The sequence below is a fragment of the Bidens hawaiensis genome, unplaced genomic scaffold, assembly GCF_021521415.1.
Source record: "Bidens hawaiensis isolate Kalapana, Puna unplaced genomic scaffold, B.hawaiensis_p1.1 tig00003698_1, whole genome shotgun sequence".
Lineage (NCBI taxonomy): Eukaryota > Viridiplantae > Streptophyta > Magnoliopsida > Asterales > Asteraceae > Bidens > Bidens hawaiensis.
Window position 1 is genome coordinate 1,370,185 of NW_027491212.1, and position 72,089 is coordinate 1,442,273.

Here is a 72,089-nt window from a genome sequence, read left to right on the forward strand (position 1 = left end):
ATATTTTCGTATGGTGAAGTCCGGGTTAAGAATTTTGGATAAGTCCTTGGGGCTTATTCTAATTAATATATAAATCTTTTGACTATTTACTTGTTATTTATTTTCAAAAACTTGTTAAATATAAGTTTAGCATTGTTAATAGTTTGACAAATATTCTTAAGTAAAAGGTTTTTAGGATAAAAAATCCTTAAAAATCGTTTAGGATAGAATATCCTTAAAGCGCAAATATTAAGATAAGACATCTTTAATAGTTAATAAAATTCATATAAGAAAAAATTTCCTCAAAGGGAAAATTTTAAGATAAAGTATCCCGAAAATAGCTAAAGATTTTAGTAATTAAATATCTTTAAACGAATAGCATTTCCAACTGGAATATCCAAATTTATTGCAACAAATATCATGCTTAAGTTAAAGATCATACCAGAAGGTCTAGATAGACCTAAGTTACTAGAAGTATTGAATTCTTAATGTTCCTCACAAAAGTAGCTTTAGGATCCGGGATCCTTAGTTTCTTGATCTTCAGGAAAAACTTAGAAAATCCACTGCAAATAATTCATATTATTAACTGGGATCAAACCCATCAAACTAGGGACAAGCCCAACAAATATTCTGGGGACAAGCCCGTGCAACTGGGGACAAGCCAGTGTAATCTGGGGACAAGCCCGTGTAACTGGGTACAAGCCCATAAAATAAACTGGGGACAAGCCCGACAATCTGGGGACAAGCCCATAAAATAAACTGGCGACAAGCCCATAAAATAAACTGGGGACAAGCCCAAACTGGGGACTAGCCCAAAGATACGGATGTTAACTGGGGTCTCGCCCGAACCGGGATTTAGCCCAAACGTGAGATAACGTGAAAACGTTGTAAACTGGAGGTATGGTACGTCTACCATAATTCGTAGGATCCTTCATATAGCCGGAGACAACGAAATTGTCAGCCACTAAGCGTGTACTGGTCCCGCTGCCCCAAACTATATGTTGGATAGCGTGCGTAACTGACGATCGTGAGAAAGGTGAAAACCTTTAAATCTTAGGGGATATGACCATCGGGGGTCATATCCAAACGTGGGCTAGGCCCCAGGGAAATAAGATAGTACCTCAAATGCAAAGGAGAGGTGGCCAACCTCTTGGACACCAAATGAATCATTATATTCCTGCATGGTTATTCAAAACTTGGAAAAGATAAAGTGTTAAGAATATATTATCCTTAAATTAACAATAATAATTCAAAAAGAATAACTGATCAGAAAGATGTTATGGATTAAAGGATCCTCGATCCTCTTTCTGGATAATATATGTTCTCAGGATAATGGATCCTGATCAGAAAAAATATTTCTTGAGGTGGATGGCATTCCATGCTCTTGGTAACCTGTTGCCTTCCATTGTGAGCAAATGATATGCCCCCTTTCCTGCTTCTGACTCAATCTAATAATGTAGGCCCCCCCCGGGGCGTTGCCGATCGATACGAGATCCGCACGAGGTCTAGGAGTGCGGAATCCTCCTAGACTCGTTTATTGGTGTAAAGATGAAGAACACAAACACGTACACGAACAAATACACGAACAAATACAAGAACGGGATAATCAAATCTGCAGATTCTTATATAATAATCAAAACACGTTACATACCGTAACCAAACAGAAAACACGACTGACCCGAGGTGAGCTCTACCTCGGGTCGTCTCACACGACTCTCCTTGTCTCTTACTCTCTCTAAACAAACAAACTGCTCAAAACACACACTAATTTCTGGATTACTAAACCTAAACAAGACACACGTATATATATATAAAACATTCTCGGGCCTGGGCTTCAGTAGGCGAAGTTGTTATAACTTCGCCTATGGCGAAGTTATTCTAACTTCGCCTACGGCGAAGTTGTTATAACTTCGCCTATGGCGAAGTTGTTCTAACTTCGTACTTCGTTTCCGCTGATCAGAATTGCATAGCGACGGTCACAAAATGCACCAACAGTCCCCCCTTTGACCGTTGCTCTCAATTCTAACAAACACAAAAGATCATCTGTTACACGACATGCACCAACAGTCCCCCTCTTAACTGATGATCTTCTGTTTGTAGTCAACCAGCCGTGTCTGAATCTGTCATGTAGCTTCACAAATCTACCAATCACCCAGCGTCTTCCATATCAGATCTTCCCTTCAGTGTAAGCTTCTCCGACTATAACGATTGAGGTCTTTGAAATGCATGCATCCTCGTGCCAATAGATCATCTCAACCAATCACGTGAGTCCATCTGACTTCACCAACACGTGAAGTTGGGCTTCCTCCACAACTTCACCAACTCGTCGGCATACGATAAGGTTTAATCTTCAACTACTCAACATCAAGTGATCAGTTTCATCACAAAACCACCTTGACAGAATCTAACACATGACCATTAATTAATCCGAAGCATCTTCAATCACCAGGGATAACGATCAAGAACATAAACACTTTAGTTCCCGATTAAATCCAACTTGTTCCAGAATTTTCACTCTAATAAATAAGCATCACGTTTCAGGATCCAATTCTCGAACGCCTTGAAAATAACATAAATAATATGCTCTGACCGCAATCCAGTAATGACAAAAACCTTCAGTTCAATTTGACTTTCTTCAGTTGGTCAACCTCGAACAACAACAATTTCATTGCCCACAAACACCCAAATATGTGTCAATATCCAGTTTCAATCAATATCCCATTCACAAACTCAACTCCATATCCAGAGTTGACACGTATTTGTTCACACGTAAGACCCAGAGATAACAAGTTTCACTCGTTGACTGAACAACATCTCCGGTCTCACAATTATCGTGTACACCTGGCCATACAGACGAAAACTCCAAAACACTCTTTTTTTTTTTTTTCTCGTTAACTTCGCCTGTCCATAACTTCCCCTATTCCATAACATCGCCTGACTGATAAGCGAACTTGTGAGGTAGGTGAAGTTGTGGATAACTTCGCTTAACCTTATATCTTCGCCTAAACCCTAAAATTTAAGCGACAACTTCGCCTGAACCCCATAACTTTGTCTGCGGCGCTGTTCAGCCAAGAACACATCAGATTCGTGCCAGAAACACCAAAACGCAGATCTCGAACCATAGCATAAGAGCCTAAGGCTCTGATACCACATGTAGGTCCCCCCGGGCGTTGCCGATCGATACGAGATCCGCACGAGGTCTAGGAGTGCGGAATCCTCCTAGACTCGTTTATTGGTGTAAAGATGAAGAACACAAACACGTACACGAACAAATACACGAACAAATACAAGAACGGGATAATCAAATCTGCAGATTCTTATATAATAATCAAAACACGTTATATACCGTAACCAAACAGAAAACACGACTGACCCGAGGTGAGCTCTACCTCGGGTCGTCTCACACGACTCTCCTTGTCTCTTACTCTTTCTAAACAAACAAACTGCTCAAAAAACACACTAATTTCTGGATTACTAAACCTAAACAAGACACACGTATATATATATATAAAACATTCTCGGGCCTGGGCTTCAGTAGGCGAAGTTGTTATAACTTCGCCTATGGCGAAGTTATTCTAACTTCGCCTATGGCAGAAGTTGTTCTAACTTCGCCTATGGCAGAAGTTGTTATAACTTCGCCTATGGCGAAGTTGTTCTAACTTCGTACTTCGTTTCCGCTGATCAGAATTGCATAGCGACGGTCACAAAATGCACCAACAAATAAGGTCCTTCCCATTTGGGTGCTAACTTTCCATCAGCCGGATTGGTAGTATTTTAGAAGGCTTTCCTTAAAACTAGATCTCCTTCTTGAAATCTTCTGACTCTAATATTCTTGTTATATGCCCCAGCTACCCTTTGTTGATAAGCTGCCATTCTGATTTTTGCTACGTCTATGAGTTCTTCTAAAGTATCCAAGTCTTCAAGAAGGATTTCTTCATTGGCTTCAGGATCACGGATGCTCGTTCTCGCAGTAGGGACCACCATTACTGTCGGCATCACAGCTTCTGATCCAAACACCAAAGAGAAGGGTGTCTGGCCTGTTGCATTTTTGGGTGTAGTTCTGTCTGCCCAAAAAACATAAGGAAGTTCTTCAGCCCGTTTTCCCTTCTTGGATCCTAGATTCTTCTTTAGATTGTTGACGATGATCTTGTTACTAGACTCTGCTTGACCATTGGCTTGAGGATGAACCGGATTTGAAGTGATCATTTTGATGCCCCAAATGTCACAAAAGTTAGTGGTTCAATTCCCGATAAACTGGGAACCATTGTCACAAACAATTTCAGCGGGAATACCAAATCTAGTTATTATATTTCGTTTAATAAAAGATATTACTTCCTGTTAGTACACGGAAATTTGACACTGTGGATATGTTATCCTGGCATATAATATGGATCAATTATCCTTACAATATGTTGCAGATCCTGTCAGGATCAATGATCCTCAGTACTTATTATTTATTAACGATTTTCCTTTGTTATCTTGATATTTATGGCAGGTATAACGGCTAATGACCAAGTCAAAGCTAAAATCTCGCAATCAAATTAATATACAGCGTGGATAATGAAGGAAAGAGCTATAATTAATGAAAGGCTTGATTCTTGGCTAAAATTAGGATATTTGTTATTCTTTTCCTATTTATAATGAGATTATGATCGATTAGGGCATTCATTCATCACTGTATACACACACACACACTCAGAGCAGAACCAAATACTCTCTGTACACATTAGCAATTCTTGTAACATCGATCTAATCTCCACAACCATTGTAACCCTTTTTTGTGATTAATAAAGTGGTGATAGACGATTTGTCATCACCCGGGGTTTTTGTGCCGGCGATCCGAACCAGATCAAGGGCTTTTCCCCATAACAAATCCTTGTGTTCATCATTATTTCTTTTACATATTCGTTGTTATCATTTTAGCACTAAACCTCACATAACAGATTTGGATACATTATCCTTGAGTGATTTTTGTCCAAAACAATTTGGCGCCTACCGTGGTGCAATTGGTGCTATAATCCAGAAAATACCTTATCAATATTCAACCTTTCTTACCCATATTACTATCAATGGCCTCTCAATCAACTTCTGCTTCATAAGCCATGCCATCTTCGGTTTCTCTCTCTTCAAAGACTTTGCCGGCGATGCCTCCTCCAATCACGGGAGTATCACGGGCTGCTGCTGCTGGAAACAAGACACAAATTCCAGTCTTCCAGAGCTCAAAGACCACTGCTGCCTGTAGGTTCCTGGACGGATCGTACACGGGATATCGCTAACAACGCAGGTGCGGAATCCCTGCGCAGGTAGTTACGAGTGTAGAGATAGAATCACACGAGCAATAAATCAACCACGTTATATTGATAACCGAACACGTGACTCACGGTCACTATTACAGAAGATAACACGTAACAATATGAAACACACTGAAACAAACCCTAAACGACCAACCCTCAAACTGTTTCAGCGAAACAGTTTTATACACGACAACTTCGCCATTGGCGAAGTTGTCCATAACTTCGCTGATTCAACAAGTTCGCCATAGCGAACTTGATGACAACTTCGCGTAGTACAAAACAATCATAAACAAAACATAATTACATTACAGACTCGATTACAAATGCTAGACTATGAACTACTGACACACATGTACCAACAGACTCCCCCTTGGCAGTAGCTTCATATCTTGATCTTCAAATCTTGAGTCTTGTAATCTTCACCTCTACGCGTGCGCCCCTTCTCTCACACATACCGACACTACCCCTTGATATTTCCTAGCTTGATCCTTCCAAGCAGGAATGTAGAAGATCTTCTTCTCGTTGAGCACTTTCAAATCAGCCTGCGACAGATTAACAAGATGCATCGGGTCGTACACCCGAAGTACTTCTTGTTCATCCTCATCTTCCATTACCGCCTCAGCTGTCTCACAATCCACGTACCACCATTTTAAATCTTTTAGGACGTTCTTGGGCATAACTTTCATCGGTACTTCTTTCAAATGACGGACTGGTTTATACTTCATAACCATCCATGGTTTGCCGTCAGCCCTCATTCCACGATCTTTGTCTTCTATCAACTTTCCTTTTTGAGGCTTTAGCAGTTCAAACTTTTTGTCTTTAATGGCTTCTTTCCATACGATCTTCTCAATGATTCTTGCCATATTATCATTGCTTCTATTGATCAGCCCCAATCTCGCTAGATCTTTCACCTCACATTCTGGTAAGGAATTCAAAGATCTCAACAATCTCTTAAAGTACTGAATGCCGTCGTACCGTTTGATCACAAATAGTTTCAGCTCTTTGTCGTACAACCAGCATATGATTCCCTTCTTTGACTCTGCATAGCCCTTTATATTATAAGTCTTTCTGAACATCGTTGGCACTGCAGGCTTCTTGGTTTTAACAAACCACTGAGCACAGCCTTCTTTCCAGTTCGGCTGCTCCTCCCATACAGTCTCTTCTATCACGCTCTCATCCCCCAATTCTGATCTCTCAACAGCTGGAATCTCATGTTCCACTGAATCATCCACAATTTCACCTTCTTCTAATACATCTTCCACATTAATCTGTTCTCCAATCTTCTCAATCTCATCCATAGGAAACACGTCGTCATCATCCATCAACTCATCGTCCTCCTCCTCATCCAACTCCTTCAAAGCATCGATAACGTCTTCAACATCAGCGTCGTCATCCACAACTACAACATCATCACCAGCTGCATTTGTAGACTCCCCCTCAGTTGTGGAAGCCCCAAGAGCCTGAGAGGTTCTTGGCAGCTCATCACCTGCACCGGAAGGTGCATTGGGATCATCGTCATGATCTTCTCGTCTTTTCGTTCTCAACTCATCGCCCCTACACGTCGTCTCCCCCTGAGATGCCAAGTAATCCTTGAAGGCATCTATTATTCTTCCATGTTCAACCAGGAGGGCAGCTTGTAGTCGATTGGATTCCACTAGTCGGTCAATAGTCTTTGACTGTTCAGTAACAATCCGCTCTAGCGAAAGAATCCTCTCGGTATCTGAAGTAGGCAATGGAGTTGGTGGAACATCAGTAGCTGAAGTGACCGCAGGTGGTACCCTTGGTAACCCTGCAGTAGAAGTGATGGTCGACTCCACAAACCGTGCAACTACCACCGGTGGATTAAGCGGTTGTGGTGGTAGAGACACAACTGTTGGTGCCGACGTCTCGATCGCTGTAACCTGTGCTGTAGTAGGAATAAGAGACATACCAGATAAGGCAGGTGGAGCAAAACATACTAGCCTTGAAGATTCTCCAGCTCCCGAACCTATACCTCTCTGTTCTCTTCTTGAACGTCTTAGCACAATCTGTACTGCCTCCTCTTCATCCACTTCATCCTCATCCTCCTCCACAGTTCTCGGCCTCTTTCCCGTAGTCCGTTCCCGAGACACCATAAGTCTTCTTGCCTCAGCAAACGTCTCGTCTAGATCAGAGTCAGCTACCGAAGTAGCTGCTCTGGTAACATCCATAAACTGAGGACCCGAGACATCCATATCAAACAAACCATGTCCACTAAAAGCAGCATCTAGATCAACTTGTTCAGCAGTGGACACAGCCTGAGATATAGTAGCTGGCACAGCAGCAGAAGATACAACAGGCGCAGCTGATACAGCATGAGGTGCTGCCGCCTGATGTGGTTGCGGATCCCTGAACTCGTCCCCTCCTGCAGGAACATACTCCGGGTTGATGAGATACCCGAAAAGTGGAGTATGCCTGGGACGCCGCTCAGGGTTGCTACGAGTGCTCGACGTCCTGCACTGAGCAAAGATACGTTTTGTTACGCACTCAACGTATCTGATAGGGCGTCTTTGCGGTATAGACGGAGCGACATGATTAATAATCATTTGTAGAAACCGAGGATACATAATAAATCGCTCGCGCGCCGTCGCCCGTCTCTGACGATCAATCTCGTAAAAGATTAGCTGACTAAAAGAATATCTGCGGTTGTAAGTCAGCGCAATCATAGCCGATTGCATCGTCGCACCCATCCCGTCGGTTCCTGCCTTTCTGCCGGACATGCATACTATTAACACATGCATCAGAAAGCGCCATTGATCCAGCAGAAAGCCTTTCCTCCTCTGCGAGTCCCCCAGTGGACCCGAATAACCCATCCTCAAGTAAGCTCCGTCACGGAAAGGAGCTACGAACTCCGTTGGGTCGTCTCTCGTTTCATCACCGAACTGCAGAGCCAACCGTATATCTTCCGAGGAAAACTGTATGTCTTGACCATTGACAGTTGCTCGCATCACTGGAGGCTCAGGTCTGCAATCATAATACACCGTCTGCCAGAAATCTTGAATGTTGGGCAGAGATATGGGTAGTGTATTAGTGATCGCGTGAAAAACTCGTGATCGTTGGAGAAATGTGATAATCTCCCTATAGTCTTCAACGCCTCGTGCGTCTGGATCCAAAGTGATGTATTGGTTATGGGCTGGAAAGAATTGTCGTTGCTCATCACCATCATCACCACCAGCACCTCCAACAGCAGCCATATCTGCATAAAACAAATCAAGTTAGAGACCATATAACCATCTCACAAGTTCGCTGTGTACCATGTGCGAAGTTGTGATGTACAGGCGAATTTAAAGGTGAGGCGAAGTTGGGAACAACTTCGCTTCATCTGTAAGTTCGTCTGAAATCTTATAAAAAATTTGAAATAGGCGAAGTTGTGTTCAAGGCGAAGTTATGGATAACTTCGCCATAGGCGAAATTAAGCTTCAAGCGAAGTTGTGGATAACTTCGCTGAAGGCGAACTTAAGCCACTGGCGAAGTTGAGAATAACTTCGCGTTAACCTTAACTTCGCCTGAATCTGAAACGGCGACTGTTCAGATTGAAACAAGTTTTATCCCACGTTTCGGACCGATTTAAGGATATAACAATGAAGTCCAACATATTTCAATGGTGTTATGACGAAAAGGTCGTCCATGAACACGTAACGTGAGGTCGAAAAACTTGGTTTCTAAGGTACGACGACCCGAGGTCTCAAACCGGGTAAAACTATAAAGAGAAAGATAGGATGATATTGACAACACATACCACTAGTATAGTAGAAACAAGGAACACAAGATCGAAATCGAAAGTGAATAACAAGATCCGGATATAATGGTTATTGTAACAAGTTCGCCGGAATTTCGAAAATAAGTGATACTGTTACTGTTTAAAATCCCTTATATAGGGCAGAGTTGGTTCAGGCGAAGTTACGCTTAACTTCGCCAAGGCGAAGTTAAGCACAACTTCGCCGAATTCAACAACTTCGCCCGTAATTTTCAAAATCAGCCCTTTAAGTTTGAATAATCTTGAATTTAACCTTATAAGTTACCAAAAAGAGTTAAACAAATATGATCAAGACCCAGTAACCAAACAATAAAATAGTATAACTACAAAAACTAAAAAAAACTTAGAAAAATTTTAACGAAATAAGGGATCAAATTTCAGTCTAGTCAGGGACCACTGCGTTTTAGAAAAGATCCTAACAGGAATCATACTAACGATGTGACTGTCACTTAGATCCGTGTTTAGCTGTATTATGACATAGAGACACAGGTTGTAAGCATGTAAATAACGTAAATGGTTTTCATCGTTTCTGTGATACGGATTAAGGTTCAGTTAAGCTCAAAAATTTAAGTTGGCAACATCTCAGAGATAATGATGTCTTCTATCTATTCTCAAAGCGTATTTGGCTATACCCAAGTCACCCCGAATTGACTTCGACCCATAATGTCTGATTATCTTGTAGATACACGATGTCTGCCTCCCGTTTTCTTCTAACTCCAGACGTGAGAAGTCTTGATTGTTACTATGTCTCATAAGTATTTAAAAATATACACACACACATATATATATATATATATATATATATATATTTTTTTTTTTAAATCAACATTTTTATCGACTTCGGAGTACTAAACCACTGCAAGTCCCGAATCTGGATCACTGCAGTATCTTGAAATGCTTTCTTCACGGGAATCAGAACACTCACGGGCTCGTGTATGACTGGGTAGTCGCTTTTCTGCCTATCCTTCGAAAAGATATGTATGAAGACATACAAAAACTCTTAAGGAGTTTCCACGTAAATTCGAGTAAATTTAAGTTAGTATCACATACACTTTTACTCACCATAAAAATTACCATGACATACAATGACTGTTCTAAAGCCTTTTAAGCCTAATAACTTCACTAGTTAAGCACACACAATTAGTATATACATCATTTTCCAAGGTTGGATCAATTTTCTGTTAAACACAGCATAGAACTTCTTACGACGTAACAGACTTGAAAAGTAATTTCATTTCCCAAAAAAAACTTTAATTTCAATCGCCCCAGTCACATCAAAGTCGTCAGGTAAACGGCTATCCTGAAGATCCAATGGATCAACTGGACCGACCACATACAAGTATGTGTCCTTCTTACTAAGTATGACCGACTAATTTTCAGCAACTGAAAGAACACACGTCATAGCTGCCCCGGTTACTTTTAGTCTTCCGGTTAATGGCTATCCTTATTTTCTAAGTCGAAAAACGAGGACCAAAACATATCCGAGGATATGTCCATCAAACTGAGGTAACCGACTAATTTTAAGCAAAAATGACCCCTTTTTTTTTTTTTTTTTTTTTTTTTTTTTTTTTTTTTAAAACAAAGACATGGTTACTCGGGATTGATCATCCCGTTTAGCTCAATTAGGTTTTGAAATCTGGATTTATCAAACGCTTTTGTAAACAAGTCAGCAAAATTTTCAAGTGTATCAACTTTTTCGATCTTTATCAGTTTCTTCTCAGCACAATCCCGTATGAAGTGATGACGAATGTCAATATGCTTAGTTTTACTGTGCTTCACGGGATTGTTAATTACTGAGATGGCGGCAGTGTTATCAATTAAAATAGGAGTAAGTAAGAAATTCAGACCATAGTCGCGCAATTGTTGCTGAATCCACAAAACCTGAGAGCAGCAGTTGGATGCTGCCATGTATTCAGCTTCGCATGTTGAAATTGCAACTGATGTCTGTTTCTTGCACTGCCAGGAAACTAATCTTCCTCCAAGAAACTAACAGCCTCCTGTTGTTGACTTCCGACTCTGATTACATCCACCATAATCAGAATCTGTATACGCCACCAGTTCAACGTCTCCTCCCTTTGGGTACCACAACCCTAGTTTCGGCTTGCCCTTAAGATACCGCAAAATCCTCTTCACACCTTTCATGTGAGATTCCTTTGGGTTTGCCTGAAAACGAGCACAAAGACAAACAGAAAACATTATATCGGGCCTAGAAGCAGTTAAATACATTAATGAACCTATTATCGCCCGATACAGAGTAGGGTCCACATCTGCGTCACCATCTGATTCAGCGCCCAATTTGTGATTGACGCAGATTGGGGTGTCATATGGAGAACTGTCCTCCATCTTGAATCTCTTCAGCACATCATGAACATACTTTGTTTGATGAATGAACATCCCATCCTTCTTCTGATCAACCTGCAATCCTAGAAAGAAGGTTAGTTCACCCATAGCACTCATCTCGAATCGATTCTTCATGACAGCCTCAAAATCCTGACACATGGATACTCTTGATGCAGCAAAAATGATATCATCCACGTAGACTTGAACCAGTAAGAAGTCACATCCTTCTCTCTTCACAAACAGCGTACTGTCGATCAATCCCCTTGCAAAACCATTTTCCAGCAAGTAGTCTGATAACGTTGAATACCAGGCACGAGGTGCCTGATGTAACCCATATAACGCCTTGCTCAACCTGTATACGTGATCCGGAAAGTCTGGGTCAGGAAAACCCGGAGGTTGCTCAACAAACACAACCTCATCAACTTTCCCGTTAAGAAACGCGCTCTTCACATCCAACTGAAACACCTTCATCTTTTTAGATGCAGCAAACGCCAAAAACAATCTAATCGCTTCTAACCGGGCAACAGGAGCGAAAACCTCATTGTAGTCAATACCCTCTTGCTGATTAAAACCTTTAACAACCAGCCTCGCCTTATTTCTCACGATAATCCCCTTTTCATCTCTCTTGCACTTGAACACCCATTTCGTGCCTATAGCATGCACATTCTTTGGTTTTTCAACCAAAGTCCAAACTTCCATTTTTTCGAACTGAGCCAACTCTTCTTGCATGGCTTCGACCCACGAGCTGTCCTTTAAAGCCATTTGATAATTCTTCGGTTCGACTTGGCTTATGAAGCAAGAGTACAAACATTCGTTCATGATACCTGTATCTTTAATGCTTGTATAAACACAGGTGTGCTCATTCAAGCTACTTCTGGTTTGTACACTAGAGGACACATCACCTATAACATTCTCCAATGGGTGATCTTTGTGAATTCTCGTGGTCGGAACAGCACCGACATGCAAATTGTCTTCCAAGTTTGAAGAGATCTCATCTATGGTAGTTTCAGGCTGAGAGTGAAAAGGATTAATAAACTCATCTTCAGTTGAGGCCGCAGGGGTATCGATAGGGTTTGATGTGGAAGGCTGAGATTTTTCTGTCATCTGATGTTGCACTACCTCCTCTTCCTCATCAAATATCATCTTCGTCACTGCTCTTTCGTCTTCTTCAGAAATTTCCAAAGTAGGTACGTTAAACGACTTAAAAAGTTTAACATAGTCAAACAGCTCAGCAGGTCCATTGCTTGGTTTTGGCGGTTGGTAACTAGTAATGTCGGTGTTACAAACCACCTCCACCTTGCAAGTTGTCGTATTGAAGACCCGTCTGTTGGGAGTCCCAACAACATAACCGACTAGGATTCCCTCATCAGCTACTTCACCAAATTTCGAATTAGTCTTCAAAATCGAACAAGGAGACCCAAAAGGTTCAAGACCGCACAAGTTGGGCTTCCTTCCGTGCATAAGCTCGTAACAAGTTTTTCCAAGTCTCTTAACGGTTAACACCCGATTCAGAACATAGCAGGCTGTAGCAACTGCTTCAGCCCAGAACATCACAGGAAGCTTAGAGTCTGCCAGCATAGTTCTGGCTCCTTCAATCAACGTTCGGTTCTTCCTTTCAGCTACTCCGTTCTGTTGTGGAGTATACGGAGCGCTGTATTGGTGCTCAATACCCTTCTGAAGACAAAAGATTTCCATCTCAAAGTTCTTGAACTCTGTCCCATTGTCGCTTCTGATGAATTTAACTGATTTACTCATGACGTTCTCGACTTTTGTAATTAGATTCTTCACCATCTGAGTCGTCTCGTCTTTCGTTTTCAGAAAATATACCCACGAGTATCGCGAGTAATCATCAGTTATCACCAAGCAGTAAGAAGTACCGCCTAGACTTTGTACATTCACCGGACCGAAGAGATCCATATGAAGTAGTTCTAGAGTACCAGCAATTGAGTTGATCGTCTTGGTGGGATGGCTTTTCTTGTGTTGTTTTCCCTTCTTGCACGCTATGCATTTATCTTCAAAGTTAAAACTCTTTAAGGGAACGCCCATCACAAGCCCATTTTTGACAATGAAGTTCATCTTACGAAGATGAATATGTCCCATTCTCCTGTGCCATAATTCTGATTCTGATTCGCTTGCCTTTGTCATTAAACAGGATTCTCCGGTGGCCATTTCAGTAGACCTCATATCCATCACGTACGTATTCGTTTCACGTGGAGCTTTCATTACTATCCATTCTTCTGGTATATGAAAACCAGGCTTCAATACAATCGCTTCATTCTTAGTGAAATGGACAGTGTATTCTTTATCACAAATCTGCGACACACTCAGCAGATTGTGCTTTAATTCCTCCACAAAATTTACATTTTCAAGTGTCATCTTCCCATTTGACACAGTTCCTCTACCGGTAATCCTTCCACCGCTTTCACCAGCAAAACTAACTCTAGCTCCCTGAACAGGTTTTAAGTCTTGCAACAAGTGTTTGTTGCCTGTCATGTGCCGGGAACAGCCGCTATCTACAATCCAAAGATTGTTGGCAGCCCTGTTCAACTGTTCCTGCACAATAAAACAAAGAGTTAGAATCTTGGGACCCAAGACCAATTGGTCTTGGATCGATACGTCCCGTACCCTGGCTTTCTCAAGTTAGCATCAGGATAATTTCTGTAAGTCCTGTTAGGGGATCTCCCTGCAGATTGAGTGTAATGCCTTCCAAACCTTTGAGAATTGAAAGTGTTATATCTTGTGGTTTGGTTGTAAAACTGAGGTTTGTTTTTATGAAAACTTGAATTCGATACATTTTGGCACTTTTTAAAGTTTTCATTTTTAGCAGTAGCAAAATGACGCTTATACTCAGTTTTATTTGGCTTCACATCTTTAAATCTCGGTTTCAAAGGGCAATCTGCAACTAGATGTCCTAACTTGTTACATCTAAAGCAACATCGATTCTCCATTTTCTTGTCAAATGTTGGTTTGGATGTAGAGGCAGTGTTACCAGCCGTTCGTCTCACATAAGGTGGGACATACGGGTTGAGTGGAGTACACTTTTTAGAAGATTTATTTTTATCTCCACCGGTGGGTAACACTACATTCTCGTTCGTCTTACCAGATTCGGACAACTTATCCGAATCCGATGAGACTGGACTCGTAACAGAAATATTTACACTAGAAACAGGCGAACTCGTTTCGCCATTACTAACAGTTGGTTCTTTAAATGTAACCTTGATGGGAACTGTCTGAGGAACTTCAAACTCAGCAGATTTCTGTACACTAGGGTTAAAAGTGTAATTATGGTTATACGGTGGTGGAACCTCGTGATAACCAATTCCTCCTCTCTTTGGAGAGGTACCTTGATCACTAACAAGGTGATCAAGAATAGCTGAGGAATTTCTGAATTGCTCGAGTTTTCGGTTCAGTTCCACCACTTTCACCTGGTGGTCAGCAATCTGCTTTTCACGTTCAGCAATAAGTTTAGTTTTTTCTTCTAAAACCTCATAGCTTAGGTCAATTACATCAATTTTTTCAGCAAGTTTAGTTTTTAAGCTTTTGACATCTTTTTCACATGCTTTTATTTTAACTTTAAAACTGTTTTCTCTTGCCTTAGTAAAATGATGATCTTCTTTAAGATTTTTAAATTCAGCATCTAAACGAACATACTGATCAGTTATGGTCGCAAGTTGCTCAGACAAATTCTCACATTTTGTACAAACAGGTTTAGGACTTACCTCGGAGCGATTATCTTTGTCATTTGCCATGAAAGCGGTTTCTTCTTCATTTGCTTTCTCAATTTCTTCAACCTTCTCACATTCTTCAGCTTCAGACTCAGCCATGTTTGCTTGCTCACCAGAACCACTTGAGCGTTGATTCCAGTTGTACTCTCCTGCCTCTCTGGTCAACATGGCATTTATCTCTCTGTTAACTCCTGAGTGTTGTGTAGGTCGACCTTGTCCTCGTTCAACCCTCTCATTTCTGCATTCCTTGGCAAAGTGCCCGTACTGTTGACAATTATAGCACCTTACCTTGGACTTGTCGAACCCGGGCCTACCACCAACAAACTTTCTTCCAGTTTTGTGCATAAACCGTTTAACACGCCTCACAATCATTGCCATTTGCCATTGCAAATCCATCTCCTCCAGATCATCAGCATCGATCTGGTCGTAGTCCTCATCCAGAACAGCAGGGTCCACAATCTTCCCCTGGATGTAGTTTTCATAGGAAGCAATAAATGATGCATAGACTGCAAACTGCTCTTCAGCAGATTTTACACTCATAGGCATCTTGGAATAATTATTGCTTGAGGCATGTGCAGAAAAACCACTTGAGGACGCTTGAGGCTTTGAAGTACTAGATCCTCCAGCAACGAAACATACATCACCATTCATGTTAACAGAAACATTTCCTTCATTAGGTGAGTCAGGACCTGACTCCCCTTTCGAGTAAAAAGCAGCAGATTCAGGCCTTGAACTTGAGCCTGAGTTAACCTTAGCACCATACATACCAGGGTCTTGTATCTGATCTGTTGGTGTTTCCTTTCGAACCATATTAAGCTCATAAGTTCTGAGCTTGTTTACTGCTGTTTCTAGATCATAGGTTGGAAAGTCTCTGTCTTCCCTCATAAGGACAGTGTACATTTCCCACTTCGGTGGGAGAGCATCGAGAAGCTTTTCAACGATTTCTTCTTCTCGGTAAGCAATTGAATAATTGCTGAGCTCTGTCATTAGATGATAGTATCTGGTGATAATATCATCCAGTGATTCGTTCTTCAAAAATTTGAAGACGGAGAACTGGGTCTTCAAAAGTTTTACCTTCGATGCACGGATACCCACATTCCCCTCGAATCTATTTTCAAGAGCATCCCAAAGCTCTCTTGCAGAAGTGTACTTTCGGAAGGTATGGAGAACCTCTTGAGGAAGTGCCATTGTTATCGCAGCATGGGCCTTGCTTTCGGCCTCGTACATTTTCTTCTCTTCGTCCTCCATTTTGCTGTACTTCTTAACCACATCGCGACCTTCGTACACCATGGTTGGTGGGATATATCCATCCTGGATGCACACCCACATCTTTGCATCCTGATATTTAATATATTGGATGAATCTGTCCTTCCATGCCACGAAGTCAGTTCCTTTCATCAGCCTCGGGGCCTTAGTGGTAGACCCCGCTTCTACTTCCATCTTGACCAAATCGGAGATGTTGATCGACGACATCCTTGCAAAAACCTGAAAAACCTGAAAAAACAAAAAAAATATTAAAACAGCTCAGTAGGCGAAGTTAAGAATAACTTCGCTTGAAGGTTAACTTCGCTGAAAGAGAACTTCGCTGAGATCTTAAATTCGCTTGAATTTGGCGAAGTTAAAAATAACTTCGCTTAGCTCTGGCGAACTTATGAGTTGAGCGAACTTGGGTATGAAGCGAAGTTGCGGATAACTTCGCTACGGGCGAACTTATGAAGTGAGCGAAGTTGTAATTAACTTCGCTAATCCTTATATCTTCGCCAAAAACCCTAATTCCAGCGACGGCAACTTCGCCTGAAGAATGGTAACTTCGCCCGATGAACGGTAACTTCGCCCGATGAACAGGGAAGTTTGTTCAGATCTGTTTTCGTCAATCCAGCAGCTCCCGATCAATGCAAAGGCTTGAAAATGACTGTCAAGCACTAGCAAAACTCAATCCCAACAAAAACACGTCCCGCGAATAGGTCAAACGAGACGTTTTCTACACCCGCGTGAAATCCCGAACCTCACAATCGAGCCGATCTGCTCTGATACCAATTGTAGGTTCCTGGACGGATCGTACACGGGATATCGCTAACAACGCAGGTGCGGAATCCCTGCGCAGGTAGTTACGAGTGTAGAGATAGAATCACACGAGCAATAAATCAACCACGTTATATTGATAACCGAACACGTGACTCACGGTCACTATTACAGAAGATAACACGTAACAATATGAAACACACTGAAACAAACCCTAAACGACCAACCCTCAAACTGTTTCAGCGAAACAGTTTTATACACGACAACTTCGCCATTGGCGAAGTTGTCCATAACTTCGCTGATTCAACAAGTTCGCCATAGCGAACTTGATGACAACTTCGCGTAGTACAAAACAATCATAAACAAAACATAATTACATTACAGACTCGATTACAAATGCTAGACTATGAACTACTGACACACATGTACCAACACTGCCACATCAATGGTTAACTCTAACAATGATGTTTCTGCTATGTTTTCACATGTTAAAGCATACATGGAGCAGCAAAACAAGACTAATCAGAAGATCCTTCGTGAAATTGAAGATCTCAAGAAAAGAAAGAGACCACTAAAGGATGAGACTCCTTTGATGCCAAGGATTCTGGATTTCACTACTCCAGGATCCGTGGCTCAACAGACTCAAGGATCCTCCATTTTCCAGCAAGGATCATCTATCCTTCAACCAGGATCTATGGGTCAGAAAACTCAAGGATCCTCGTTTCTTCAACAAGGATCATCTATCCTTCAATAGGGACCCATGGGTCAGCAAACTCAAGGATCATCGTTTCTTCAACCAGGGTCCTCTGGGATATATCACCAAGGATCCTTCAGCTCCCAACCTCAAGGATCCTTATGGCAGAATCAAGGATCCTCAGGGGTGCAACATCAAAGATCCATAGAGGTTCATGAAGGAGACATAATCCCCATGTAAACCATTGCCTATGGTGGACCAACTCCTATAGCAGATTCTTCTTATCTTGGCTACACTTCTGGGATACCAACGTTCAATCAATCGAGAGGTAACATGTATAATCATATATCCTTAGACACTAACCTTGGCTCTATGCAGGATACAGGTATCAACCTAGCTATGACTAAGGAACTTCAGAAGCATAAGAATATGATATCCAGCGTGCCAGGAGTGGTCCGTCCAATTCCTGAAATACCAGAAGGGAGCCATAAGTTGTCCAGATTTTCTCCACCTATTTGTGATGCTGAAGTCCCAAAACGCTTTCAAACCCCCAACATGAAGGTGTATGATGGGACCACTGATCCGGAAGAGCACATGGTTCAATATAGGGAGAGGATGGAGACCAATCCAATTCTTGAAAGACTCAAGGAAGCATGTCTATGCAAGGGTTTCAGATCCACACTAACAGGATCTGCACTTAAATGGCTACTAAGTCTTCCTCCCTATTCTATTACTTCTCTTTCGCATTTAGTTAACTTGTTCAACAACCAATTTTCTTGTAGTAGGAAATTTGAGAAGTTAACTAGTGATTTGTATAGAGTTGTATCCCTTAGGGATTTTGTTACAAGTTTTGGCAGGGAGGCCCTAGAGATCCCTAGTCTTGATATGGCTACGGCTGTTGAAGTATTCAAGATGGGACTTCAAAGGGGCTCCCCATTTTATAACGATCTTGTGATGACTCCATGCAGGACTTTAGATGAAGTCAGAAACAGGGCACTCAGATTTATAAGACTAGAAGATGACAAGAAGATCCAAGAACGGTTAGGAGCTCCAACGAAACAAGATTCACCTAACCAGAAACAAGGATCCTCATTCAGGAACAACGACTCAAAGCCGTACTCAAAATCCAACAATTAAAATGTCCGGGCAGTTGAAGAAGGAGAAGATGATGTGGACTACCCAAGTATTTCCGAGTATTGCTTCTCTGTTGATACCCATGGTTTGATTTGTTCCATGAAGGATCTTGGAGAGAAAGCAAGGTGTCCTCGAAAAAAATGAGAAAACAACATCCTTCAAAGACAAGTCCAAGTGGTGTGCATTCCATGAAGACTTTGGCCATCAGACAGAAGGTTGTATTGGTTTAAGGAGGGAAATTCGATACCTCCTGAGCAAGGGTCATTTCAAAGAGCTCTTGGGAAGAAAAAAGTCTAAGATCCAGGATCCTGAAGATGTACCACAAAAAGCAACTCCGCCCCCACCAGACGCACAAGTAATCAACTTCATCTCCGGTGGCTCAGATATATGCGGTACTTCTTTCTCCTCAGCAAAAAGACACGCCAAAGAAACAAAGTTGGAGAACGGAGACCAACTAGTCATATCCACTACTTTGACGACTGACAAAAAGAATCTTCTTTGACGAAGATAAGACAAGCATCCAGGATCCTCACCACGATGGTTTGATTATAACTTTATTTATTTCTAACCATTATGTACGCAGGATCCTAGTCGATGGTGGAAGCTCGGTCAACATCATCCAACATGACGTACTACAGAAAATGAACATCCCGGACTCAGAAATCATCCCAAGAACGTCGGTGTTAGTGGGTTTCAGTGGTGAAACCAAGAAAACATTGGGGGACATCAAACTCCAAATATACATCGAAGGGTTAAACTTTTACCAAAAGTTTTGTGTTATTGACAGTCTTTCCTGTTGCAACGTTATTCTAGGCAGGCCTTGGACACATGGAATGAAGGCTGCAGCCTCTACTTACCATCAGTGCATCAAGCTACCAACTCCTTGGGGAGTAGTAAGGATAGATGGTGACCAAGTGGAAGCCAAGAATTATTATTCATCACCAATGAAGCCGACAGCTAAACAAACGATAGCATAGCAATTACAGCAACATCCTAGGGACGTGCTGGAAGCTCGGGAGCGAGATGTAAAAGAAGTATCTTTAGATCCTGAAGATCCAGACATGAAGGTGTTCCTAGGATCCTGTATCCTTGACGAGATCGAGGAGGATATAGTATCCTTCCTAAAGCAACGAAAATCCACGTTTGCCTTCAGACATTCAGACATGACAGGTATTTCTAAGGAGGTAATTACTCATAAGTTGGGCCTTGATTATTCTATTAAACCCGTCCATCAGAAGCGAAGGAAATTCACTCCTGAGAGGAACGCGATCATACAAGAGGAAGTTGAAAAAATTCTTAAGGCCGGTATGATCAGAGAGGTTAAGTATCCTCGATGGTTGGCTAATGTGGTTGTTGTTTCTGAAAAGAATGGAAAGTGGAGGGTGTGTGTCGATTTTACCGATTTAAACAAGGCATGCCCCAAGGATCCTTTCCCGTTACCACATATAGACTCCATGGTGGATGCAAAGGCAGGGCATGAGATGCTTACCTTTATGGATGCTTCCTCTGGATTTCAACAAATTCAGATGGAACCATCTGATCAAGAGGATACAGCATTCATGACTCCTACCGGCATATATTGTTATATTGCTATGCCGTTCGGACTAAGAAATGCAGGGGCAACGTATCAAAGATTGGTCAACATGATGTTCAAGGATCAGTTAGGCAAAACCATGGAAGTCTACATAGATGACATGGTAGTGCGAAGAGGGCTAAGGATCATCTTAGAGATCTTGAAGAAGCATTCAATATCCTTGATCAGTACAATATGAAACTGAACCCGGCAAAATGCCATTTTGGTGTTAAGGATGGAAAGTTTATAGGATACATGGTGACCAAAAGGAGAATAGAAGTGAGCCCCGAGCAGATAGAAGCCATCTTTAATTTAAAGTCTCCTGTGAATGCTAAAGATGTACAGAGACTGACGGGAAGAATAGCTGCTCTCAACAGATTCATCTCCAGATCCTCAGAGAAGTGCAAAGACTTCTATGATATCTTGAGGAAAAATAAAAAGTTTGAATGGACTCAAAGGCATGAAGATGCACTAAAGGCTCTTAAGGATTATCTATCCTCAGCGCCTGCTTTGATGAAGCCAATAATGGTGATCCGCTGTCTCTGTACTTAGTTGTGTCAGGTAATGCAATCAGTGCTGTTCTGGCCAAGGATCATGAAGGACAATATCACCCGGTATATTATGTAAGTAAAAGCCTGTTAGACGCAGAGGTCAGGTATTCTCACCTTGAAAAATTAATTCTTTCTTTGATTATGGCCTCAACCAAGTTGAGACACTACTTTGAAACACATACTATTATTTTAAGAACTAATTATCATGTTAAGAATGTGCTTAGAAAAACAGAATTGTCAGGAAGGATGGCCAAATGGGCTGTGAAATTGAGTGCATATGATATTCAGTATAAGCCCAGAACAGCCATTAAGTCACAAGCGCTTGCAGACTTTGTGGCTGATTTCAGTAGTGACATGCAAGAGGAAGCTGATTTGGAGGTTCAACAACTGGAAGAAACCAAGGACCCTTGGATCCTCTTTACTGATGGAGCATCCAACGTAAGAGGAACAGGATTGGGTATCCTACTGAAATCGCCACAGGGGGAACCCCAGTCCATTGCATGTGCATTCCAAGCCACCAATAATGAAGCGGAATACGAAGCTCTGATCGCAGGTTTGCAATTAGCTAAACACATGAGGATCAGGTATCTTCAAGTATATGTAGATTCTTTATTGATGGCTAACCACTTTAATGTCTCATATGCTGTTAAAGGTGAAAAACTAATAAAATATCTAGATGTTGTGAAGGAACTATCAAAGTTCTTCGATTCTTTTAGTATTATACAGGTACCAAGAGAAGAGAATGCTGGGGCAGATGCCTTAGCAAATTTAGCTTCATCATTGAAGATTCTAGAATATATGAAGATCCCAATTATCCATGTACTCTCACCAGCAATAGGAGAATAAGAAGTTAGGTAGATAACAACTGACAAAGATATTGTGTCTTTGGATCTATTATCCTCAAGTAATCAAGGATCTTGGATCCTCCTGATCAAGAAGTTCATTCAAAATGGAGAGATTCCAGCCACAGAGAAACCTAAGTCCTTCAAACTTAAGGTATCACAATACATTTTATTAAATAATATTCTGTATAGGAAATCTCTTGCATGTCCATACTTAAGATGTATCGAAGATCCTGAAATTCAAGAGGTGCTCAAAGACTTTCACGAAGGAGATTGCGGTAATCATACCGGAGGTAGAGCCCTATTCTCTAGGATTCTGAGAACAGGATACTTCTGGCCTACCATGAAGAGAGACGCCATGGAGTACTCAAAGAAGTGTGATTCATGTCAAAGACATGGAAATATTCTGCATCAGCCAGCAGAGCCTATGTATCCTATATCCTCATCATGGCCTTTTATGAAGTGGGGCATGAATATCGTGGGTAAGCTACCTAAAGCGCCAGGAGGAAAAGTATTCATGCTTGCAATGACTGATTACTTTTCAAAGTGGATAGAAGCAGAAGCTTTCGTTCAAGTCCGCGAAAAAGAGGTGATATCCTTCATTAAAAGAAATATTATTACTAGATTTGGTATCCCATCATAAACTATTTGTGACAATGGTTCCCAGTTTATCGGGAAAAGAACCACTAACTTTTGTGACAGTTGGGGCATTAAGATGATTACCTCCACACCAATTCATCCTCAAGCTAATGGTCAAGCAGAATCAAGTAACAAGATTATTATCAACAACTTGAAGAAGAAACTAGGATCCAAAAAAAGCCAGTGGGCCGAAGAGCTACCATATTTTCTTTGGGCTGATAGAATAACACCAAAGAATGCAACATGTCAAACACCCTTCTCATTGGTGTTTGGCTCAGAAGTTGTAATCCCTACAGAGATGGTGGTTTCTACTGCCAGAACAAGCATCCGTGATCCTCAAGCCAACAATGAAATCCTTCTCCAAGATCTAGATACTGTTGATGAGCTCAGAGACCTAGCTAAGATCAGAATGGCAACATATCAACAAAGGGTAGTCAGGGCATATAACAAGAATATCAGGATTCGAAGAATTTTCAAGAAGGAGATCTAGTTTTGAGGAAAGCCTTCCAAAACACAACTAATCCAGCCGATGGAAAGCTAGCACCTAAGTTGGAAGGCCCCTACTTGATCGAGTCAGAAGCCGGAAAGGGGGCATATCACCTGCTGACTATGGAAGGCAACAGGTTACCTAGAGCATGGAATGCTATTCATCTCAAGAAATACTTTTTCTAATCAGGATCAAGTATCCTCAGAAGGATCAAGGATCCTGAAATTGGTAATATCTATCCGATCAGTTATTCATTTCATATTCTTATTAATGTAAGGATAATATATTTTTAACGTTTGTCTTTTTCCAAGTTTTAAATAACAATGCAGATTTCAATAAGAAGTTCAATGTCTAAGAGGTTGGCCACCTCTCCCTCACATTTAAGGTACTTTACTATTTCTTTGGCCTAGCCCACAATTGGATATGACCACCGATGGTCATATCCCCTAAGGTTTAAAGGCTTTCACTTTTCTTATAAATTAGAGTTTTTACACTCTCACCTGGAGCGCACGCTATCCAACGTATAGTCCAGGGCAGCGGGACCAGTACACGTTTAGTGGTTGACAATTTCGTTGTCTTCGGCTATATGGAGGATCCTACGATTTATGGTAGACGTACCATACCACCAGTTTATAACGTTTTCAAGTTATCTCACGTTTGGGCTAAGTCCCGGTTTGGGCGAGTCCCCAGTTAACATCCGTATTTGGGCTTGTCCCCAGTTCACGGGCTTGTCCCCAGTTACACGGGATTGTCCCCAGTTTATTTGGGCTTGTCCCCAGTTTGTTGGGTTTAATCCCAGTTAATATCATAAGTTATTTGCATCAGGTATCCCAAATTCAATTACGGATCACAAAAGGATTAATACTTATGGTAAAAGGATATACAGCCGGAAGGGAAGTTCCATAAGAACTCCATGATGACAATTATATCCAACTTGTCAAATCTCATCTGTTTTGCAGTAAGTTTGATTTTAAAGGCAAAATGATAGCTGTGATCTTATCACAACTGCCATTTTGGGGGGCAATTGTTAGTGCACGGAAATTTGACACTATGGATATGTTATCCTGGCATATAATATGGATCAATTATCCTTACAATATGTTGCAGATCATGTCAGGATCAATGATCCTCAGTACTTATTATTTATTAACGATTTTCCTTTGTTATCTTGATATTTATGGTAGGTATAACGGCTAATGACCAAGTCAAAGCTATAATCTCGCAATCAAACTAATATACCGTGTGGATAATGAAGGTAAAAGCTATAATTAAGGAAAGGCTTGATTCTAGGCTAAAATTAGGATATTTGTTATTCTTTTCCTATTTATAATGAGATTATGATTGATTAGGGCATTCATTCATCACTGTATACACACACACTCAGAGCAAAACCAAATACTCTCTGTACACATTTGCAATTCTTGTAACATAGATCTAATCTCCACAACCATTGTAACCCTTTTTGTGATTAATAAAGTGGTGATAGACGATTTGTCATCACCCGGGGTTTTTGTGTCGGCGATCCGAACCAGATCAAGAGCTTTTCTCCGTAACAAATCCTTGTGTTCATCATTATTTCTTTTACATATTCGTTGTTATCATTTTAGCACTAAACCTCACATAACAGATTTGGATACATTATCCTTGAGTGATTTTTGTCCAAAACACTTCCTTTTCTCGGACTTGTACAAATGCTTCTGCCTCAATCCATTTGGAGAAGTAGTCAGTCATAGCAAGCATAAAGACCTTTCCACCTGGTGCTTTTGGTAGCTTTCCTACAATATCAATACCCCATTTCATGAAAGGCCATGAGGAGGATATAGGATATAGAGGCTCCGCTGGCTTATGAAGGATGTTCACGTGTCTTTGACAAGCATCACATTTCCTTGAATACTCCACTGCATCCTTCTTCATTGTTGGCCAGAAGTATCCAGTTCTAAGTATTCTGGAAAATAATGCTCTTCCACCTGTGTGATTGCCGCAATCTCCTTCATTAAAATCCTTGAGTACTTCTTGGATCTCAAGATCCTCAATGCATCTCAAATATGGACCTGCAAGAGATTTTCTATATACCATATCATTTAACAAAATATATTGGGATACATTGAATTTGAAGGACTTGGGATTTTCTGTGGTTAGAATTTCTCCAATTTGAATGTAATTCTTGATAGGATGGATCCATGATCCTTTATTATTCGAGGATAAAGGATCCCAGAGTACGATTTCTTTATTATTCGTTATCTTTCCAACTTCATGTTCTCCTATTGCTGGCGAGAGAATGTGGATTATTGGGATCTTCAAATCCTCAGGAATCTTCAAAGATGAGGCTAAGTTTGCCAAGGCGTCTGCCCCAGCGTTTTCTTCCCTCGGTACCTGTGTAATACTAAATATTTCGAAGGATCTCGATAACTCCTTCACAACATCTAAATATTTCATTAGTTTCTCACCTTTAACAGCATATGAGCCATTAAAGTGGTTAGTTATCAATAAAGAATCTACATAAACTTGAAGATACATGATCCTCATGCTTTTGGCTAATTGCAAACCTACGATTAAAGCCTCGTACTTTGCTTCATTGTTTGTTGCTTGGAATTCACAGGCTATGGACTGGGGTAATATGTCCCTCTGTGGCAATTTCAGTAGGATCCCCAATCATGTTCCTCTCACGTTGGATGCTCCATCTGTGAAGAGTATCCAAGGATCCTTGGTCCTTTCCAGTTGTTGGACTTCCAAGTCAGCTTCTTTTTGTAGATCACTAGTGAAATCAGCCACAAAGTCTGCTAGTGCTTGAGACTTGATTGTTGTTCTTGGCTCGTATTGGATATCATATGCACTTAATTTTACAGCCCACTTAGCCATTCTACCTGATAACTCTGGTTTTCTAAGAACATTCTTTACAGGATAGTTAGTTATCAAAATAATAGGATGAGTTTCAAAATAATGTCTCAGTTTAGTAGAGGACATGATAAGTGCAAGAATCAGCTTTTCTAAATGAGAATACCTGGACTCCGCATCTAGAAGACTTTTACTTACATAGTAAACATGATGTTGTTCACCTTCATGATCCTTTACCAAGACGGAACTCACTGCATTTCCTGAGACAGCAAGATATAGATACAAGGATTCTCCATCCACGGGCTTCATCAGAGCCGAAGCTGAGGATAAGTAATCCTTCATGGCTGTAAGCGCAGCTTCATGCTTCTCCGTCCACTCAAACTTCTTATTCTTTCTAAGGATGTCATAGAAGTCATTGCACTTCTCGGATGATCTTGAGATAAACCTATTAAGAACGGCTATCCTTCCTGTAAGCCTTTGGACATCCTTCGTGTTTGCCGAAGATTTCAAGTTGAGGATAGATTCAATCTGTCCGGGGCTTGCTTCAATTCCTCTTTTAGTCACCATATATCCCAGAAATTTACCAGCCTTAACACTAAAGTGGCATTTTGAAGGATTCAATTTCATGTTATAATGGTCAAGGATATTGAATGCTTCCTCGAGGTCTCTAAGGTGATCCTCAGCTTTCTTTGACTTTACCACCATATCGTCTATGTATACTTCCATAGTCTTGCCCAACTGATCCTTGAACATCATGTTGACCAGTCTTTGGTATGTTGCCCCTGCATTTCTTAGTCCAAACGGCATAGCAGTATAACAGTATATGCCGGTAGGAGTCATGAATGTTGTATCTTCTTGATCAGATGGTTCCATCTGAATTTGTTGAAATCCAGAGGAAGCATCCATGAAGGTAAGCATTTCATGTCCTGCCGTTGCATCCACCATGGAGTCTATATGTGGTAATGGGAAGGGATCCTTCGGGCATGCCTTGTTTAAATCGGTAAAATCGACACACACCCTCCATTTTCCATTCTTTTTTGAAACAACGACCACATTAGCTAGCCATCGAGGATACTGAACCTCTCTGATCATACCGGCCTTAAGATGTTTTTCCACTTCTTCTTGTATGATCTTGTTCCTTCGCTTCTGATGGACAGGTTTAACAGATAAATCAAGGCCGAGTTTATGAGTGATTACCTCTTTTGAAATACCTGTCATGTCAGAATGCTTGAAGGAAAAAAGTAGATCTTCTTCGCCCTAAGAAGGATATTATATCCTCCTCAATCTTACTGGGGATAGTGGATCCTAGGAACACCTTTATCTCTGGATCCTCGGGGTCCAAAGATACTTCTTTGAGGTCTTTCTCCCGAGCTTCCAGCACGTCCCTAGGATGTTGCTGTAGTTGCTATGCTATAGTTTGCTTGGCTGTTGGCTTCATTGATGATGAATAATAATTCTTGGCCTCCGCTTGATCACCAACTATCTTTACAACTCCCAAAGGAGTAGGTAGCTTGATGCATTGGTGATAAGTTGAAGCTACTGCCTTCATCCCATGGAGCCAGGGCCTACCTAAAATAACATTGCAACAGAAAAGGTTATCTATAACACAAAATTTTTGGTATGAATTTAACCCTTCGATGTAAATTGGGAGGTTGATGTCCCCCAATGTTTTCTTGGTTTCACCACTAAAACCGACTAGCACCGATGTTCTAGGAATGATTTCCAAATCCGGGATGTTCATCTTCTTAAGAACATCATGTTGGATAATGTTGACTAAGCTGCCACCGTCCACTAGGATCCTGTGTACATGATGGTTAGAGATAAATAAAGTAATAATCAAACCGTCATGATGAGGATCCTGAATGTTCAGCTTGTCTTCCTCATCGAATAAGATTCTCTTGTTTGTTGTTAATGTGGTTGACACTATTGGATGATCCTCGTTATCCATCTTGATCTCTTTGGCGAGTCTTTTTGCTGCGGAGAAAGAAGTTCCACATATGTCTGAACCTCCAGAGATGAAATTGACCGCTTGCACATCCAGCTTGTCCTGATGAGGATCCTGGATCCTTGAATTGAAAAGGATTCTCTGATCAGTCACTCGAGTAGTGGGGATGAGTGGTCTTCTCTCATTATCCAACTCGAATTCTTCCACGGGACTTTCTTCTAAGGAACAAGAATCTTTAAACAATTTGTAGTCTCTGGAGATAAAGTTGATCACATGAGCATCCGGCGGTGGTGGTGTCGCTTTCTGTGGAAGATCTTCAGGATCCTGGATCTTGGATTTCTTCCTTCCCAAGAGTTCTTTAAAGTAACCCTTGCTCAGGAGGTATCCAATTACCTTCCTTAAGCCGATGCACTCATCTGTCGCGTGGCCAAAATCTTCGTGGAAGGCACACCACTTAGACTTGTCCTTGAAGCCGACAACCTTCTCATTCTTTCGGGGCCACCTTGCTTTTTCTTCCAGATCCTTCATGGAACAGATCAAGCCATGAGTATCCACAGAGAAACAATAGTCGGAGATGCAAGGATAGTCTTCATCGTCATCTCCTTCTTCAACTGTCCGTACGTTCTGATTGTTGAACTTGGCGTACGGCTTCGAATTGTTGTTCCTGTTCCAGGATCCTTTATTCTTTTCGTGGGTTTCTTATTTTGTTTGTCCCCCAAGACGATTCTGGATCCTTCTATATTCATCTAATCGGATGTATCTTAATGCCCTGTTTCTGAGTTCATCTAATGTCCTGCACGGAGTCATCACTAAATCATCATAAAAAGGGGAGCTCTTTTGAATTCACATCTTGAATGCTTTAACAGCAGTAGTCATATCAAGGTTTGGGATTTCTAGAGCTTCCTTTCCGAACCTGATAACGAAATCCCTAAGGGATTCATCACTAGGTTGGATAACACGATATAAATCACTGGTTAACCTCTCAAATTTCCGACTACAGGAAAACTGAGTGTTAAATAAATTAACTAAATGAGAGAAAGATGTAACCGAGAAAGGGGGAGACTTAGCATGCATTTCAGTGCAGCTCCCATTAGTGTGGCTCCAAATCCTTTGCAAAGGCAAGCCTCCTTGAGTCTTTCAGGAACAGGATTAATTTCCATCCTTTCCCTATATTGGGCAACGTGTTCCTCAGGATCACTGCTCCCGTCATAAGTCTTCATGTTGGTAGTTTGGAACCGCTTCGGGATTTCTGCATCACAGATTGGTGGAGCGAATCTGGATAACTTGTGACTCCCCTCCGGTATCTCAGGAATTGGACGTATCACTCCCGGGACACTGGATATCATATCCTTTAGCTTCTGTAACTCCTTGGTCATGGCCTGGTTGATACCTGAATCCTGCATGGGAACATGGTTAGTATCTATAGGATCGTACCAGTTACCTCTCTGCTGAGTGGAGTTTGGTATTCCAGGCGAGTATCTGGGATAAGAGGAGTCAGCAATCGGAGTGGATCCTCCAAAAGCTATGGTCTGCATGGGTATTATGTCCCCATCATGGACTTCGGAAGACCGTTGATGATGGGATCCAAAGGATCCTTGATCCTGAAAGAAGGATCCTTGATAAGGAATCCCGGAGGATCCTGGCGGAAGCATCCCTGATCCCCTTTGGAATATCGAGGAACTCTGCATTGGTTGACCCATCGACACATGGTTGAAGCTAGATGGTCCTTGCTGGATATCCGAGTATCCTTGGATCTGATGACCCATGGATCCTTATTGAAGGATGGATGATCCTTGCTGAAAGGCTTAGGATCCTTGAGTCTGAGGACCCATGGATCCTGGTTGAAGGATGGATGATCCTTGCTGAAAGACTGAGGATCCTTGAGTCTGAGGACCCATGGATCCTTGTTGAAGGATGGATGATCCTTGTTGAAAGGCTAAGGATCCTTGAGTCTGTTGACCCATGGATCCTTGTTGAAGGATGGATGATCCTTGCTGAAGCTGAGCCAGGGATCCTGGACTGGTGAAATCCAGCATCCTAGGCATCAGGGGGGTGAGATCCTCTGCTGGCCTCTTGTACTTTTTGATGTCTTCAATATCACGCAGGATCCTTTGGTTGGTCTTGTTCTGTTGCTCCATATATGCCTTAACCAGCGAAAACATAGATGAAACATCATTGTTAGTGTTAACCACTGGCGCAGTAGCAGCGGTTTTTGAGATCTGGAAGACTGGTAGTTGCGTCTTGCTTCCAGAAGCAGCAGCCTTTGGTGCTCCCGTGATTGGCGGAGGCATCGGCGGCAAGGTCCTTGATGAGAGAGAAACCGAAGACGACATTGTTGATGAAGCAGAGGTTGATTGAGAGGCCATTGATGGTGATATGGGTATGAAAGGTTGAAAATTGATAAAAAAATAATCTGGATTATAGCACCAATTGCCCCACGGTGGGCGCCAAATTGTTTTGGACAAAAATCTACTAAGGATCAAGTATCCAAATCTGTTATGTGAGGTAAGGTGCTAACTCGATAATGACAAGTGTATAAGCGTAATATTGGTGAACACAAAGATGTGATTACGAGGGAAAAGCCCTTAACCAAGATAGTCTTAATTCGGTCAAAACTTATCAAGGTAATCTTTGAAGAAATGACTTCGGTCAAGGATTATTAAGCTAATCTTTGGTTGAATCACTTCAATCAATGATCAACAAGGTAACCTTTGGTCGATGAGTATGTGATTATCGTGATCTCCGGCACAAAAAACCCCCGGACGGTGAAAACTATCACCGTCAAGTATATTAATGACGAAAAGGGTTACAATGGTTTGGAGATTAGATCGATGTTACAAGAATTGCAAATGTGTACAGAGAGTGTTTGGTTCTGCTCTGAGTGTGTGTGTATATAGTGATGAATGAATCTCCTAATCGATCATAATCTCAGTATATAAAGAAAATAATTAATAACTAACTAACAAACAGGTCCTAAAAATCCGCAACTCCTCCACTAGCCACTCCATATCTTTGACCACGTGCATAAAGGAGTCTTGTAGCGAAAGTTTAGGAAGACTTGGTATTTGGAGCCGTTAATGTTGATAAATATCAACATTCATATGAGAAAAAACCGTTAACAGCACCAAATACCGAGGATCCATGATCTTGACAAAGCTCTGGAACTCTTCAGAAGGATAACTGATCCAGACACGTCTTCAAGAATAACATATCCTCAGTACTCAGTTATTTGTGACACAACAAGAAGTCTTATAAATTCGCCACCTTCCCACTATCTTCATCCACTACTTTGACCACGTGTTAGACAAGTCCAATAGCGAGATATCCGGTGGAATAAGTCTTGGCGCTGTTATAGTTATTAAATAACAACCTACATACAAGAAACAATTGTTAATAATACCAAGTACTGAGGACCACTGATCCTGACAGGATCTGTCTAAGGATAACTGATCCAAGAACATATGTCAGGATAACGTATCCACAGTGTCAAATTTTCGTGCCCTAACAGGACTCATCAGAACCCTTCGCTGGAATAGCGAGGTTTGCCGGAAAACTTAACAGACTACCGAAGTTGCATTTCAGGAAAACCGGGATGCTTCCTGCCGACTCAATGCTTCTATACTAACCGTCGGAGACCAAGAGTCGTCCGAACTTCTGAGCCGCCACCGACTCCTATGCTGGAGCATCATCCGTAGTTGGTGGTTGCACATATACGAAAGCCGTCGTCGGCTTTATTACAACCGACAGTGGATATTAGCCTCGGACAGATGGTTGTCTGAGGTGGAAGGAGAGGTGGGTGGGTGGTGGGTAGGGTGGATGTAGTAAGGCTATGCGTAGTGGAGGGGCTACAAATTGGGGCGTTTTGCGCCGTGTGGCGCCCAGTCAGCAAGGGATGAGAATTTGTTTTTGAGGTGTAATGGTGTATGGGGCTACAATAGTAATATAATATTTATATATATATATATCACACACATACATAATATAATAATAATAAATGAAACAAGGAAGCAGCGACAACAGTTAGTCGCCCCTCCACATTTCGCCCCAATTTCGCCCCTTTGTAGCCCAGGGGGGCGGTGTTCGCGCCAATTATCGCCCAAAATCGCCCAAACCCAAGCCCCACTACACATGGCCTAATGGAGTTAGGGTTTTTGTAGAAGAAAAAAAAAAGAAAAGATGATGTGGTGTGTGAGGCCCATAATTTTATTATTATTTTGTTTTAAAAATGACACGTCAACAAAAAACTAACGAAGTTAGTGTTCCGTTAGTTAGAAAATGATAGAAGAAAATAAGGTGAAACTTGAGAGCGGTGGTTAACTCGACTTGTTTTTAGTTTTTATCAAGTTGATCTAGAGCACGCCACCTTCTAACATTTATTAATACCTTTTCTTGGCCATTTCACAGTTTCTGCTAGGCCCATACTGCGTTCTTTATCCCCAATATAATCTCATCTTTTCACTTTATTTTACTCACAAAATAAAAACCCGTACACCAAAAAACCACCTCTCTCAACCTCTTTAGTGTCTTGTAGCATATACATACACCCTTTTCCCAATTCCAACAAAAGTTTCATTTTGTAGCAAAAAAAAACACTTCATAGTAAACAACCGACACCGGTTTAGTCTGATTATCGCACGAGGGCCATCTTTATTTTATATCGATTAGGGTTAGATTCATCTTTCGACTAGTAATAATGCAGAAAACGGCCCCTCTTGCTGCATGGCCTTTGGAAAATCTCAGTATTTTCAAGGTAATTATATCCATTTCACCTTAATATGATCATGTAAACTTAATTTTTTAATGAAAAAAGGGCTAGCTGCGCAACTTGTTGCTTGTTTTCCTTCTATTTCGAAGTTAACACTACTATTCGACTAATACAACATTTAAATAATGAAATTGCAGTATATGTTACTTGGACCGTTGGTCGGAAAACTTGTGTATTCAAGACTACAAGGAGATGATGATCTCGCTAGCGATTGGTGTTTCCAACTTCTCTTTATAACCTTACTTAGGTTTCATCTGTATACATGGTATACTAATGTTTGTAACATGCTTTTCCTGACTCGAAATCATCGTATTATACAAAAAGGCGTTGACTTTGACCAAATTGACAAAGAATGGAACTGGTAAGTTTTTGCATAATTTTTATATGCATGATTTTGTGTTCATTTTGATGAAATAATTTTATTTTCAGGGACAACTTCATAATTTTGCAAGCTTTAATAGCTTCATTATCTATTAGCATGTTCCCTCATAAATTTGCCAACTTGCCAGTCTGGGAAACCAAAGGGCTTATTGCCATTGTCGTGATGCATGTGCTTGTTTCAGAGCCACTATACTATTGGGTGCATAGATTCTTGCACGGAAATTACCTTTTTACCCCTTACCATTCATTCCATCATTCATCAACTGTACCTCAACCAGTTACAGGTAAAGTCATTCATGGTCCCATCTTCCTTCATTTATGATCAATCTCAGTGGTCACATACTACAAAAGTTATGGACCTTTTAAAGTCAGTTTTAAATTAATTTGTAGCAAATAAATATTTTAGAAAACTTTTACTGACCTTTGATAATGAAATTGATTACAAATAAACCTATTTATAAACCAACGATACCTAGATCAACACCAATCCTAGTGTCTTGATTATACATTAATCCTTATAGTCTAACACATTTTTAAGCATTTTTAACGAGCGGGTCCAAGTTATCGATCATGCTGTCGGTCCACGACTCGACTTGCTTGTACTATTATTATAAAAGATGTAATATGTGTCAGCGTGTAAATATGGGGATGAAGATCATTCAATGCTCAAAGATTATATTTACCAACCTAGTTTGTAAAATGTTGTAACATGATTCTCATTTGACGTACCGGAGCTGTTTCTACAGTAAAAGGACAAAATTTTAATAAAACAACACTGTGGGTCTGGGTCATGCATGTACTAAAGTTTATTAACGATTTATGATCATTTGACAACACTTACCATATACACGCTGTTTCATTAATATTAATATTAATATTATTGCAGTTGGAAGCACCACGTTCTTAGAGGAGTTATTGGTTACCGCGGTGATTGGACTGCCGATACTAGGTTGTAGTTTGTCCCGTTACGGATCTAAAACCGTACTATACGGCTATGTTCTTGTTGTAGATTTCTTACGGTGTTTTGTCCATTCAAACGTTGAGGTCATGCCTCATTGGATTTTCGACTCCTATCCAATCCTTAGGTTTATTCTCTACACACCAACGTAAGTTATTTGATTATACTACATATTAAAAATGTTAACACCATAAAACAATAGATACGCCTAATTATATCTAAAATCAACTATAAACATTTGTTGCAACAAGTCACTAATGATAAGGGCTAAGTAGGAGAACTTGTTGACCTTAATAAGTAGATGATGATAATAATAATATTATTATTATTATTATTATTATTATCATTATTATTATTATTATTATTATTATTATTATTATTATTATTATTATTATTATTATATTTCTAAAAGTAATATAGACATGGAGTTGTCAAAGTTGGCAACATTTATCAGTACACAACTTTGTGGGTTTTTTTTTCGAAAGAGTTAAATGGCCAATTCTACTATCACGTTTATTGTATTTTTTTTTTAATTTAACGTTACGAGTCAAATTTTAAACCCGCATAAATGCTATTAATTATCTTTTGAAGTTGGCATTTTCAAAGGTAAATATTTTTTTCTAAATATTTTGGAATGGAATATAATTATTGAGTTGTTTTGGCAGATACTACACCCTACACCATAGTGAGATGAAGACCAACTATTGCCTGTTTATGCCTATCTATGACGCCATGTGGAACACTTTAAACACAAACTCTTGGCTATTGCAGAAAAAAATAACTCTAGATGCAGGTAACGTTCTTAACATTATATAGACACACATATATATAATAGAGAGATAAAGAGAGTAGCTAGGGTGAAGTAGTCATATTCCAAAGGCTCGCGATTAAGTAACATTGGTAGGTCTCTAGTCCTAATAGAAAATTTTACAAACTAAGACTATTCCCATCAACAATTTCACAATCTCAATCTCACATTATAAAATTAATTTCTCTCCATTCAATCTACACACCCAACCCTACTCAATTTTTAACACACATTCACAACCCATCCCAACTTAAAAAAAGTTTTTTTTAACGAAGTCTGTTTTTAATAAAATTTATGTCGGAATGTTCATATTTTTTTTAAGAAATATCGTTTATTTAATTATTTTTTTAGCTCGAATGTTAAAAGTTAATTGAATAATTAAGTTATTGGGGTTAGTTTGTATAGCAATCTGGGTTTGCTCCACCAACCCACTTTGGAATGCGGTTCCATCCACACCTGCATGAAGATAAAATATTAGAAACGACGGAAAGAAATGCGGGAAAGGTAAATAAAATTACACTTACGGGTTTTCTTAATCTTGAAAGTTCTGACGGGCGGGGATGAACCCGATGGAACTGGCCTCTTCACGCCAATCACCGTCGTAGAACTCGGTTGCTCGGAGGTAACAGCTGTCTCAGCCCCCGAGACAATTGTCTCACCACAACCAGGGTTCCCCGCCGCCCCCTCGCTTTCAGTCTCGGAGTCAGGCTGGTTTCCTAGGTCGACGGCGGAGGTAACCTTTGCCTTGCCCTTCACGGCGCCCGCTTTCTTCTTCCTCATGAAGACAGGCCCATCTGCGGATTCCTCATCAGAAGATGACAAAATTAGAGGAACTCCAGCAGAAGTCTGAGCATGCAGAGGGCGAGGATTAAAGAATCCCTTACCTGGCCGCGTGGCTCTCAAAATCTCGTGGCCCGGCGGGTAGACCTCCACGAACCTATCCGCCGTCTGCTCCAGAATGGGCAACTCGTTCTCATCGAGATCACGAGTACCCAGTCGAGCGGGAACACCAGTCTCCCGCGGTTGCAGAAGCGATTGTAAGTTGTTTCCCTCTGAAAATAAAAAGAAAAACAGTTAGAAGAAAAACCCTAAATCAGCACAAAAGACGGAGCATACCGTAGGGAGTAGAATTCAAACTGTATTCGAGGATGATAGGTACTTGCGGCGTCCCAGAACCGGCATCCTTCCATACCCGGCTCATCCCGAGCATCACCATCCCAGACTCCGCAAAGCGGTAAACCGGAGTCTGGATCTGGGAGATCTTGGTAAACCATTCCGTCTCCTGATAGTTGGAGGCGTGAAGGTTGGGGAGTGCCCTCCCGTTCTTGAACGCCATCGCAATGGGGACGACGCGTGCAGAGATGTAGAAGAACTCCCGTTTCCAAGACCGAAGACTGCGCTCGGTAGCGCAGATCTTCAAACCCTTGATCCGAGTGACCAAGGTATACCAGCCCTAGATGCACCTCCAGGAGTAGAAGGTCATCAGGCGGTCGACACGGGGCTCAATGCCCAGAATGTGGCACACCCATTCAAAATGGCGGACCTTAGCGATCGCCATTGGGTGTACCTCCGTCAAGTGTACACCGTGTTTCTCCAAAACACGGTATACAAACTTCGTTAATGGGAATCTGAGATTCCCATACATGAAGAATGAGGCATAAACCCCTATCTTGCCTTTGGGGGCATCATACACCGTCTGGTGAGGCTCTGGAAACTCAGGCTCGTAGGGATCGAGCATGAACTTCTTGACGATGTAGTGGTACAAGTCAACAGAAAGAGTACACTGGCACTCGCCAGCAGTACTATTATCGTCCTTGTCAGACGTGGACATTGGGTTCTCAGGGTATACGTCGGACTCTTCGGCAGTAACCTCAGGATCATGAATGGAAGACATGTTTTGGGTTTGAAGAACGATTTCAGGAGAATGCTCGACAGAAAAGTTAAGAGTATTCGCCGGAAATCGCTTAGAAGAGGAAGAGTGAAGTGAAAGTGTGAATTGAAATGCATCATCTCCCCCCTTTATATACTCATCACAATGAATGCGATGAATTTAAAGCGGAGGAGAGAGGAAGCGCGGGTGCAATGAAACGACGACACGTGGAAAGAGCAAGCTGGCAACAGCCGTCGACAGGACGCGTGCCGTAAAATTCGCGCCCACGCGCCCGAAAAAGCGTCTGGAATGACCATATACTGTCACGTCGCCATAACTTCCTGCACATCCTGAAACTGTCAGAAGAAACCGTCGGAAGACGCTAACGTCCCTTCAACAGTTTGGACTGTTCTTATCCTTTCACCAACTCTTCAAATTTCAAAAAGATTCAAAAAAGATTCAAGAATAAGAGGGACTATACCCCCTTACCTTGGGAAGCAAAAAACCATAAGACAAGTGCGGGTACAGTGTCAAGGCGAAAACCTTCACATACTTAGCACTTGCAGGGAATTGAAGCCAAGAAGGATCTTATGGGCCATGCTTGCAGAAAGGGTAATAACACCTTCACATGGCGGGAACGTTGAGAACCAGCTTGTGTGAAACTCCAAGGCGGAATTGGTGGTTTAACATAACTGATCACTATGTTCGAAACTACCAAAACCTCGTGAAGAGCCTATACAAATAAAACTCAACGCTCCCGACTTGCGAAGAGGTTAAACACCTACCCGCATCATAACCAAAGATCAGGCAGAAAAGTCGGGAATTTCTGCAAGTGACATTAGGAAAACTGCGGGAAGAATCCTCACGGAAAACCTTAAAAAACAAAACCTCTTTAAAAACCCCTTGCTTAAAGTCCAAAAGTTCATCTCACTTATTAACAATTCATGAGAAGAACAATGGACTGGGGGACTTGAAGAGGTAGGTCCCCGCAAAGCCCAGTTGGACCCGCAAGACACACCTTGATGAGGTACGTCTGCGCAAAGACCAACTGGTTCCGCAGGACCCACCATGCTCAGAGAGATGAAGACCTTACACGCAGTAAGCCAGCTGTTCCCGCAGGAAAGCCTCCCTTGGTACAGTACCCTGCCTGTCCCCGCAGCTATGGGTCCAAGCCAAGAAGGAAGGCTACCCGCACTAACAGTAAGGCTACACGCACAAGGCACTAACTCTTATACTTCAGCAATGTCACCTGAAGAAGGAATGAGCAAGGTGGGAATATTCCCGCCCAAAAGAGCCAGTCCGTACGCTTCTGGAAGATCTTTTGTACTATACCTGCCAATGTATGGACAAAATAGACAAGATCTGACCAAAGCAGCCCATGAACCAATCACAAGGTGACAGCTCACTGACAATAGTACAAGGAGGAGCACGCTCTAGTACAAAATGTCACTATCAGCCGCTGCCTACCCACCAACCCCCATCGTGGCACGTACACAGCCCATAGTTGGTGAAAAAGGAATATTATACAGCTGGCCATGTCACTATCAGCCGCTACCTACTCACCAACTCCCATCGTGGCACGTGCGTAGCCTGTAGTTGGTGGAAAAGGAATATTATACAGCTGGCCGTACCTGCTTGGAAACCTACCTTCGGCTATAAATATTCCAACACCTTGGAACGGTATCATTATCTTATATCTTCTGATATTATCTGATCTTCTCTAGCTATTTCTCTTAATATACACTTATATTCAGAGCAATCTAGTCTGATTCTCACGCCGGAGGGTGGTCACAAGGAGGAACCCCCCCTTTCTCAGTGACGAGCTCACGGTGTCTGTTTTGCAGGTCAAGAAGAATAACCATCTTTGCCGGACCTAACCCTCGTGGGAAACATCTACTTAACCCTAAGATTATTCGTAATCTGCCGGGGTCATTAAGTGTTTCTTCATTGGCGCCATCCGTGCATAAAAGCTAGAACTAATTCTCTCAATTTTTTCAAAACTGGTTAAGGTTAATCCGATGCCAAGGCCAACGAGTGACCAAGAAACTCCGGTAACCACAACCCCAGCTACTGGGGGGAACACCGGCGAGTACACAATTTTTACGAACACTACCCCGGTTACCCAAGCCGGGGCAAGTGCAGTAAACAATCCGCCCATGGGATTCATTGATACCCAGTTGGGGAAACAACAGACGAGGCTCCCCCGCCAAACACTTGATCAAGTTAAAGCTTGGGCGGAAGCACGTCAAAAAGAATTCCAAGCTGAGTTGGATGAACGTTTACGTTCACTCCAACAGGCTAATGACGAATTCGGAAGCACTCGACAACAGCTCAACATGAGCAATGATTGCGAGTATTCGGATGATGAGTGGGAAGAATCTGACAGTGACGCAAACCCTCGTCATAAGACGAAAGGGAAGCGTAAAGAAGCAGACTTCCAGCCGAGAAGAAATTTTGGAGAAACCTTTAAGCCAAGGAACGCCGGGGGAAACCCACGTGACTTCTCCAAAACTTTCAGGCCAACTGTTGCAAATGCGGGAACGTCCAAGTTTGCAAGGGACATTGCGGAAGCAATCGCCCCGAAGAGTGCCAAGCAGATGTCCAACATCGGCACTTATGATGGCATATCCGACCCAGACGATCACTTGAACAGATTCATAGCGGGGGCAACCGTCAGCAACTGAACGGAACCCACGTGGTGTTATATGTTCCAGATGACGCTGGTCGGAGTGGCCAGGGCGTGGTTTGACCGTCTACTGGTCCACCACATCTATGATTGGGTGGACTTCCAGCACAAGTTCAGCCAGCACTACAGTCAACAGAGAAAATATACTGAAGAGCAGTGGACGATCCTCAAATGCGTTAGAGAGGAGGATGAATCTTTGCTAGACTTCATCACTCGCTTCAACTCAAAGAAGATGAGTCTGGGCACCATAAGTGAAGATCTCGTTCGCGCCGCTTTCATCCAGGGCGCCGAATACCCAGAGCTTATTCGCACATTGACGGGTAAAGATGGCATGCCATCCACATGGGATGCCATCATGACGGCAGCTAAACGCTTTGCCGAAACGGAGAAGCAACTGGGTAGGAATCTTCCCCAGAGTACAAACCTCTACACGCAAAGGACCAGAGAGAATAATGTCCGCACCGCCCGACAAAACAAGAAGAGGAAGCTTGGTATTTGGCAGTCAAGGGTAAACTTTGACACCTCATCCAGCTCTCGCCCTCTATTAGGCGGAAAGGATAACACGCACTCATCAAGCCGGAATCCTAGATAGACGCCACTCACCAAAAGCGTCACAGAGATATTTGCCACCGAGAAACTCCCATGGCCAAAAGCTCCAATGATCCGACAGCGCCATAACGCTGATCAGAGCAAATCCTGTGACTTCCACGGGACAAAGGGCCACACCACTGAGGAGTGTACATCTTTGAAGGATATTGTCGAAACATTCGTCAAAGATGGAAAACTTACACACCTTGTGGCATCAATCAAGAATGGGGGGAGAAATGATAATCGGTACAAAGGCAACGGACGAAAGCCAGTCGACATCAGCATCCACATGGTTCATGGTAACGTCAGAGGAAGAAAACGACGAACGATAGAACCGTGTGCATGGAAGGAAGCTGAAGTGCGCTTCCCGCGGGTGCCAGGAGGGCCCAACAAAGAAGGCCCTATAGTCATCAAAAGCCAGCTGGGGCACTACATCACTTCCCGCACTCTTGCTGATAACGGCGCTTCATCAACGGTCATGTATAGGCAGTTCTTCGACAAGCTAGACGACGAAGACAAAGAACGCCTGGAAACGGTCTACGCCTCGATGGAAGGGTTCGATGGCAGCACAAACACCCCCCTGGGTATCCTATCTTTCCCCGTCACTCTCACAGACGGGAAACACTCCCGCACAGAAGACGTGGACTTCGTTGTAATGAGGAAGCCACACCACACATACGACATTCTCTTCGGGAGAGATGGGATGGCAAGATTCAATGCCGTGGTGTCTTCAGTCCACGGCATGATGGGGTGGCCAATAGCTAAGGGTGTAGCGATGATCACCGGTATTCCCCAGGTATGTATCGCATCTGTCTCATCTAAACCCAAATCAAAGATGGCTAAACCAACCATTACCGAACCAGAAGAATGGGCCTTCAATGGCAAGTACCCTGACCAGGCTGTTACCATTGGCCCAACAATCACCGATCCCACACGCACCTTGCTCAAACGCTTACTGTAGAAAAACGCTGACATCTTCGCGTGGACACCAGCTGACATGACTGGTGTACCTCGAAGTAAGGCAGAGCATAAGCTCAAGTGTGACCCGGCTTTTACACCGGTCATACAAAAGCGTCGAGTAATGGGGGCGGAACAGGCTAACGCGTGTAGAACCCAAGTCAAGGAACTCCTTGATGCGGGCATCGTACGCGTTAGTAGATATCAAACATGGGTTGCAAATCCCGTCATGGTACCGAAATCTAACAAACAATGGCGCATGTGCATAGATTTCAAAGACCTAAACAAAGCATGCCCCAAAGATTGTTACCCGTTACCCGAAATTGACCTTAAGGTAGATTCATTAGCACCGTTTCGCCTTAAATGCTTCCTTGATGCGTATAAGGGATACCATCAAATCCACATGGCCGTTGACGATCAAGACAAAACCGCATTTCGAACGCCCGATGGCACGTTTTGTTATCAAATGATGCTATTCGGACTTAAGAATGCCGGGTCCACATACCAACGCCTGATGGACAAAGAGTTTCATGCCCAAATTGGGAGGAACTTGGAAGTTTACATGGATGACTTGGTCATCAAAAGCCCTGAGCCAGAAGCGATGTTGAAAGACATCGAAGAAACTTTCAACACGCTCAGAAAGATAAACATGAAGCTCAACCCGAGCAAGTGTTCTTTCGGAATGGAAGAAGGGAAGTTCTTAGGAGTCATCGTTACCAAAGATGGCTTCAGAGCGAACCCTGAAAAGGTCGAAGCCATTATCAAAATGGAATCACCTACTACCATCAAACAAGCTCAGACACTGAATGGACGACTAGTCGCACTTAACCGCTTTTTAGCGAATCATGCGGATAGATCGTTCCCATTCGTGTCAACATTGAGAAATTGTCTGAAGAAAACGCACTTCCGCTGGACACCAGAAGCGGAAGCAGCTTTTCAAGAGATTCGGTCACGCTTGATCGAACTCCCAACGCTCACAGCACCAGAAGCGGGGGAGGAGTTAATCCTATACCTCTCCGCCACAGACAGAGCAACCGGGGCAGTCCTGCTAGTAGAATGAAAAGGCATCCAGATGCCCATCTACTACGTTAGCCGCGTCTTAACAGACGTGGAAACCCGGTACTCTACTCTAGAAAAATTAGTCTTAGCACTCGTACAGGCTTCACGCAGGCTAAGACGGTATTTCCAAGGTCACCCAATCACCATTCTCACCAACTTCAAACTTGCAAACGTTCTAGGCAAACCCGAGTTCTCAGGACGCCTAGCCAAATGGGCAATAGAATTGGGAGAATACGCGATTAAGTACAAGCCAAGACCAGCCATAAAAGGCCAGGCCTTGGCCGACTTTATTGCAGAAGTTCCCGCTTCGCGGGAGGAAGAGTGCCAGGAGGAGGCTCAACCCTCTCCAGCACAGGACATTGTTGATGTATGGCGACTCTACACTGATGGAGCAGCCAACAACGAGGGTTCGGGCACAGGGTTGAAACTAACCAACCCAGTAGGCCAAGAGTACACTTACGCTATTCGAATAGATTTTCCAAGTACGAATAACGAAGCGGAGTACGAAGCATTCTTGGCCGGGTTGAGAATTGCGCGTAAGATGGGAATGAAAAACTTGGAAGCCCACGTGGATTCCATGTTAGTAGCCAACCAAATAAACGGGACGTACACGGCTATGAACGACACAATGGCCTGTACCTCGCACAAGCAAAAACCCTTATTCGCGATTTCAACGATTGTAAAGTCATACACGTCAAGCGAAGCGAAAACAAATCTGCGGATGCGTTAAGCAAGCTTGCATCGTTAGCCTTCACCCACTTGGGAAAGGACATCCGCATTGAACTCCTTGGAGCACCATCAGTCCCGCACAAGGAAATTTGTGTCATCCAAACCGGCACAGAAACGTGGATGACACCAATCATAAATTACCTTGCGGTGGGTATACTACCAGAGTCAAAAACACAGGCAAGAAAGATACGTTGTAAAGCACTGAACTATCAACTCGTTGATGACATACTTTACAGGCGTAATTTTCTTGGCCCACTCCTAAGGTGCGTGGACGACCAAGATGCTGATTACCTCCTAAGGGAAGTACACGAAGGCATATGTGGAGTACACGCAGGTCCACGCCCAGTTGTAGCTAAGCTAAACAACGCGGGATACTTCTGGCCGGGGATGCATACGGATGTGCTGGCATACATCAGAAAATGTAGGTCATGCCAGATTTACGCACCCAACACGAACCGCCCGAAGAACGAACTTGTTCCAGTCACTTCTTCATGGCCATTTCAGAAGTGGGCCATCGACGTGACAGGTCCATTTCCCACAGCAGCAGGGAATGTTCAGTTCCTAGTGGTAGCTATCGATTACTTCACCAAGTGGATAGAAGCAAAACCCTTAGCCCAAACAACCGCAAAACATATCAAAAAAATTATTTGGGAATTTATTATTTGTCGTTTTGGACTTCCACAGAATTTGGTAAGCGATAACGGCACCAATTTTGCTGACAAGAAGCTACAAAAGTGGCTAGAAGAACTTCAAATCACCCACACCTTTACCTCAGTGGCACACCCGCAGGGTAATGGTGAGGTAGAAAGAGCAAATAAGAGCATCGTTGACGGTATAAAGAAAAGACTCTTGGAACATAGATCCGGCTGGGTGTACGAAGTTCCACACGTCCTTTGGGCAAATAGAACGCTAAAAAAGGCAAGTACGGGGGAAACCCCGTTCAGCCTCATCTATGGCACTGAAGCCATGGTCCCGGTCGAAATTGGTCTACCCTCACCAAGAGTCTTAACTCAACCAGAAGACAATGAGGCGGAAAGGCGATTAGACCTTATGCTAACCGAAGAACGCAGAGACTTAGCCGCAGCGCGTGAAGAGAACTACAAGCGACAAATGCAAAAGTACTACAACACGCGGGTAAAACTCTGCAACTTCAATGTCGGAGACTTCATACTGCGTAACAACGAGGCTTCGAACCAAGAACGCCCAGGAAAGTTGGTCCCGGTCTGGGAAGGGCCATATATTATCAAAGAAGTTTTGGGAAAGGGCGCATACCGGCTCGAAAGGCTCGATGGCACCCCCATCCCAAGAACATGGAATGGAGCTCAATTACGCAAATGTTACATGTAGATCAATTCCAAACTTGTAAAGAAAAGGCCTAGAGCCACTTCTAATGAAAATGATTCTCCTTTATCACATTGTGTTGATAGCCTTACCTTTATACTTACGAACTTTCCATACTGATGCCGGTATTCACCGCATAAATAAGTGTGGAAAGAAGTAAGTCGTTGCGTGCGGAAGGCGGCAAAACCCGCATAAACATAACAACGGTAAAAATTTCTAAGGAAAAGATGAGGAAAACCTTCACGCAGGTCAGATATAGGTAAAGTTTGGCCATCCTAAGTGAAAGTGACGGTCTTACCCGCACAATCATGATAGAGGAAGCAAAATTTGAACCTATTATCTACCACGTTGAAAGGTTAACTTATCCAAAATACTTAAGAAATTACTCAGTTAAACTGAAATATGCATGAGCAAAACATATAAGGTTTACAAGGCAAGGCATTAACAAAAACATTTATATTTCATAAAAATTCAAACATTACAAGAATGGCTGGGCATCTACCCGCCTACAAAAATATAAATCTATTCTAACGGTTGGAAGGGATCTCAAGGTTCAAGCTTCAGGACCACTCCCTCCAAACCCACTTGAACCCGCACCATCAGTTGGCTGTGGCGGTTCAAGGAAAGCCTTAAGAATAGTTAGCCCATCATCAGCAGCAGCAATCTCGTTCACCTTCTCCACCACCGGATGCGGAAAGGCAGCATACTGGTTCACTGCTTGGTCGTAGGCAGCTTCAGTGTCCACATCATATAGAGGAAAGTTGGAAGGCGGGACGCCCTTCTCAACAAACCCCAGACCAAGCAGGAAACCAGCCTTTTCTCCGTCCTCATGAGAAGCGTTGAGGGCTGCGCTCATGGCATCGTCATAAGATGTGTTCGTGAAAATCCGGTGCACAACCTACAAAATAGAAATATATGTATGAAAAACTTTTCTAAGTACAAAAGAAAAGCGTAAAGAAATTACGGAACTACGCATACCTGCGACAACGCTTCTCGTAGAAGCCAATCCTTGGTGATCAGAGCTTCCTGGAGGGCAGCTTGAGCTTGATCACGGGCGCGTTCGGCTTCATTTCTGTTAAGGTTGGCAAGCAGCACATCCTTAGCAGCAGCCTCTTCAACGCCCTTCAGCTTACGCTCAGTGCGGTCAAGCATACCCTTCTGATCCAGAAGCTCTTGGAGCTTCTTGGCGTCTTTTAAGGCCAAAGGCATCATGAGCCTGCTGGAGCTTCTCTAATTTGGCTTTAAGCTCTTCGTTTTCAGTGCGTAGAGGCTCAGCAACAGCTTCAGCCTTGGTGGCCCTCTTGGTCGCGTTCCGAGCAGTTTCCTTGGCCAACCGAAGCTGTTCGTTAACAGCTTGGGTAGCCTTGGAACGGGCCTCGTGCCGGGCCTGAACCTCGACCTCGAGGTCCTTGAAGGCCTTCTCCTTCTCCGCAGCAATGGCGGCAAGTATGTTATTCTCCTCCCGGATAGCTCGCGCCTGAGCCACTTCCAGGCTACGCGCCGTCTTTAACTTGTCGTTTTCACGACAGAGCAACTCGACGCGCGACTGCATTCGAGCAAGGAGGATTCGGAGCTCGTTGGTTAGCCTACCCTCCTGGTAGCTAGCCATTGCCTCCCTCAATGCACCGCTGGGGGCGGCATGGCGCGCCCATTCGACGCAGTCCACAGCCGTTCGAAGGGTTGTTCCCCGGCGGATGTTCCACCGTGGAATATACACCTCATTGGAATCCGAAACTGCAAAAACTAAAAACAGTTAGGAAAAAATGATATACAAAAAAAAAAGGTAATAGGCCAAAATAACCCCACGCACGTGTAGGGTCGACAACAGGCCGGTAGCCGCCAAACCCAACACCCGAACCTAAGGGATATCCATCCAAGAGGTCAGGGAGATGGGAAGGAGGCAAAGATTGGCTAGAAGCCCCAACCCTGAACGTACCTGATGAACCGGCCATGGACGAGGTAGTCGCCGGTGCCGGAGGAGGCATGGTTGAAGCCGCCGCGGTAGAGACCATCGGAGGTGAACTCACTGGAGGTGAACTCACAACCTTGGCCGCCGCTGAGGAGGAGCCCGCAGAAAAAATCACCGCCGGCTCAGTGAAGGATGCGGTGAAGATGGCATTGACAGCCGGCGGAGATGACGTCACAATTGGAACAGTTGCCTCAACGGGGTGAGCAACTGAACCAACACTTGAAACAGGCGCAGCCACCTGGGTCGTCGCCTCGGGTAGCAGGTTGACCAAACCTACCGTTGTGGGTCCAGAACTGCTCCTTCCCGCACCACTTTGGAATGCGGTTGCATCCACGCCTGCATGAAGATAAAATATTAGAAACGACGGAAAGAAATGCGGGAAAGTAAATAAAATTACACTTACGGGTTTTCTTAATCTTGAAAGTTCTGACGGGCGGGGATGAACCCGATGGAACTGGCCTCTTCACGCCAGTCACCATCGTAGAACTCGGTTGCTCGGAGGTGACAGCTGTCTCAGCCCCCGAGACAATTGTCTCACCACCACCAGGGTTCCCCGCCGCACCCTCGCTTTCAGTCTCGGAGTCAGACTGGTTTCCTAGGTCGACGGCGGAGGTAACCTTCGCCTTGCCCTTCACGGCGCCAGCTTTCTTCTTCCTCACGAAGACAGGCCCATCTGCGGATTCCTCATCAGAAGATGACAAAATTAGAGGAACTCCAGCAGAATTCTGAGCATGCAGAGGGCGAGGATTAAAGAATCCCTTACCTGGCCGCGTGGCTCTCAAAATCTCGTGGCCTGGCGGGTAGACCTCCACGAACCTAGCCGCCGTCTGCTCCAGAATGGGCAACTCGTTCTCATCGAGATCACGAGTACCCAGTCGAGCGGGACCACCAGTCTCCCGCGGTTGCAGAAGCGATTGTAAGTTGTTTCCCTCTGAAAATAAAAAGAAAAACAGTTAGAAGAAAAACCCTAAATCAGCACAAAAGACGGAGCATACCGTAGGGAGTAGAATTCCAACCGTATTCGAGGATGATAGGTACTTGCGGCGTCCCAGAACCGGCATCCTTCCAAACCCGGCTCATCCCGACCATCACCATCCCAGACTCCGCAAAGCGGTAAACCGGAGTCTGGATCTGGGAGATCTTGGTAAACCATTCCGTCTCCTGATAGTTGGAGGCGTGAAGGTTGGGGAGTGCCCTCCCGTTCTTGAATGCCATCGCAATGGGGACGACGCGGGCAGAGATGTAGAAGAACTCCCGTTTCCAAGACCGAAGACTGCGCTCGGTAGCGCAGATCTTCAAACCCTTGATCCGAGTGACCAAGGTATACCAGCCCTGGATGCACCTCCAGGAGTAGAAGGTCATCAGGCGGTCGACACGGGGCTCAATACCCAGAATGTGGAACACCCATTCAAAATGGCGGACCTTAGCGATCGCCATTGGGTGTACCTCCGTCAAGTGTACACCGTGTTTCTCCAAAACACGGTATACAAACTTCGTTAATGGGAATATGAGATTCCCATACATGAAGAATGAGGCATAAACCCCTATCTTGCCCTTGGGGGCATCCTACACCGTCTGGTGAGGCTCTGGAAACTCAGGCTCGTAGGGCTCGAGCATGAACTTCTTGACGATGTAGTGGTACAAGTCAACAGAAAGAGTACACTGGCACTCGTTAGCAGTACTCTTATCGTCCTTGTCAGACGTGGACATCGGGTTCTCAGGGTATACGTCGGACTCTTCGGCAGTAACCTCAGGATCATGAATGGAAGACATGTTTTGGGTTTGAAGAACGATTTCAGGAGAATGCCCGACAGAAAAGTTAAGAGTATTCGCCGGAAATCGCTTAGAAGAGGAAGAGTGAAGTGAAGGTGTGAATTGAAATGCATCCTCTCCCCCCTTTATATACTCATCGCAATGAATGCGAGGAATTTAATTTGGAGGAGAGAGGAAGCGCAGGTGCAATGAAACGACGACACGTGGAAAGAGCAAGCTGGCAACAGCCGTCGACAGGACGCGTGTCGTAAAATTCGCGCCCACGCGCCCGGAAACTTGCGCCCACGCGCCTGAAAAAGCGTCTGGAATGACCATATACTGTCACGTCGCCATAACTTCCTGCAAGTCCTGAAACTGTCAGAAGAAACCGTCGGAAGACGCTAACGTCCCTTCAACAGTTTGGACTGTTCTTATCCTTTCACCAACTCTTCAAATTTCAAAAAGATTCAAAAAAGATTCAAGAATAAGAGGGACTATACCCCCTTACCTTGGGAAGCAAAAAACCATAAGACAAGTGCGGGTACAGTGTCAAGGCGAAACCCTTCACATACTTAGCACTTGCAGGGAATTGAAGCCAAGAAGGATCTTATGGGCCATGCTTGCGGAAAGGGTAATAACACCTTCGCATGGCGGGAACGTTGAGAACCAGCTTGTGTGAAACTCCAAGGCGGAATTGGTGGTTTAACATAACTGATCACTATGTCCGAAACTACCAAAACCTCGTGAAGAGCCTATACAAATAAAACTCAACGCTCCCGACTTGCGAAGAGGTTAAACACCTACCCGCATCATAACCAAAGATCAGGCAGAAAAGTCGGGAATTTCTGCAAGTGACATTAGGAAAACTGCGGGAAGAATCCTCACGGAAAACCTTGAAAAACAAAACCTCTTTAAAAACCCCTTGCTTAAAGTCCAAAAGTTCACCTCACTTATTAACAATTCATGAGAAAAACAATGGACTGGGGGGAATTGAAGAGGAAGGTCCCCGTAAAGCCCAGTTGGACCCGCAAGACACACCTTGATGAGGTACGTCTGCGCAAAGACCAACTGGTTCCGCAGGACCCACCATGCTCAGAGAGATGAAGACCTTACACGCAGTAAGCCAGCTGTTCCCGCAGGAAAGCCTCCCTTGGTACAGTACCCTGCCTGTCACCGCAGCTATGGGTACAAGCCAAGAAGGAAGGCTACCCGCACTAACAGTAAGGCTACACGCACAAGGCACTAACTCTTATACTTCAGCAATGTCACCTGAAGAAGGAATGAGCAAGGCGGGAATATTACCGCCCAAAAGAGCCAGTCCGTACGCTTCTGGAAGATCTTTTGTACTATACCTGCCAATGTATGGACAAAATAGACAAGATCTGACCAAAGCAGCCCATGAACCAATCACAGGGTGACAGCTCACCGACAATAGTACGAGGAGGAGCATGCTCCAGTACAAAATGTCACTGTCAGCCGCTGCCTACCCACCAACCCCCATCGTGGCACGTACACAGCCCATAGTTGGTGAAAAAGGAATATTATACAGCTGGGCATGTCACTATCAGCCGCTGCCTACTCACCAACTCCCATCGTGGCACGTGCGTAGCCTGTAGTTGGTGGAAAAGGAATATTATACAGCTGGCCGTACCTGCTTGGAAACCTGCCTTCGGCTATAAATACTCCAACACCTTGGAACGGTATCATTATCTTATATCATCTGATATTATCTGATCTTCTCTAGCTATTTCTCTTAATATACACTTATATTCAGAGCAATCTAGTCTGATTCTCACGCCGGAGGGTGGTCACAAGGAGGAACCCCCCCCCCCCTCAGTGACGAGCTCACGGTGTCTGTTTTGCAGGTCAAGAAGAATAACCATCTTTGCCGGACCTAACCCTCGTGGGAAACATCTACTTAACCCTAAGATTATCCGTAATCTGTCGGGGTCATTTAGTGTTTCTTCAGTTATATACAAATCATATAAGGCTATTCGACTGGTATAACTTTTTCGTACATGACAATGATGCAGAGGTGTGAGACATTCATTGACTAGGGTTTTATGTCAGTCGCAGGGGCAAAGTATAAGAGGTACCGGGGTTGTCCGCAGTTACTGCCGTGTTTTCGTTTAGTATAATATTTTTTTGTGATTTTGTTCGAAAGTTTTTATAGATATTGAGCATGGTCACCCCTGAGGTATTGGATCTGTGACTTAATTTTGGTCACCGCTATGACTAAGTCAGTCGTATAGACTTATACCAGTAGTATAGGCCAATATGGCTACTATATAACGACTAGTATACGCGTATTGTAACCTTATAGGTCTATATCGACTATGTGAGCAATATCGAACGAGTAGTATAGGACGAGCGGTATAAGACTATACGAATACAAGTCTGTACAACTCGTATGTTATATAACTTTTTCTAATTTCAAATTTAATATATTTTTATATTTTTAAGATAGCAATCAAACACGCCCATGTGACAAAATGTTCTATTGTTTTAAATCTAAATGTACATTTATTAGGAAGAGAAATTAAAATATGCAACTATGAGAGAGTATATATATATATATAGGGGAGTGATATTTTGAGAACCTTGATTAGTTGTAAGAACTTAATATGGACTACACATTTAATTAAATGAGTATGAAATATGTGACTGAAAATAAATCTAATTAAAAAATTATCAGGAGAGAGAATAAGTATTTGTGACGATTACACAAGTTTAAATGTTAGTTACACATGTGTAATAAGTCGATTCGGTGTGTAAAAAAATATTGTAATTTTTGTACATTACTTACACTTACGTATTACACATGTGTAAAAAAAATTCAAAAAATAAATTTGTTACATTGAGTTCTTAAACTCAAAGCGGTTCTCAAAGAAAATCAATTATATATATATATAGGGGATGGTTCAAGAGAGAAATCATATTAATGTGAGAAATGCGAGAAATAAATCTTGACCATTGATTATGTGTAATCAATGGTAAATAACAATAATGGCAATGTTATAATAAACTTGAAATAGAATGTTTACTAATTTACATAAAAAGGTTATATAGGTCTTTGTGTAGATAATGTATTATAGGAAAGATACACAACTAATTACATTCTTCAACATCTTCTAAAAATAATAGGTAGAAACTTTAATCTCACGTTCACACATCTTTGTCATCTTCTTTACGAGTGAGACATATAAAATTAAGGGGAAAGTGAGTATGGGGCTGTTAAGCATCTAACCTTAGATGCGAAACCCCCAAAAACTACGTAGTTTTGACTTAAAATAATTGAAAAATAATTTTTTAATTCATTTATTTCCTATTTTCTCTCCATCACAATATACAACATGGTAATTTTAATCCAAATAACATGGCGGTGACTTCTTCAATTCCACTTGGATCCTCTATCCCTGACGAATCACGCAAAAACCCAACTGCTATCTATTGATTTTCATGCCTTCTCCAAAATCCAATCAACTATTAAGGTCGATTAGGGTTTTCAATTAAGGAATTCTATATCTGAGTTTAAGTTTATTAGTAAGTCTTTCTTCCCATATTTCAGGGGGGGGGGGGGGGTGAATTGCTTTATGAGTGTTGTAATTTTCACTAAATAGAAGCAATAGAGGACATCATAGTGGAATGCAATAGGCTTGTAATTGCTTTAAATTGTTATACTAACTGCTACTTTGTGAAACTATCTTTTGGTATTTTTTTTTTCTTTTCATAGCACATAATGCTTTCAGTGTTTGCTTGATTCGTCAGGGATGGAGGATCCAAGTGGAATTGAAGAAGTCACTGACATGTTATTTGGATTAAAATTACCATGTTGCATATCGTGATGGAGAGGAAATAGGAAATAAATGAATTAAAAAATTATTTATTTAATTATTCTAAGCCAAAACTACGTAGTTTTGGGGGTTTCGCATCTAAGGTTAGATGCTTAACAGCCTCATACTCACTTTCCCCTAAAATTAATTATATATAATTAGCTTGCCCTTTAAGTAGTTTGATTTAATAAATTAAAATTATTTAAATAAAATCACTAGATTACTAAAAAAATGTTTAAGTTGATTTAAGATACTTTTATTTTCTCATAACGCACTCATGGTCTCGTGAAATTTTCAAAATATATAAAAAAAAAAGTTTAAGCTTTATGAAAATTTTATCCTACACGTATGAGACTTTCAACCTACACTATGTATGTCTATGTTGAACTTTATAGGAAATATTTTACCTTGTGTGTGTATTTTTTTATTTAGTAATAAAAATGGATTGTGTGTAAGAAATGTTCTACTTTGTAGGAAAGAATTCTAACGCTTATGTAGTTTAAGTGAATGTAAAAATTATTAAAGACAATGACCCTACACAAATGTTAGTAAAGCCAATAATCCTACACAAACATTTTACCTTGTGTGTGTATTTTTTTATTTAGTAATAAAATGGATTGTGTGTAAGAAATGTTCTACCTTGTAGGAAAGAATTCTAATGCTTATGTAGTTTAAGTGAATGTAAAAATTATTAAAGACAATGACCCTACACAAATGTTAGTAAAGCCAATAATCCCACACAAATGTGTAAGTTGACTGTGTAGGCACCAAACAGTTAACATAAGTACACTTATGCAAATTTCAATTACATTATGTAGGATATATATTCATGTGTAGGGATCCATTATGACTACTTGTGAAGTTGTGTGGGTGTATGCTAGTTTACTTTTTTGTGTAGGTTGTAAATATGAAACTGTGTGGGAATGAATTTTAATTTTTTATGTGTAGGGTAGCATATTTGTTGTGTAGGATGTCGTGTTAAATAATCAAGAACATTGACTAGTTTGTTGGACGTGTAGGATGCCACGTTAAAGTGTATGAAAAATGTCACGCATTGTTGTGAATGACATATATGGAGACGTTAGTGGGGAAAATAAACTGGGGTCGTGCCATCGTGTGGTTTAGTTAAGAAGTATTGCTCATTTTTACCTATTAAAAATACTACTTTAGTATTTTATTATTATTTTATTTGTCTTTTTTCCATTTCATTTATTAGTTTCTACAACTTTTTACACGTTTAATGTTATTTTATTATGTTAATAATGAAATTCGATTGTTTGTTAATATGAAATTGGTGATTTGAGAGTGTTACTCATATATTATTATCCTCAAATAATTTGAAAACAATGATTTCCATTATAATGAACGAGCAGATGCATTTTAGTAACTCTCATATACTTAAATTTTAAATTGGAAAAGCAAATAATATGATTTTGTAAAGTTTCCTCAATTAAGTTTAGTATACGAAAATAAACACGGTAACATTTTACTATTATACCCCATAATTAATTTAAATAGAAATGAAAAGGATAAATTGTGATTGGTTGAATTAATTTCTCACACTTCTTGTAATAAAATGACTTCTCTCTTGAACTTAAACCTATATATATATATATATAACTTTATATATTTCATAGATTTCTTTTGGAGTAAAGTTATGACATGTATACTTATGTAGGTAAGTCGAGCAGGGTGCCGGATTTTGTGTTCTTGGCACATGTGGTGGATATATCATCTTCACTACACGTCCCCTTCGTGATCAGATCATTTGCAACAACGCCTTATAGGGCTAGGCTTTTCTTGATTCACCAATGGCCATTTGCATTAATCTTGATACTAGTGATGTGGGCTAGATCCAAGACGTTCCTTTTATCGTTTTACAAGTTACGAGGAAGATTATATCAAACATGGGTCGTTCGTCGTTGTGGATTCCAGGCATGATTCATTCCCATACACAAATTTATAGAATAAGTTTAAATAAATACTTAATCTCTTCATTTTACAGTATTTCTTGCCATTCGCTAGCGAAGGTATTAACAAACATATTGAGGAGGCCATTCTAAGGGCTGACAAATTGGGTGTCAAGGTCATTAGCCTAGCTGCTTTAAATAAGGTATGTTTTAATCACAAATGAAAATGATATATATACATACTGTAAGGTATCCTAGGTTTATAGATTGATGTAAAGGGTGCTCTGGACGACCTTAAAAAATAGTACATTGCTAAAAAGTTGAGTATTACCAATGAAAGATCAAACATCGCATGTAGTTCCAAACCATCAAGCATGACAAACGTAATACGGATTGAAGGAAAGTAGAAAGTTGAAGGAAATAATTTTCAAAAAACCAAAAAAAAGAAGTTCTGTATTTTGTATTGACGAGGTCATAATTATAATCCGAATGTTTGGCACGGGCACCTTAGCCAAAATCCATACCCCTCGTTCACAAGAAAGTTATGTCATAGGAAATGTCTGATCGATTAGGCGGGAGCAATTCATTGGGAAGTTTCTACTTGGGTAACAAAACAAATAATATTCGTTTGGTGCGAGGGGTTGAAATGTTGTCATATGTGTTTTATCGACTAGAATTGAATGTTACAGTACGTGTTATTTTTCTGCACACTATAGTCTATAAGATTTTAATTCGTCCATATAGATGAGACCTAGTTGATATGACACATTTTGAGAACAACTACACATTTAGCATTCTATATAAATTATTTTGCCATCCGTCCATCTCATCAACATATGCCATGTGAAAATGTTGTATCGTCAAGATAATAAGTGTTAAGCTGTCCTATTTTGTCTGAATATCATTTCTAAACATATATTTTTGGTTAATTTATACGCGCAAAATGTAGAATGAGGCACTTAACGGCGGTGGAACATTGTTTGTGAAAAAGCATCCGAATTTGAAAGTACGAGTAGTCCATGGCAATACACTGACTGCCGCCGTTATCCACTGCCGCCGTTATCCTCAACGAGATTGATCAAGACACAGTGAAAGAAGTTTTCCTCACTGGAGCTACTTCAAAGCTTGGACGGGCCATCGCTCTTTACCTTTGCCAACGGGGTATCCGTGTTCTTGTAAGTCTTACGTACTTACACCTGAGATTTGTCGTAAATCGCGACAAATTCACCTTACTTGAGATGTAACATTTTTTAGATTAGATAAAATTTATATATGCGTATCAGCAAACTCATCAATACCAGCTATTCATTTAAAGGTTACATGAAATGTGATATTATGGTGAATTAAAGTGACAACTACCCAATGTGACTGTAATAAATGATTTTAAATTTGAACCAACATAATAGTTTTCAAAATTAATATAATATTTGTACAAGAATGCAACTATATTAAATTCCCACAAAATTCACAAAACGACATTGTTTTGAGTTTGTATATCCAAAAGGACCAAAACACTTATGTTGCTTCATGCAGATAATTATTAAATGTATTTTTTTTATTTGTTACCAATTTTATGAAAAAAAAAATAATACAGATGTTGACTCTATCAACAGAGAGATTTCAAAAAATCATAGAAGAAGCACCAGCAAATTGCCAGAAGAATTTAATTCAAGTCACCAAATATCATGCAGCAAAAAATTGCAAGGTATATATAATACATAATACATGTATTTTTCGAATTGCTGAATCTTTTTTTATTATTTAGATTACTATAAACGATGCATCATAGATTTCTTATTTCTTAACCATAAGTTAAAAAATCGTCATAAACTCACACTCTAAGCGCCCAAGAGGGCCTAATGGTACCAAGGTGTTATAAAGTTTTGCTTTTCCAATGACGGTTCGAGTTGTTCTAAAAAGATCACATATTTTTTTTTTATTATTTAGATTACTATAAACGATGCATCATAGATTTCTTATTTCTTAACCATAAGTTAAAAAATCGTCATAAACTCACATTCTAAGCGCCCAACAGGGCCTAATGGTACCAAGGTGTTATAAAGTTTTGCTTTTCCAATGACGGTTCGAGTTGTTCTAAAAGGATCACATATAGCACAATGAAATATTAATATGTTTAATGACTACAGACGTGGGTAGTGGGAAAATGGATAACGCCTGGACAACAAAGATGGGCGCCACCAGGAACTCATTTTCATCAGTTCGTGGTGCCGCCCATCTTGGCTTTCAGAAGGGACTGCACTTATGGCGAACTTGCCGCCATGAAACTTCCGGATGACGTAGAAGAGCTTGGATGTTGCGAGGTCTAAACACTTGTCGTCTAAACAAACGTTACATATGCGGTTAGTTTATATAAATTTAACTGAAATTTGTGGGAATGCAGTATTCAATGGACAGAGGAATAGTGCATGCATGCCATGCAGGAGGGGTTGTACATAGCTTGGAAGGATGGACTCACCATGAAGTTGGTGCACTTGATGTGGACCGGATCGATGTTGTTTGGAAAGCTGCTTTGAAACATGGTCTCCAACCTGTTTCTAGTGTTCCCAAATGATATTTACTATTTACTGCCTAAACATTCTCTTATTAGTTGTTACATACTTAAATTTCATTGGTAACCTTAGATCTAGTTTCACAGTATTTGAGGGTACCAATTGGAAAGTTTTTATTTCATATGTTTATGGGCTTACATCACACATATTATGTAAACCTCCTATTAAAATGTTGAATTAAATAAACTATTAATGTGACTAAAGTAATTTTATTAATACTCCCTCTCAAATGTTCTATCTTCCATCTAATCGTGAATTCCAAGCTACACACTTTGTTGATCATTCATGTAAACTTATATGTCAAAGTTGCTTTGTTAATCAGGTGGTCCTAAAACATGTAATTAGGAAATTATTGGTAATCTCTAGAAAACTTGGTGCAATACGAACTTGAAGGACCGGATTACCCGAATGGTTAATTTGAACAATATAAGGGTGGCACGAAAGATCTCAAAGTGCGGTCAATGTGAAGATCTAAAGTTCATGGATCAAGTTAAATAACTTGGTGCCAAAGTTATATTTTATTTGTTATTAAATATTTTGAATTTAGGTTTCTTAATTTAAGTATGTCTTGTTTTCTAAGTTTCATGTAGCATATATATAGGGCGTACTTTATTTGTTCATTACATTCAGTTCTTGTTTAATATTAATAAAAAGAGTCGCATAACATATATGCAAATATCAAGTTTGATTTCTTGATTCACTTGATCGAATAATTTCAACAATCTCTACTAATACAAGCCAGCATGCAAGATCGCAGGCCCAAGTCGGTAGTAATTTGCCGAGCCGAAAGTCCACTAGGACCAAAACTCCTCGTAAAGGTTTGCTTGATTAAAAAGATAGAAGGTTTGGCATGCAAGTCAAGTAATTCATTAAGTTTATTCACTATCTAGTTTCCTTATTGATTCGTATTTGTTTCCTATTTTCATACATTTTGTTTTCCTATAAATTGTAACATTTACTGTATGAAATAATAATCATAATCTTTTTTCCAACTTTGGTGTCTCCTTTTCTTGTTTCTTGAAACCAAGCCAACTCTATGGGTCTCCATCAGTTTAATGTTTTCATCAGTCGTTCCTAGGCCTCCTAAGAAAGACTCGGTGTCTTCCAATCCCCACCAAACAGATTTCATGATGTCTGCCGTCGATAACTTGATCAACTCCTCAACCAAAACACAGTTGCCGCCCCACAACATATCGTTGCCTAGGCAAACCTACAATTTCAAACCATTATCGCTACCTTGCAACAACAACTAAACTCTCCACGCAACAATTAAATCCCCTTACCACCGGCACTGAACAACAACACCTCGACCACTACCAAATCACCTATCCAAGATCATCTACCCTTCCGTTAAACACACGTCTTACATTATTTGGCGGTTCTAGCCCTCTTGATTGGATACTACAAGGCGACAACTACTTCACACAATACACTATTCCCAACAACCAATGTATTAATATTGATGTCTTTAACTTCGCCAGAGATACCCTTAGTTGATACAAACACTTTTTTAACAACTTACTTGAAACATGGACGGAATTTATGCATGTGCTTTATTTACGGTTCTGTCCATACGAATACAAAAACCACCAAGCCACACTACTGAAACTTTGTCATACCACAATCGTGCAAGCTTATCAAACCAAATTTGAACGAGTTAGTAAGTGCGTAATTGGATTACTAGCCAATGATCTTCTCGATTGCTTTATATCGGTTCTTCGACACGATATTCTAACTGAACTCACCATACACAAAGCGTACACACTGAATCAAGCATGCAGATTGGTGACACTCATTGTGGATAAATTGATGCCCTTTCTAAAGTTATGTAACACCAGCATAATTGGTCCCGCATGACTCACCTTGAACAGGGATGTCTCACCTTGAACAGGGCTCAGTTGGTAGACTTCTTTCCCAGCAGGGCTCAGTTGGTCCCGCATGACTCACCTTGAACAGGGATGTCTGCGCAAAGACCATCTACTCCCGCAGGACCCACCATGCTCAGAGAAGCCTACGCGCAGTATGCAAGCTGCATACGCAGGGAAAAGCCTCCCAATGGTAAAGTAACCCGCCTGTTCCCGCAGTTGCGGATACAAGCCATCAGGGAAGGCTACCCGCACAGCATAGCTACACGCATAAGGCTTAACACTTACAAATATTCAGTGTCACCTGAAAGAATGAGCAAAGGCGGGAGGGGGAAAACTCCCGCCAAAATGGGCCAGTCCGTATGATGGAGGATCTTTTGCGTGATACCTGACGAGGTAAAGACAAAAGATCTGACCAAGAATGCGACAGCTCACTGACAGCAGCGTGGCAGACAGCACGCCACAGCACTGTGACCAATAGCCGCCGCCTGCCCACCAACTCCTGCCAGACCACGTGCCTAGCCTGCAGTCGGTAGAAGACGAAGAGTGCACGGCACGCCTGCTCTGTGTCAGCCGCTACCTATCCACCACTCACAGGTAGGGCACGTGCATAGGTTACAGTTGGTAGCGTGTTGGGCCGGCTAAACCCCTTGGAAACCCACCTTCGGCTATAAAAGACAGCAAATGGTATTATCATTTCATCATCTACTATCCCGTATAACTTACTTGATAACTGCTCTAATAGTATTCATATACTTTTATATTCAAAGAGCAATATAGACTGATTCTCACGCCGGAGGGTGGTCACAAGGAGGAACCCCCCCCTTCTCAGTGACGAGCTTACGGTGTCTGTTTTGCAGGTTCCCTGAAGTACAACTTACTCTGCTGGACCTAACCTTCGTGGGAAACATTACTTAGCCCCCAGATTACCTATAATCTGCCCGGGGTCACTTAGTGTTTCTTCATTGGCGCCATCCGTGCATAAAGCTAGAACTACATCTTTCTCCAGTTTTTCAAAACTTCCAAGATGACTAGAGAAATTCCGGTAACCACAACCCCAGCCACTGGGGTAAACACCGGCAACACAATGTTTACAAACACTACCCCAGCCACCCAAGCTGGGGCAAGTGAAGTACATTTTACGAACACTACCCCAGTCACTCATGTAGGGGCAAGTGGAGTAAATATTCCACTGGGATTCACTGATACCCAGCTGGAAAAACGAACTCGAGCCCCTCGCCAAACACTTGATCAAGTGAAGGCATGGGCCGAGGCACGTCAACGAGAATTTCAGGCTGAGTTGGACGAACGCTTGCGTTCAGTCCAACAAGCTGAGGAATTCGGTAGTACTCGCCAGCACCTCAACATGAGTAGTGAGTACGAGCACTCGGACGACGAGAGGGAAGACTCCGACACCGACGCGAACCCTCGCCATAGGGCGAAAGGGAAGCGTAAGGAAACGGATCCCCAGCCAAAAAGGAATTTCGGGGAAGCATTCCAACCAGTCACGGAAAAAAGCTCGCGTGACTTCTCCAAGGCCTTTAGACCTACTGCTACGAACGCAGGAAGGTCAAAATTTGCAAGGGACATTGCAGAAGCAATCGCCCCGAGGAGTGCCAAACAAATGTCCAACATTGGCACATACGATGGTCTATCCGACCCAGATGACCATCTGAACAGGTTCATTGCGGGGGCAACCGTCAGTAACTGGACGGAACCCACGTGGTGCTACATGTTCCAGATGACTCTGGTAGGAGCAGCCAGAGCATGGTTCGACCGTTTACCGGTCCACCACATTTATGACTGGGCAGACTTCCAGAACAAGTTCAGTCAACAGTTTAGTCAACAGAGGAAGCACACTGAGGAGCAGTGGACGATCCTCAACTGTGTGAGAGAAGAGGATGAATCCTTACTGGACTTCATCACCCGCTTCAACTCCAAGAAGCTGAGTCTGGGCAACATCAGCGAAGACCTCGTTCGCGCCGCTTTCATTCAGGGCGCTGAATACCCAGAACTTATCCGCACTCTGACGGGTAAAGACGGCATGCCATCCACATGGGATGCCATAATGACGGCAGCCAAGCGCTTCGCCGAAACGGAGAAACAGCTGGGAAGAGATCTCCCCCAGAATACAAACCTCTACACACAGAGGACAAGGGAGAACAATGTGAGAACCGCCCGGCTAAACAAAAAGAGGCGGCAAGGTATTTGGCAGTCAAGGATAAACTTTGACACCCCCTCAAGCTCTCGCCCTCTGGTTGGCGGAAGGGATAACACGCACCCTTCGAACCGGAAAAACCGTTGGACGCCACTCACCAAGAGCGTCACGGAGATATTTGCCACGGAAAAACTGCCATGGCCAAAAGCCCCAGCGATCCGACAGAAACCCAATGCGGATCAGAGCAAGTCTTGTGACTTCCATGGAACAAAGGGCCATAGCACTGAAGAGTGCACATCCTTGAGGGACATCGTCGAGACATTCGTCAAGGATGGGAGGCTCGCACACCTCGTGGCATCTATCAAGAAGGGAGGAAGGAACGACAACAGGTACAGGGGTAACGGACGAAAGCCCGTCGACATCAGCATCAACATGGTCCATGGTAAGGTCAGAGGAAGAAAGAGACCGATGACCGAACCATGCGCATGGAAGGAAGCAGAAGTGCGCTTCCCGCGAGTGCCGGGAGGCCCAAACAAAGAGGGCCCCATTATCATTAAAAGCCAGCTGGGGCACTACATCACCTCCCGCACCCTCGTTGACAATGGCGCATCGTCGACAGTGATGTACAGGCAGTTCTTCGACAAGCTCGATGATGAAGACAAGGAACGCCTGGAGACGGTCTACGCTTCAATGGAAGGGTTTGACGGCAGCATGAACACTCCCTTGGGCATCCTATCTTTCCCCGTCACTCTCACCGATGGGAATTATTCACGCACGGAGGATGTGGATTTTGTTGTGATGAAAAAACCACATCATACGTATGACATCCTATTCGAGAGAGACGGGATGGCAAGATTCAACGCCGTGGTATCCTCAGTCCACGGCATGATGGGATGGCCAACAACTGAAGGCGTAGCGATGATCACGGGCATTCCCCAGGTTGAGACGATATTTCCAGGGTCACCCAATCACTATTCTCACCAACTTCAAACTCTCAAATATTCTAGGCAAACCCGAGTTATCGGGACGTCTAGCCAAATGGGCAATTGAATTGGGAGAATATGCGATTCAATACAAGCCGAGACCAGCCATTAAAGGTCAGGTCCTGGCTGATTTTATTGCAGAAGTCCCCGCTTCACGGGAGAAAGAGTGCCAGGAGGAGGTTCAACCCTCCCCAGCACACGAAATCGATGAAGTCTGGCGACTCTACACTGATGGAGCAGCTAGTAACGAGGGTTCAGGCGCAGGGTTAAAATTAACAAATCCAGCAGGCCAGGAATATACTTATGCTATTCGGCTGGATTTTCCAAGTACGAATAACGAAGCTGAATATGAAGCATTCCTGGCCGGATTGAGGATTGCGCGAAAGATGGGTGTAAAAAATTTGGAAGCCCACGTAGATTCCATGCTAGTGGCAAACCAAATAAACGGGACGTACACGGCTGTGAACGACACAATGGCCCTGTACCTTGCCCAAGCCAAAGCCATCATGCGCGATTTTAATGATTGTAAAGTGATACACGTCAAGCGCAGCGAAAACAAATCTGCGGATGCGTTAAGCAAGCTTGCATCACTGGCCTTCACCCACTTGGGGAAGGACATCCGCGTGGAACTCCTCGAAACACCATCAGTCCCGCACAAGGAAATTTGTGTCATCCAAACTGGTACAGAAACATGGATGACCCCAATAATAAAATACCTTGAAGCAGGAACGTTACCAGAGTCGAAGTCACAGGCAAGAAAACTACGCTGTAAAGCACTGAATTATCAGCTGGTCAATGACACCCTTTACAGACGTAACTTTCTTGGCCCATTGTTAAGATGCGTGGACAACCAAGATGCTGACTACCTCCTAAGGGAGGTTCACGAAGGCATCTGTGGAGTACACGCAGGCCCCCGCGCTGTGGTAGCCAAGCTAAACAACGCGGGATACTTCTGGCCGGGGATGCATATGGACGCGTTGGCATACATCAGAAAATGCAGATCTTGCCAGCTTTACGCACCCAACACGCATCGCCCGAAAAATGAACTTGTTCCTGTCACTTCCTCGTGGCCATTTCAGAAGTGGGCCATTGACGTGACAGGCCCATTTCCAACAGCAGCTGGGAATGTTCAGTTCCTAGTGGTAGCCATTGACTACTTCACCAAATGGATAGAAGCGAAACCTTTAGCCCAAACAACCGCAAAGCATATCAAAAAATTTATTTGGGAATTTATTATTTGTCGTTTTGGACTTCCACAGAATTTGGTAAGCGACAATGGCACCAACTTTGCTGACAAGAAGCTACAGCAGTGGCTGAAAGAACTTCAAATCACCCACACCTTTACCTCAGTGGCACACCCGCAAGGTAATGGTGAGGTGGAAAGAGCAAATAAGAGCATCGTCGAAGGCATAAAGAGAAGACTCTTGGAACATAGATCCGGTTGGGTGGACGAGCTTCCACACGTCCTTTGGGCAAACAGAACGCTGAAGAAGACCAGTACGGGAGAAACCCCGTTCAGTCTCACTTATGGCACTGAAGCCATGATCCCAGTCGAAATCGGTTTACCCTCACCAAGGGTCTTAATCCAACCAGAAGACAATGATGCGGAAAGACGGTTAGACCTTATGCTAACCGAAGAGCGCAGAGACTTAGCCGCCGTGCGTGAAGAAAACTACAAACGACAAATGCAAAAATACTACAACACGCGGGTAAAACTCTGCAACTTCAAGGAAGGAGACTACATACTGCGTAACAACGAGGCTTCGAACCAACAACGCCCAGGAAAGTTGGCCCCGATTTGGGAAGGGCCATACATTATCAAAGAAGTTCTGGGAAAGGGCGCGTACCGGCTCGAAAGGCTCGATGGCACTCCCATCCCTAGAACATGGAATGGAGCTCAATTACGCAAATGTTATATGTAGATCAATTCCAACTTGTAAAGAAAAGGCCTAGAGCCACTTCTAATGGAAATGATTCTCCTTTCATGATGTATTAATAGCTTGTAACCTATGAACTTCCCTTACGGGAAGAAGTAGTTGCGTGTGGAAGGCGGCAATACCCGCATAAACACAACGCCAAAATGTTAAGTTCTAAGGAAAACCTACACGCAGGTCAGATGTAGGTAAAGTTTAGCCATCCTTGTAAGTGCAAGTGACGGTCTTACCCGCACAATCACGAACAAGGAAGCCAAACTTAACTTACCGTCTACCACGTTAAAAGGTTAACTTATGAACACTTAAAAGGCTAAGAAAAACCTACACGCAGGTCAGATGTAGGTAAAGTTTAGCCATCCTTGTAAGTGCAAGTGACGGTCTTACCCGCACAATCACGAACAAGGAAGCCAAACTTAACTTACCGTCTACCACGTTAAAAGGTTAACTTATGAACACTTAAAAGGATAAGAAAAACCTACACGCAGGTCAGATATAGGTCTAAAGTTAAAGCCATCCTACTAAGTGCAAGTGACGGTTACACCCGCACAATCACGAAAGAGGAAGCGAAAACTTTAGTCCATTATCAACCACGTTCAAAGGTTTAACTTAATGCCTTAGAAATTTCGAAAAGGAAAACCTACACGCAGGTCAGATAGAGGGTAAAGATTAGCCATCCTACCAAGTGCAAGTGACGGTTTTACCCGCACAATCACGAAGGAGGAGGCGAAACTTTTTAACCCATCATCAACCACGTTCAAAGGTTCTTATTCTAAACACTTGGGAAATTGCTAATTTAAACTAAGTATGCAAGTCATAAGTTTATAAAGCAAAGAACCCAAGGAAATAACAATCTTATACGCAAAGAGATTAATATTTCACAATCAATTACAAGAATGGCTGGGTAACTACCCGCCTAAAAGAAATCTATACAAGGCTGTCTATCCTAACAGGGGGAAGGGATCTTCAAGATCAGGCTTCAGGGCCACCTCCGCTTGGACCAGCACCGTCAGAGCGCGGCTGCCCAAGGAAAGCCTTAAGGATGCTTAGCCCATCATCAGCAGCAGCAGCTTCATTCACCTTCTCCACCACTGGATGCGGGAAGGCAGCGTACTGATTCACAGCTTGGTCATAAGCAGCTTCAGTATTAACATTGAATAAAGGGAAGTTGGAGGGCGGAAAGCCTCTCTCAGCAAACCCTAGACCAAGCAGGAAGCCAGTCTTCTGCCCATCCTCATGAGAAGCGTTGAGGGCTGCGCTCATTGCATCGTCGTAAGAGGTCTCTGAAAGGACCCGACGCACAACCTACAAAAGAATATTACAAGTTAGAACATTTTCTAATTACGAGCGGAAAGCGTAAAGAAAAAGATAAAGATACCTCAGGCAACGCTTCTCGAAGCAGCCATTGGAGGGTAGCTTGACTTTCTTTGTAAGCACGTTCGGCTCCGCTTTTATCAAGGTTGGCAAGTTGAACTTCCTTGGCGGCAGCTTCTTCGACGCTTTTGAGTTTCCTTTCAGTACGGTCAAGCATCCCCCTCTGGTCAAGGATCTCCTGCAGCTTCTTGGCATCTTCCATTGCCAAGGCGTCATGAGCATGCTGAAGAGCCTTTAATTTGCATTTAAGCTGCTCATTCTCTTCGCGAAGTGGCTCAGCAACAGCTTCAGCCTTGGCAGCCCTCTCAGTTGAGTTTCGCGCAGTCTCTTTGGCCAGCCGAAGCTGTTCATTCACAGCTTGGGCAGCCTTGGAGCGGGCCTCGAGTCGCGCCTGGACTTCAACCTCGAGGGCCTTGAATGCCTTCTCCTTCTCGGCTGCGGCAGCGGCCAACTGCCGGTTCTCCTCCCGAAGAGCCCGCGCTTCAGATACATCTTTGGCGCGAGCTGCTTTTAACTTGTCGTTTTCACGACAAAGCAGCTCGACGCGGGGCTGCGTTCGGGCCTGGAGAACCCGAAGCTCATTGGTTAGCCTACCCTCTTGGTAGCTAGCCATGGCTTCCCCCAACGCACCATGAGGAGCAGCGTGGCGAGCCCAGTCCACGCACTCCACAGGGGTGCGAAGGGTTGTTCCTCGGCGTATGTTCCATCTTGGAACATACACTTCATTGGAATCCGACACTGCAAAAGAAACAAAGGCAGTTAGGAAAAGATGACAAAAATATACAAAGAAAAAAGAACCCTACGTACCTGTAGGGTCAATAACAGGCCGATAGCCGCCAAACCCATCACCTGAACCTAAAGGAAATCCATCCAACAGGTCAGGCAGACGGGAAGGTGGCGTAGATCGGCGGGAAGCCCGGCGCGTACCTGATGGTCCGGCCGTCGGTGCCGGTGGCGCAGGTATAGTGGCAGCCGCCGTGGTAGCCATTGTTGGCGCCGTCTCCTCAGCAACAGTAACCGCCGGCTCCGTGAAAGATGCTGTAAAAATTGCACTCACGGCCGGCGGAGACACCTTCTCCGCTGGAACAGCCTCAGGAAGGCTGGAACCAGCGGAAGCAAGCGTAGACGCCTGGGTCGACGCCTCGGGAAGGCTGACCGAGCCTACCGTCATTGGCGGGGGAATACTTACTCCAACTCCACCTTGGAATGCGTCAACATCCACACCTGCACAAGCAAAAGTGTTAGAAAAATTTATTTGAAACAACAAATATAGACAGGAATTATGGGGGTACTTACGGGGTTTCTTGAGCTTGAACGCACGGACGAGCGGGGGCGAACCCGATGGAGCCGGCCTCTTGACACCGGTAACCGTCGTCGTCGCTGCCTCCCCGGAGGTAACACCTGCAGCCTCCGGAGCGGTGGTCTCCTCACCACCGGGCTTCCCCGCCACCTCTGCGTTATCTGACTCCGAGTCAGATAGGACTACCGGGTCGGCCGTAGAGGCCACTTTCTCCTTGCCTCTCCCGACGGCAGCCTTTTTCTTCCGCACCAGTGGAGGACCTTCTGCGGATTCCTCAGAAGAAGAAATGTCATGAACTCCAGCAGCAGGCACAGCATTGAGAGGTTCAGGGTAGAAGATAGGCTTACCTGGCCGTCGGTGGCTCAGGATCTCTTGGCCTGGCGGGTAAACCTCCACGAACCGACCCGCAGTCTGCTCTAAGATGGGCAACTCGTTCTCGTCCAGAGCACGAGTACCCATCCGCGCAGGACCATCTTCCTCCCGCGGATTCAGGAGCGACTGAAGATCGTTACCCTCTGAAATCAACAAGAAAGTTAGAAAAAATCGTAGTCAGCAAAAAAGAAACAAGACATACCATAAGGGGTAGAGTTCGAACCATATTCAAGGACGATCGGAACCTTATCCGCATTCGCCGCCTTCCACACCCGGCTCATCCCCAGCATCACCATCGCCGACTCCGGAAAACGGAAAACCGGGGACTGGACCCGGGATATCTTCGCGAACCATTCCGCCTCCTCGTAGTTGATGGCGGGAAGGTTCGGAAGCGGCTGGCCATTCTTGAACTTCATGGCAATGGGGATGGCTCGAGCGGATATAAAGAAGAACTCTCTTCTCCATGAGCGAAGACTCCGCTCGGTGGTACAAATCTTTAAACCCTTGATACGGGTTGTAAGAGTGTACCACCCTTGGATGCACCTCCAAGTATAGAAGGTCATCAGGCGGTCAACAAGGGGCTCAAGGCCCAGTATCCGGCACACCCACTCAAAGTGCCGGACCTTGGCAATGGCCATGGGGTGCACCTCTGTCAGGTGCACACCGTGCCTCTCTAGGACACGGTACACAAACTTTGTCAACGGAAACCTAAGGTTCCCGTAGACAAAGAATGCAGCATAAACCCCGATTTTGCCACTAGGGGCATCGTACACAGTATGGTGGGGCTCAGGAAACTCAGGCTCGAGAGACTCGAGCATGAACTTCCTGACGATATACTGGTACAGCTCGACAGGAAGATAACACTGGCATTCGCCAGCAGTCTTCTGATCATCAGCATCGTGAGAAGACATGGTGGAAGAAAGAAGAGATTTCAGAGCAATGCTTTACTGAAAAAGAGAAATTCGCCGGAAATTACTGGAGAAGAAGAGATGAAAGTGGAAAGTGTGAATTACAAATAACCTTCTCCCCCTTTATATAGCAATCGCAATTAATGCGATGAATTTAATACGGAAGAGAGAGAAATCAAAGGTGCAATGAAACTATGACGCGTGGCAAAAGCAAACTGGCAACAGCTGTCAAAAAGGACGTGTGCCAGAGATTTCGCGGCTACGCGCCCGAAATCCCGTGCCCACGCGCCTGAAAAAGCAACTGGAATGACCACATAATGTCATGTCGCCATAACTTCTGGCACGTCCTGACACAGTCAGAAGAAACCGTCGCACGACGTTTGAGGTATTGGGTTGTTATCCATCCAACTCTTCAAATTTCAAAATTTAAAAATTTGAAGACCAAGGTTCAAAAAAGTAAGCGGGAAAATATCCCTTACCTTGGCAAACAAGTAACCATAAGCCGGGTGTGGGTACAGTGTAAAGGCAAAACCCTTCACATACCTAACACCCGCAGGGAATTGAAGCCAAAATATTTGGCAACCAAGTAACCATAAGACGGGTGCGGGTACAGTGTAAAGGCAAAACCCTTCACATACCTAGCACCCGCAGGGAATGGACGCCAGGAATACCTTGGAAGTAAAGTAACCGTAAGACGGACGCAGGTACAGTGTAAAGGCAAAACCCTTCACATACCTAGCACCCGCTGAGAATTGAAACCAGGAAGGATCTTCTGGGCAATGCTTGTGAAAACGGAAGTAATATCCCCGCATTGCGGGAACATCGAGTACTACGTTGTTTGAGGCTCCAAGATGGAATTGGTGGTTTAAACATAATTGATCACTATGTTCAAAAACTACCAGAACCACAGGGAGAATCCGCACAACTAAGACTCAATGCTCCTGACTTGCGAGGAGGTTACAGACCTACCCGCATCATACCCAAAGACCAAGCAGGAAACTCGGGAATTTCTGCAAGTGACAAGGACTTCCGCGGGAAGAACCCCCATGGAAAACCTTACAAAAACCCCTTTTCAAAACCCTTTGCTTAAAGTCCAAAAGTTCACCTCACTTTATTAGACATTCGTGAGAAGAACATTGGACTGGGGGGACTTGAAGAGGTAGGTCCCAGCAGGGCTCAGTTGGTCCCGCATGACTCACCTTGAACAGGGATGTCTGCGCAAAGACCATCTACTCCCGCAGGACCCACCATGCTCAGAGAAGCCTACGCGCAGTATGCAAGCTGCATACGCAGGGAAAAGCCTCCCAATGGTAAAGTAACCCGCCTGTTCCCGCAGTTGCGGATACAAGCCATCAGGGAAGGCTACCCGCACAGCATAGCTACACGCATAAGGCTTAACACTTACAAATATTCAGTGTCACCTGAAAGAATGAGCAAAGGCGGGAGGGGGAAAACTCCCGCCAAAATGGGCCAGTCCGTATGATGGAGGATCTTTTGCGTGATACCTGACGAGGTAAAGACAAAAGATCTGACCAAGAATGCGACAGCTCACTGACAGCAGCGTGGCAGACAGCACGCCACAGCACTGTGACCAATAGCCGCCGCCTGCCCACCAACTCCTGCCAGACCACGTGCCTAGCCTGCAGTCGGTAGAAGACGAAGAGTGCACGGCACGCCTGCTCTGTGTCAGCCGCTACCTATCCACCACTCACAGGTAGGGCACGTGCATAGGTTACAGTTGGTAGCGTGTTGGGCCGGCTAAACCCCTTGGAAACCCACCTTCGGCTATAAAAGACAGCAAATGGTATTATCATTTCATCATCTACTATCCCGTATAACTTACTTGATAACTGCTCTAATAGTATTCATATACTTTTATATTCAATGAGCAATATAGACTGATTCTCACGCCGGAGGGTGGTCACAAGGAGGAACCCCCCCCCTTCTCAGTGACGAGCTTACGGTGTCTGTTTTGCAGGTTCCCTGAAGTACAACTTACTCTGCTGGACCTAACCTTCGTGGGAAACATTACTTAGCCCCCAGATTACCTATAATCTGCCCGGGGTCACTTAGTGTTTCTTCAGACACGATATTCTAACTGAACTCACCATACACAAAGCGTACACACTGAATCAAGCATGCAGATTGGTGACACTCATTGTGGATAAATTGATGCCCTTTCTAAAGTTATGTAACACCAGCATAATTCCGATTCAAAAATGTTAACTTTTAAAATTTAAAGAGCTAAAGTGTAATAATAGAAGTGGAAGTAAATATACATTTTGGTAATTATATATATATACAAATATTATATTTCTGTTTATATTTTAACCAATGTTGTAAAACTCGCTAGGCGGTCCTTAGGCGGCCGACCCCCTTGTAAGGAGTACTCGGGGAGTACTCGACTTATACTCAGACATGATAAATATAACATAATATAGCTATTGGATATTATATATATATATATATGTTAAGATAAGCATAATTCATTGAAAATAAAACATAATTCAAAAAATTCATGTTTTGTTGTTATTTTTAGTTTTTTACTAAAAAATAAAAAATAAAAAAATTAAAAATTTTGGTCGGGTTGACCTTTGAGCCCGAGTAATCCTGAGTATTCCGAATTTTGACCGAGTTGAACCTTGGCGAGTAATGGTGGACGAGTTAGAAAAAGGCGGCAATGTTGATGTCCGACTTTTACAACACTGATTTTAACTATTATAACTCGATTGTTTAGAAGAATGAACAATTATTTAAGATGTAAGACACGCAAATGAACGTTCAACATTATCAATTATCATTCAATAAAATGGTGTAATCATAGAAACTAAAACAAATTTCATGCATCAAATATAATAAAAGTTAATAATTGTACCCATAATAAAATTTAATGGATCATACCTTCATGATGAAGGAATTTAATGGTGAATCATCCATGTTAACATAGCCACGTTTCATTGTAGATAAGTCACAATGTTATTATTTATATAAATTAATTAATTTTGTTATTATAGATACATAAGTGGGGTCGGTCACACAATTACTAGCCGCCAACTTTCAGTAAGTATATAAGAGTATTAAGGCATAAATGAAATGGAGAAAAGAAAAACTAACAAAGTTAGGTGGGGTGACAAATTTAAACAAGAGGGCCCGGGACAGTGTGTGACGGACAATAGTCTTCAACGGAGTTGCAACGGTGGTTTCAGACGGTCCCACAGCGGGTTTCGACCGTCTAGGCTATCATAACTTTGAACAATTCGACACGTGTCCAATAATGGGATCACAAAGGTAGCCGTAGACCGTCCACCAGTAATCATAACGGCCCGCACTTATCTTTTGCTTGCCCTCAAGTAAACTTTCATGCAACACATATACCTCAATCGATGGTTCATCAATTACCATTAGTAATACTAGTAAGGTGTAATGTCATACCCAATTCCCAAGAACTGACACTGTCAATATTGATAACTCAACAAATAATTTAATGATACATTTTAAAAACTATTGAACCGCCCAAACGAGTGTACATTGTTTCCTGTTAAGGCACTCATGTTCACACCCCACATAATATAATATCTCTCATCACGGTTTAATATCTTGACCAAAAAAAAATGTGCCAGTACATCTCTGCCCTCTATACCAAGTATGAACACAAAGTAATAAGTTTGGAAGCAAGTCAAATTTTCACCCATTACCCACCGGTTGCATCAGGGCCGGCTGCGAGAAGACGAAAATTTTTTTTGGGCCAAAGACGAAATTTTTTTGGGCCTTAAGTTAAAGAAACATTTTGCTGGGTTTAAACAATTTAATTATAAATGGGCTTATTTGATTATGATTTAAGCTGTGTAAAAAACTTTTGTATGAAAATAAGCTTAAAATTGTCCCAAATAAGACTAAAACCCACAACCTTTTGTTTAGATGTCATACCCCTTTACCATTAGACCAAGCTAGTGGTTATGTAATTGTGTTGAAACATTGATTATACACATGTTTTTGATAAAAATACATATAATTATTTTTTGGAAAAAAAATTCGGGCCTAGCGGGGTGTCGGGACTGTGTTCGTCGACTACCCTGCCATGCCTCAAAGACGGCCCTGGGTTGCATAAAGAATAGGACTAAGGTTTTGTTGTGGCTTAGGTTAGGTGCAGAAGCGGATTTATTTAGTGACTTATGGTAGATGAAACTCGATTTATTCCACTACACAAACAATCAGTATTATAAACTGACTGCTATTTACAACTGAACTGACTTAAGATGAATTCGTTTTGAGATTTTCTTTAAGTTTTCATTTTTATTTCAATTCATATATACAAATACTGATTTGAGACATACGTACATTGTGTACTACGCTCGACAAAACAAATTAGATACAAATCTTGATGTACCGAATTTCATCCATGGCAGACAAACATGGCTTGTAATGTGTGTTTATCAAATGAAAGAAAAAATCACAAATTTGGCTCTTGGGATAATGTAGGGTAGGAAGTATTATTTTATTTTATTTTTTTTATGTAAAGCCAATATAAAGTGAGTTTTCTTAATGTGTGTTGTGCGTGTGGTTAAAATATGAAAGATTTAAGATTTAGCTTTTTCACAAGATCGTGTTTTAAATTTATAAAAGTGATTTCTACTAAGACTAAACACAAAAAAATAAGCAAGTGTACTTATCGTATATGTAGAATAGTATTGGTAAGAACCAAGTATCGATCCGTGGATACAAATGTTTCTAATGATGAATCTTCGTTTAAGTTCAATCAGAGAGTTTTAATCATTTTGAGGTTGATTTTAAAACTTTTAATAAAAATACTTATCTATATATATATATATATATATATATATATATATATATATATATATATAAATATAATAGGTGACAAGAAGAGATATTTTAAATGGATAAGTCAATTATATAAAGGTTACCATCTAAGATCAAGAATCTACTCCATTCTTCCTTGATGATTATTAAATAAACATGTGATAAACTTGTCCTAATAATATATATAATAGTCCCTAATTTCTAAGTGAACATATTCTATGACATAAAAGAAAGTAGTATGATTATCTTCAAGTCCATCATTTTCTTAATATCTTACTACCACGAGAATGTCAATTTAAGTAGACAGGCTGGTTGGTAAAGTAGAAAGATTAGGATTGACTTCGATTTATCAAATTTCAATCCTAAAAA

General features: G+C 42.5%; 1 pseudogene across 1 annotated transcript; it reads left to right on the forward strand.

Annotated features, from left to right (window-relative positions):
* The first annotated feature begins 32,343 nt into the window (after window positions 1-32,343).
* LOC143624157 (very-long-chain aldehyde decarbonylase CER3-like) lies at window positions 32,344-56,202 on the forward strand (annotated as a pseudogene). Its single transcript, XR_013152053.1, has 11 exons — window positions 32,344-32,585; window positions 32,738-32,961; window positions 33,030-33,265; window positions 33,868-34,087; window positions 34,605-34,732; window positions 53,210-53,466; window positions 53,537-53,644; window positions 54,391-54,616; window positions 55,036-55,146; window positions 55,589-55,762; window positions 55,843-56,202. The product of XR_013152053.1 is annotated as a very-long-chain aldehyde decarbonylase CER3-like (transcript).
* The last annotated feature ends 15,887 nt before the right edge of the window (window positions 56,203-72,089 follow it).